The sequence below is a fragment of the Vicia villosa genome, linkage group LG3, assembly GCF_029867415.1.
Source record: "Vicia villosa cultivar HV-30 ecotype Madison, WI linkage group LG3, Vvil1.0, whole genome shotgun sequence".
Classification (NCBI taxonomy): domain Eukaryota; kingdom Viridiplantae; phylum Streptophyta; class Magnoliopsida; order Fabales; family Fabaceae; genus Vicia; species Vicia villosa.
This window is the reverse complement of record NC_081182.1, coordinates 95,236,890-95,308,978: the sequence shown is the minus strand read 5'-3', so window position 1 is coordinate 95,308,978 and position 72,089 is coordinate 95,236,890. Positions and strand designations below refer to the sequence as shown.

Sequence of the window (72,089 nt, the reverse complement as noted above, 5' to 3'; positions counted from 1 at the left end):
TGATTTTGTACTATGTTTCGAATGATTTGTAGATGAAACAGCCTGCTGTCGAAGCAATGACCACTGTTTGATCCGAACCTAATTTTGTCGTCGTAAGGACGTTTACTGTACTCAAATGTACTCCACTTTTAATGTACTGTTGAATATTAATTGTGTGATGTTTGTTCACCTATGTAACAGGATCTTGATGCGAGTTCAACGCACAACACATATCCACTTACTCCTACTGGAAAAAGACACTTTCCAGGCGCATCAAGCGAGTCAACAACCTCGGATGCCACGTGTGATGGAGAACTTTCATCAAACAAGTTAAAGAAAATTATAAAAATAGAGAAGATAGATTAGTAGTTCCTGCATAATTTTAAGTATGTTTGGGTGTGTTTTTGTTTTATGGTGTGGACATGTTTTATTTCCTTTCCACTTTATTTGTTTTTTGTTTGTATTGCCACATAAACAAATCAGACTTGTAAGTCTATTTCTGTTATCTTAATATAAGACTTTTCTGTTTTTCCTTAATCATCTATTCAACTGCTATGATATTCTTTGTTTTTTACTCATTTCCAATATCTAAACTAGCAATCTTGGTTACAACTACACGGGTAAAAGACACATAAACCTTATTCAAGAGTTACTCACGTAAAAATGAACTTGCCTTTTTACTGAGAAGTCCACACAACTAGCATGCACCGACAAAATGCTCCGTTGAATGTTATAAATAATCAAAATTAATATAGCTGCGCATATGACATTGTATGTATTCTCTTCAAATTGTTGACATTTATCTGAGCACCTGTTGCAATTGGATTGAATGGGATCACCTACTGAGTTAAATAAAGGTACACATGAGAGTTAGAAATATGTTAATGTCCATTCATGTTCTCATTAATAAGGACTGTTATAATAGGTAATATAAAGATTGTGAATAACGTTTTGAAATTATAATGACAAGACCTTCCATTTGCATTGTATAAAGTATATAGCAGATAATGCTTCACTTATTGCCTCATCCCAATCAACTTTCCAACATACCCCATTAATATTATATCTGTTTCATAACAGCTGTTATCACTTGAGTAATGTGAATCCATACAGTTTTATATTGTAGATTTCATACAGTTTAATATTGTAATTGGAATTGATATTGTTACTTCCAGGAGGTAACAATATATATATGTGTAATAATATTTCAGTTCAACGATGATGTTGCAGACATGTTATGACAGACAAAGCTTATAATATGGGATGAGCCACCAATGGCGCATAAGTATGCAATAGAATCGCTTGACAGAACTTTGAAAGATGTTATGAGTGCAAACAAAAATTCAACTGATGTATTTGGTGGAAAGGTTGTTGTTTTCGGTAGCGATTTCAGACAGATTTTACCTGTCGTCCCCAGAGGCAGATATTGTACACTGTGCCATAAATGCATCTTACATATGGCATTCAGTTGAGGTATTAACATTGACAAGAAACATGGCCATTCAAACTGAATAGGAGACAGTTCCCTATTATAGTTTCCTATTCTACGACAATCAACAAATCACAGGGACAGTCATTAGATAACGTTGGTTTGTACTTACCAAGAGATGTATTCACACATGGCCAGATTTATGACGCATTGTCAAGAGTAACAACAAAAAAGGGAATCAAAATACTGATACATGATGAAGAAAAGAAATTCAGGGGGAAAACTATAAATGTTGTGTATAAAGAGGTTTTTAACAATGTCTAAGTTTTAAAAATTAATCACGGTAAATCTGTAACAGCAGTAATATATATTACTAACAGCATATTAGTAATGCAAGTAACAGCAGTAATATATATTACTAACAGCATATTAGTAATGCAAGTAACAGAAGTAATATATTTATAGCATAACATCTAAATACCAAAATCATATATATTAATATAAAGGTGGAGCTAAGTCCACCAGGGAATTACAAAATGTTTAATAGATAGATACCTATAACAAACTTTTACATCATTTTTCAATTTTTCAACATTGTTACAAGTATCTCCTTGCTGACGGGATCCTTAATGCTGAAACCCATAGAGTCTCCATCAAGCAGGCACCTTTCCTTGGCAAATTTGTACCAACCACGCCCTAAGAACATCTGACCCTTTTCGGTATGATGAACTTCACATTCATACCTGACTTCTCTTTCCCAGTCAACCAAATCTACAAATCTTGCTCCATTGAGCCAGCGACTTGCCACAATATGCTCAGGAATTTCCTGCAATATTAATATAAAACAACATTACATTATCCCATTAACTGATAGGGAAAGACAATAAGCTTAAAACGAATAATAACTTACAAGAAGACATGACTGAGACATCTTCCCATTAGCCACATCTTGCTTCCAGATACAATATCGTAACTTAGCAAGCTGCTCTGCATGGCAACTAACATCCTCACCATCCGGTTCATGGCATCTGAAACATAATAGAAACAAACAACATGGTGAATAAATAAATGTGTTATCAAACATTATAAATTCAAGCATAAAAACGTATACTTAACATAAGCTAATTCAAACATACACAGAGTTATCACAAGTGACAGCTTTCTCCATAGCCATTTGGTTCACCGAGTTTTCTTCACCTGCATGCAACCATATATAACTTTTAAATTCAAAATGTAACAGAACAACCATTCAAATGATATGTTTACCTTTACCTCTCATTGCTTGATCAACACTTCCTTCCATCTTTTCAGAAGTTCGCGGCTTACACTATTGGTTGCAGAGTAATGATGACTGCTTCAGTTTTTAGTACTTTCAAACTTCCTACACATTACTTATATAACACTCTAAATGGACTCTTCACATACCTGCAACTTTTCCACAGTCCAATAGAATTCAATGCAATTGTTCAATTAGTCTTCTTTGCATTTACATCACTTCAAAACAGTTTTCATTTTATTTATATTCCTCACGAAAAACATTAACTGCCCATAACCCAATTGATCTTTCACATCCCAATATAATATAACACATTACAACTATTTTATAACCATCTAATATTACCATACTACTTTTTAACATATACTCCTATTAAATTGGATTTTCAACTATTCATAAGTCCATTGTTGTATGTTCACCATTTAGATTTAATAGCCTACCATTTACAGGACCCATACCCCTACTTATACCAACAATAATGAAATTAGGAACCCTATTCGGATCAATTTTAATAGAAATCCTGTTCAATACTTATAATAAGCAATACTTAATTTAAAAACAGATTGGTAATCAATTTTGCATATAAAACCATGGCAGATTAAAACCAAATTTGATAATATTTAATTTAAAACCATACATAGTACCATAATTGTTAATCTTTGTTCACATCCACCATTACAACAAAAAAACAAAACGATAATTCCCATACAAACCAAACTGCCAACAAACAGTACTATACATCCACCACAAACAATGCCTAACCAACAGCTCTATCAACGATCACCACTGCGCTCCACTGTAACCATAATATCTAACACTGGCGGGTAATAAATCACAAAGTGCACTTTATCTCCTTCTTTCAATTCAGCTGCCCTTACATAATCAAACCATTCTCCATACAAATATGTTTCATTTTTTTTTGGCCTCTTCTTCACATTGCACTCATATGGGTACCCGTTGTCCACATCATTGAGGGTAATCTCTGCCATTCCAGCAAGTCCACATTTGTCTACTATTTCTGCAGGAATATGCTGCACTCATTGACAGACAATATCAGTTACATTACTTCTGTGTATAACACCATTGTGCCAACAACTATAGACTTTGAACACTGCTTACTGACCGGTAAAATAGCAAGTGTACTATTTTTACCGATGTAGTAATAAATGGATTAATTTTCCCAAGTATCGAACTCGCGGACTGCGTAGGAATTATACGTTTAAGAATAGTGCAATGGAATAAAAAGTCATCGGGGTGTTTGAATTTGGTTATTTAATTGAAACAACAGCTTAAATAGAATAAAGTGCTTAAATGTTTTGACTAATGAAAGAGTATGAAACTAGTTAGGATGGATGTATGAATTGCTCTGTAATGAAATAACTACCGATTAACAGATTTACTTTAGAAATTCTCAACTATCGACACCGAACATTGATTTCCCTAATTCCTTAGTGAAAACCTCTTGAGACAAAAACCCTCTCTTAATTCCTTAACAAGATAATTATATCTCAAGATTCTAAAAGACATAATCCGGATAATTTGATCGCTACGCATCAAACCCTTATTCCTAAGTGATTCTTAATTATAGCGTTATGATTAAAAATGCCTTGAGGTAGTTTTCCGACAAAACCCCAACCGTAAATCAACACATATATTTTCCAATATATTGAAGCAATAAGAACTTTTAATCATAAAATGAATTTCATAAAGATAATCCGAAAATTAACGGTAAATAATATTCATTACATCACATGATCCAGGGACATCAATCCTAACAAGTAAAGAGCTTAGCTACTCATGGAAATTATCAAGATAACAATGATTAAAGATGAAGACATTACAATTGGTTGAATCGGAATTGATCTTCAATCGCGGATGCTCTTGAAGATTTCTTCGCTCCAAGCCCTAGTGCTCTCAATCTCTATTTTCACGTTCTCTGACCGTCAAAAAGTGATTTTCTTCTTTCCAAACAGTGACTAAATACCTCACAGCAAATATTCTCATACGAAAAGTCCATCATACCCTTACTTAAGTGACAGATTTCATAAGTTAAAAATCAGAATTTTTCTGCGCACATGTCTGACACGGCCGTGACTTCTTGGTTCCAAGATTTCTCAACTTTTTCTCTTCAGCATGTCTGACACGGCCGTGTCATGGGACACGGGTGGCAGTGTCACAACTCTGTCTTCTTGGTTTTCATATTTTCAAGTTCTTCTCTTCAGCAAGTCTGACACGGCCGTGTCCCATGACACGGGTGGCCGTGTCACAGCTCTGTCTCACCAAAATTCACTTTTTCTTGTCTCGAATCATGCCCTGTATCTGCATAACTTAAAACACTACCAACACAAGATCAAAAGCAATGGAAAAACAACAAAAACTAGAAAAAGTAACACACCAAATTCAAATACAAAGGTAAACAAAACTAATTAAGAACTAGACTAAAACGACTTAAAATACCACCGAATGAAGTGCTTTTCCATTGATTCGAACATAGGAACAAGGTGAAATTGGTGGCCGATCACAACCCCAAACTTAGCTCATTACTTGTCCTCAAGTGATGGACGAGAAAACAAGAGGACACCTATGAATTTTTCTTATTCTCCACAACACAACTGATGCTTCCACACTTGATAATTACTTCGTGTCAAAGTGTTCGATCCCCCTCCCCGAACTTTTCCGTTGTACTTCAATTTTGACTCATTCTTTTACCTGCAAGCTCAATCACACTCTCACAACTTCTCTCGGGGTTAAGTGTTTCACTCGCTCATCAAGGCATACATATCTACTCTTTGTTTTGTAAACATTCTAACATACTTCCTCAATATCAACAACACACACTTTTAGAGGACTTATGGGTTGTAACGGGGCTTGGGGTAGGTAGGATAAACAAAGAAAGTAGGTACTATGGTTTATGGTTCGGTATTAACTAATTAGTCCGATATCTTTTTGCACATTACATCATGTTTGGGGTGTTTAGCGCTTTTTCGCTTTCCGGACTCTTAACTTCTTTACATGATGGCAAGTGTGTATCGAAATCATTTTTTTCTCTTTTTTTTTTTCACAACACATCTCTTTTCATGTGTTCTTTTTTTTTTCTTTTCTTTTTCACACTTGCCTCATTCTTTTGTCACCGGACTTGGTTACCCCAAACTTAACTTTTTCTATCGGACTCGGACTTATAGTTAACACCAAAAATAAAGGAAACAAAAGGGATTGTGAATACGAAAAAGAAAACATGGATGATGGTTTAAGATGGTTACAAAGGATGATAAACAACAAGGTTGGGTGCGAAAGGCTCAGGGTTAAAGAGAAAAAAAATAAATGCCTCAGTGTGTGTGATCGATGTGTGTACTATATGAAGAACAAATGCAAAATTAGAGTGATGATGCCATACCCGATGCTCTCTCATGATGAATTGAAGTGTTTGGCTTTATATTTCCTCACAGGTTTGGCATTGCATACAGGTTCAAAAATGGTCTCCATTTTGTACAACTTCATGTCCGGTTCGGGTTGCTCTAAACTCATTCACTTGGCACCATCAAGTTGCGTCTAGCATTTTTCTCCAGTTGTGCCAACTTTCACAGGTGTCCCGGATGCCAATTTAAGATGCGTCTTTTCCCTTTTTCACCTTAATTCCCATGATACTTTCCTCTGGAATCACATTCATCCTGGTGCACAGAAAACTCAAAACACACATAAAATAAGGAAATAACAAAAACGGAAATAACATAAAATAACTTAAAACAAAAGAACCTCCCCCACACTTGGACTTAACATTGTCCTCAATGTATAAGCAAGCATAAAGAGACTTACAGTGCTCACTGAGGCGGAGGTGGAGGGTTGATAGGGGGCCCACCACAAAGAAAATGAAATTTCACCAAAAATCAGCGCCCCTGCCTGACACGACCGTGTCACGTGACACGGGTGGCCATGTCAGGACTCTGCCTTCCTTCCAAAAAAAAGTTTCAAAAATAAAATCCTCCAGGGTTTGTGACACGGCCGTGTCACAGGACACGGGTGCCCGTGTCAGACCCCTGAATTCCTCCAAATTGAATTGTTTTCTCAACTCGTTTCTCGTTTCGCAAGAGACACACTATTTGTACCTACATAATAAAATGCAAAAACACATAAAACTTATTAAAAAGAAATCCCGTGGGTTGCCTCCCACGAAGCGCTTCGTTTAACGTCGCATGGCTCGACGGTCCATTATCCTTTATTAGGGAGGGTACTTCCTCCTCCAAACCTGGTTGCTTGTCACCTCCGCAACCACGAACTCAGGAAGACGAAAAGCATGGACCACTTTTCTCTTCAAATCATTACCCACCTTCATCTCCTCACCTTGATTTTCCTCTTTCTTCTTCTTCTTAACTTTTTGAATGAACTTAGGAATTATGACAGATGCATGCGATAAAGTCACCTCACAGACTATGCTTGAGACTTTTTCTAGGAGAGGTTTTGGACCTTTGCTCTCTCCTTCAGTTTTAATTGTGCCAACCGAAAGTTTATTATTTCCATCTGCACTATGCTTATTGACTTCCAACACCTTCAATGTTACCTCTTCATCAAATGACTTTACCGTCATTGTCTCTTTCTCAATATCAAAATTGCAGCGACTAGTAAGCAAAAATGGTCGACCGAGAAGGATAGGAGTTTCTTCATCTTCGGGAATGTCCATGATGTGGAAATCAACTGGAAAGATAAACTTACCGATCTCTACTAATACATCTTCAGCTATACCATATGACTGCTTAATGGTGTGATCAGCAAATTTCAATTTTGTCTCACTCTTGCTTATCTTTCCAATGTCAAGCTTTTTGAAAATAGACAATGGCATTAAACTTACACTAGAACCAGAATCAATTAGCACCTTCTTGAACGTTCTATCATTGATAGTGCAAGGAATTGCCACTGCTCCAGGGTCTTTCTTCTTGGTTGGAATCCTCCTTTCTGGCGAGACTCTACCACACTTTCCGATTCTAACTTTCAGCTCATCTCCCACTTGTTTCTTCTTAGAAATTACCTCTTTCATAAATTTCTTGTACAAAGGCATATTCTCAAGTGCTTCAAAGAAAGGTAAGTTAATCTCTAACTTCTTGAACATTGCAGCAAACTTCTCAAAATCCTTCTCTTTCGAATACTTCTTGGCCACTCTAGAAGGGAATGGTAATTTGACCACCGGTTTAGTTTCTTTCTTATTTTTCTCTTCCAGCGGCTTAACTGGTGATATCACTACTTCAGGCTCTTTCGGATTTTCTCTCACTTCTAGATCTACCTCTATGACTAAGTTGTCATCTATTTCCTCTTCTTCTTCAGGTTTTGATCTCCTCAGACTTCTTGTTGAGATGACATTCACATTCTGATGCTCCCTTGGGTTTGTAACCGTTCCACTAGGTAAGGCACCTTGTGGTTGAGCATTGGCGAGTTTTTGTGCTATCTGACTCATCTGAACCTCAAGATTTTTGATGGATGCACCCGTGTTTCGAAAATTACTCCTTGTTTCTTCTTGAAACTGAGAGCTTTGAGCTGCCATTTTTTCGATGGCAATCTCCCAATCTGCTTTTCTGGGGGCCTGTTGCTGAGGTTGTTGATAATGTTGTTGAGGAGGTCTATACTGTTGCTGCGACTGCTGACCTTGATATGGAATAACCTCTTGTTTAGGAGCATTCCCCGTTTGATCCTTCCATGAAAAATTTGGATGATTTTTCCACCCCGGATTGTAGGTATTTGAGTAGGGGTTGTTTTGCTTCAAGAACTTTATTTCCTCCACTTGCTGAGCTGTAGCAACACACTGAACAGTAAAATGAGGTCCTCCACATATTTCACACCCCACCGGTTGACTTGCTTGAGCCGGTTGAACTTGTGCTACTGTTTGTTTTTCAAGACCCATCTGTTTCAATCTCCGCTCAACTTCCGCAGCTACCTGATCTTCTATTTTCACAACTTGCGTTGACAATTTCATATCCACTAATCCTTCAGGTTGGCTAACACTACGGTCATATAACTCCAAGTGTTCATTGGCCGCAATAGCTTCTATGATTTTTTTAACACCAGTGGCTGTTGAAAAGTTGGATGAGCCACCAGCTGCTGTGTCAATCAATTGCTTAGTCTTCATTTTAAGACCATTCAGAAAATTCTGCATTTGTTCAGTGACATCCATGTTGTGAGTTGGGCATGCCACCAACAACCTCTTGAATCTCTTATAAGCATCTCCAAGTGATTCTCCTTCCTTCTGTTTAAAATTAACAATATCATACCTCTTACGGATATAAACAGCAGCGGGAAAATACTCATTCAGAAAGGTTGACTCCATTTGTTGCCATGTGGTAATACTCCCAGCAGGTAATGAGTAGAACCACTCTTCAGCGTCATCCGCTAACGTGAATGGAAACATAACCAACTTCTTGGCTTCTTCAGAGTGTCCTTCTATCTTCAGAGATGTTGTCATAGTAAGGAACCTTTGTAAATGCTTATTAGCATCTTCATTTATTCTTCCTGAAAATGGTTTCTTCTCCAGCTGTCGAATCGTTGCTAGGTGTAGCTGAAAGTGAGCAACATCGACCGGTTGATTTACAATTGTCATCCGGCCAGCTGGTGCATTTGCTCCACCGTAATCACCTAACAACCTTTCTACGGGAGCTGCCATCGTTTCAGCCTCCGAATCTGAATACTCAAAATGAATAGAGAGAATTTCCTCGTTATCAGATTCCGAAGTTGTCAGAATTTCTTCTAATGCTTCCAGTCGTTCTTGCTTCGCTTTTCGAAGCCTAGCTCGCAATGATCGTTCTGGTTCTGCGTCAAAAATAAATTCTGCTGAGGCTTTACCTCGCATACAAAGGTTAGACGATTATAAGTAATAAGCAAATGAAATACCAGACAAATAAAAATAAAAATTTTAGTTGCAGAGCAACAAAAATTCAATTGAACTATTTTTTAACTTATAATTTGGCAGTCCCCGGCAACGGCGCCAAAAACTTGACCGGTAAAATAGCAAGTGTACTATTTTTACCGATGTAGTAATAAGTGGATTAATTTTCCCAAGTATCGAACTCGCGGACTGCGTAGGAATTATACGTTTAAGAATAGTGCAATGGAATAAAAAGTCATCGGGGTGTTTGAATTTGGTTATTTAATTGAAACAACAGCTTAAATAGAATAAAGTGCTTAAATGTTTTGACTAATGAAAGAGTATGAAACTAGTTAGGATGGATGTATGAATTGCTCTGTAATGAAATAACTACCGATTAACAGATTTACTTTAGAAATTCTCAACTATCGACACCGAACATTGATTTCCCTAATTCCTTAGTGAAAACCTCTTGAGACAAAAACCCTCTCTTAATTCCTTAACAAGATAATTATATCTCAAGATTCTAAAAGACATAATCCGGATAATTTGATCGCTACGCATCAAACCCTTATTCCTAAGTGATTCTTAATTATAGCGTTATGATTAAAAATGCCTTGAGGTAGTTTTCCGACAAAACCCCAACCGTAAATCAACACATATATTTTCCAATATATTGAAGCAATAAGAACTTTTAATCATAAAATGAATTTCATAAAGATAATCCGAAAATTAACGGTAAATAATATTCATTACATCACATGATCCAGGGACATCAATCCTAACAAGTAAAGAGCTTAGCTACTCATGGAAATTATCAAGATAACAATGATTAAAGATGAAGACATTACAATTGGTTGAATCGGAATTGATCTTCAATCGCGGATGCTCTTGAAGATTTCTTCGCTCCAAGCCCTAGTGCTCTCAATCTCTATTTTCACGTTCTCTGACCGTCAAAAAGTGATTTTCTTCTTTCCAAACAGTGACTAAATACCTCACAGCAAATATTCTCATACGAAAAGTCCATCATACCCTTACTTAAGTGACAGATTTCATAAGTTAAAAATCAGAATTTTTCTGCGCACATGTCTGACACGGCCGTGTCATGGGACACGGGTGGCCGTGTCAGACCCCTGACTTCTTGGTTCCAAGATTTCTCAACTTTTTCTCTTCAGCATGTCTGACACGGCCGTGTCATGGGACACGGGTGGCAGTGTCACAACTCTGTCTTCTTGGTTTTCATATTTTCAAGTTCTTATCTTCAGCAAGTCTGACACGGCCGTGTCCCATGACACGGGTGGCCGTGTCACAGCTCTGTCTCACCAAAATTCACTTTTTCTTGTCTCGAATCATGCCCTGTATCTGCATAACTTAAAACACTACCAACACAAGATCAAAAGCAATGGAAAAACAACAAAAACTAGAAAAAGTAACACACCAAATTTAAATACAAAGGTAAACAAAACTAATTAAGAACTAGACTAAAACGACTTAAAATACCACCGAATGAAGTGCTTTTCCATTGATTCGAACATAGGAACAAGGTGAAATTGGTGGCCGATCACTTACCATAACATTTGAGCAAAACTTCTTTACATCATGAACTTCACGAGTCCAGTATGCTTCTTCCAGCTCCTCCTGTATAGGACTCATTTCCCTGAAATTAACACCACATTTACAACAAAATGCCAACACAACAACATCAGTATACCTATAACTATAATATATTCCCTATCACTTATAAATAAACTTTACCTCTCACTATCAGAAGATATTATTATGTATTCATTCAAATCAGCAGTATCTGATAATCCCACAGAACTTCCTATCCCATCTCCATCATTCCTTCAACACAATAACATACAAACTATTCATTAAACTAAGTTGTAACACATTATTCGGGAAACACATTCAATTTTGTGGAGGTTAAATGGAATTCAATGCAAAAAATAAAATAAAACTATAAGATTACCGTTTATTTTCGACAACACTGGCAGCCTCTTCGACAAGATTCAATCTTTCATGTTGTTTCTTCCATTCCTCCATAACATCCTCATTCTCATGTGACCCACTCAGTATCCTCTCAACTGTGAGCCGCTCCCATGGTGTTTGCAACTCCAACCGATCGGGTGAACGAAAATCAAAACAACATTGCGACCTCTAAATGGATGAATATCTTCTAATAAACTCTGCAAACAACATAAACAATAACACATGCACATACCTCATTCGAAGAGAATACCTTCTTGGTTGTGACATTTTGTTCTTCAAACGTATCACCGGACCCTGCGTTTCTTACAGCAACAATGCCAAACACAGACTTAAGAAGACACAACCTTTGATTGCCAACACGTTGAAGAGTTATGAAATCCAACGTTTCTTTAATTTTAAATGCCAACGTTATGTAACAATAACAATAATAGGATTCTTTTGTGGGCCTATTAACATATTAGGTCTAACAATTAAATTAGGTATTCTGCACCAAGGATAACCATCTAAGGCCCAATAAACTTTAATGTCCTATTAACTTACATATATTAACTAACTATAAGGTCCAACATATATTTTTAACCTATTTAAATTATTTTACCTTATTAAATTAACTTACACATATATATTCATTTTCCCTATTTTATTTAAGTGCCCTAAAACCCAATGCGCAAGACCGACGGGTACCCGTGCGAACGCACGGGTAAGGCACTAGTTTTTAATAAAAAGAATATATCTCTTAACTTTTCTATACATATTTTTAGTAATAATTCAACATCTTACTTTTACTTTTACCAGTAAAATGAGACTGCTGTAAATCACAATAGTTCCAACTTTTGAAAGTTACACATTCATCACTTTGATAAAAATAGAAAATCCCATGCAATTAGTTTTCACAAAACACCGAATGAGTCTAGTCCACCTCGTGTGTGTGATGCAAATTCTAGAAAGTAGAAACCGGCATGAACAGCGGATACTACGTACACACGTGGTTAATTTACCTTAATCTATCCAAAAATAACAGCCACAAAATTATCTGGTATCATACAATGTTTTTACTAAACATTAACGTTTGACTTTCATCAAAAAAAAAAACATTAACGTTTGACTAATCAAACCTTCTCTTCTTTCATCAATTTTGTTGACCCACCGTCATAGCACACATTCTCTTCTTTAAATACCTCTTTGTCTCTCTCTCTCCTTTTCTCATTTCCCATTCAAACCAAAAACAGAAAACAAACACTTTCATATTCAAAACAACAAAAGAAGAAAAGAAAGAAACAACCATGTCTTGCTCCGTTGTGGTTTCAAACTCTAATGTCTTCTCTCTCCCCTCTCCTTGCCATTTCTCTCTCTCCTCTCCGGTTTTGAAGAGAAAGAGACCGGCTAAGCTTCATATACCCGTTGCTTCTCTGACTATCGAAGTCCCGCCGGCGGCAACAACTCCGGCACCAGAGAAGGACGTTGTTGAGGTGGAGGGAAATGGTTTTTCTGTGTATTGTAAGAGAGGAAGTAGGAAACATATGGAGGATCGTTATTCTGCTTCTTCTGATGATCTTTATGAAGAAACAAAACAGGCTTTTTTTGGCATATTTGATGGGCATGGAGGTGCAAAAGCTTCGGAGTTCGCAGCAGATAACATGGAGAAGAATGTGTTAGCGGAAATAATGAAAAGAGATGAAAGTGATATTGAGGATGCTGTGAAACATGGATACCTCAAAACAGATTCAGATTTCTTAAAAGAGGATGTTCATGGTGGTTCTTGCTGTGTAACAGCATTGATTAGAAACGGTAATCTTATCGTGTCCAATGTAGGAGATTGTCGCGCTGTTATCAGTAGAGATGGTGTTGCTGAGGCCTTAACATCTGATCACAAACCTTCAAGAAAAGATGAAAAAGACAGGATTGAAACTCAGGTAATTAGCCTTGTGATGAAAAAAAAAATTGTAGTTTAGAATCTCTTGAATGTTGTTAATTAATAAATTTTGATTTGTTTTGCAGGGTGGATATGTTGATATGTGCCGCGGTATGTGGAGAATCCAAGGCTCTCTTGCTGTTTCTAGGAGCATTGGAGATAGACACATGAAACAATGGGTGATAGCAGAACCTGAGACCAAAGTTCTTAGAATTGAACCTCATCATGACTTGTTAATCCTTGCTTCAGATGGATTATGGGACAAGGTATAAAACTTAATCAATTAATGACATCGTTGTTCAATTATAGTAGTACTATTAAATGATTAAGTTTCTCTTTTTAATCTTGTTCAGGTTAGTAATCAGGAAGCAGTAGATATAGCTCTTCCTTTCTGTGTAGGGAACAATAAAGAAGGACCCTTTCAAGCTTGTAAGAAACTTGTCGATTTATCAGCTTCGCGAGGCTCTATCGATGATACAAGTGTTATGATCATCAAATTACAGAAATATATTTGAAGCCTCAATACAAAAGAAGCCTTAGCCAGGTTATCTTGAAGTTATGAAACACGACACAAATACAAACATCAAACATGACATTGACGCGTTAGTAATTCACTGATAGAAGGAAGTGATTGAATTGAATATCATTACACGTGTCAATGTTGTGCTATTTCGACTGATATTGACACATATCGGACACCAGACATGCCTTCAAATTTTAGAATCGGTGTTATGCAAATTGAGAGTGTGAGATTCCTTCATTTCATTCTTAACCTTCTGCAGTACAGTTAGCAGAAGGTGCCCTGAATATTTTTTTTGAAAGGCCAATATTATTAACACGGCATAAGAGATGCCAACCCAAATTACACCAAAACCAGTAGCATAAGGTTCCCTGAAATTTCAATCCGTATATATTTGGTGAAATTTTGTTACCTAGCTCAGGAAATAATAAGATGTATAAAGTAAATTTTTTGTAGAATGATCTTCATGTAATAATAAGCATTTTTTTAGTACAAAAGTGTATTATAGATTTTTCAATCCAACATTTTATGTAAATTACGTGCAACAAAAGTATTATAGCATCAAAATTATTAATTTGGATAGTTGATGGAAAGCAATAAAAATAATGTTGGTGCAACACGTACTCTTCAAATATGGTATATCATGGCTTGAACATGTGCATAATACTTTTCTTTCTGTTTATGACCGTTGATGAAAGTGAAATGTTGAGAATATAAATTTATATATTGTGTATAAGTTTTTAGCTTGTTAGTGTGAGTGATTACTTTTTCCTCTATCACACACATGTTGACTCGGTAAAAGCCTTGAATGTTTTAATTTTCTTTTAGTCAACATAAAGCCTCCATGTGAAACAATGGGAATATTATATCTAGTTCCTGTTTTTGTTTAGGTAATAGAGAATAAAACAATTGATTAATTCTTTTATAATAAATAGTTTAAAATAGTGAGAATGCAATTATTAAATTTGAACAATATCACCGATTTGTAAAGGCATTGACCGAGTTTGGTGACAAACTTACATTTAGACATTTTGCCAACATTTTTTAATAGGTTGCTTCGTCCTTTAAATATATGATCATAGACTAAATCATCAAGATTAAAGAAGTTGAGAGTAATATTAAATATAGGGGGTCAACCTAATTACCCATTAATAAAAAGTGGGTAATTTTATCCATATGACTTGACTAAGTATATTGACCTAAAATTAGGTTACTTGGCATGTCATTAAGATGATTGTATTTTTAATTGTTGCAGTATAATTTTTATAATTATAATTTCATCCATTATGTTTCTAATGCACTAATTAACAGATTTTGTTCGCTTGGCTCAAAAAAAAATTTGAAGTTTAATGATCACTATTAGCATTTTGGTATACAAAATAGATACTTGTTTAGTATAACTTTTAATTTTAGTCTCTACAAGGTTTTTTTTTCAAACAATGGTCTTCGCAATATATTGTGTCTTTAAATTTGGTCTCTTCCGTTAGATTCCACTAAGAGATGCTTACGTGGCAGGCCAACTGTGTATTTTTGTGTGCCACATGGAAGACTGTCTTTCACTAAAAGTCATAAACCGTCACTAAAACTAACAAACCCAGAATCCGTCACTAATGCCCAAACATCGTCACTAAAACTATCATAGAAGATGAAGATTCGTATTAAACCCAAAATTCGTCATTAGAAGCTTAAAAATTGTCACTAAAATTTATTAGAAGATAAAGATTCATATCAAACCCAGAACCCGTCACTAAAAGCCTTAAAATTGTCACTAAAAGTATTTGAGAAGATGAAGATTCATTTCCAAAATCCAGAAACTGTCACTATAGCCTATAAATCGTCCGTACAAGTATTTAAGAAGATGAAGATTCATGTCCAAAACCCAGAATTCGTCACTATTGTCTAGATGCATCTTATCCTTCCCCAAATGCAAATTCAGACGGACAAATCAACGCAAAAAATTATATCATCATATTTTTATGAAGAATTTGCAAGGTTTTAATGATAAAATTATATATAGTATATAATTTTATCGTGATTGTATTAAACTCCTACATGGCATATAGAGTAAACGTAAGAATTTTTTTAGAGATTAAATGTTCTGCATATAAAGTGAATGTATATTTGCTGAGATTTTGAATCGAAGTATATGTCTCAAACCTATGAGGTATATGATAAGAAATGAAACATCTACAAGTTGAAGCGATGGTTTTTGAGTTGTTGGACGAAAGAGATGTTATGTGTTGGACAATGATGATTTGTGGATGTATGGTTATGTTTGGGTTTTGATCGTACCTGATCAGAAGAGTTGTCAAGGCCTGCTCGGATTCTGGTGTTCGTGAAGTAAAGGGGGGGTGTACCTGCAAGGTACTCCGATGCCAAAGTGAGTAGAGGAGCAAAGGAGAGCAAGTACAAGCTAAGGTTAGAGTGAATTGAATACCTGACCCTCTACTGAGAGAGGGTATTTATAGCCCCCAGCGCTGGGCCATGATCACGCTAGTGGACTGGATTTCCAGGCCCAACTAGGAGACTGCCAGGTTCCCTAGGCGGAAATATCGGAGGTGCGTGATGCCCTCTGTCCTGGTTAACCGCTCCGGAATTCAAGGGAGACGCGGTCTTATAGGGGCCACGTGGACTTCGTAGTATTCGGAGGATTGAGTATGGAGGAGTCCCACGAGGAGCAGGGTCCTCGGCGAGGAGGGCGCTCGCGGGGAGCATGGTCCTCGATAGGGATGTCAGCGAGGAGCACCTTTGCCGAGCAAGGAGGTGACGAGCACCATTTCACGTGATGGGGGGTGCAACCTGGTTTGGGCCTCGAAGGTCCAGTGGGTCGAAAGTGGATTGGGCCAAGTCTTGGCCCAGTCCAGAATAGGAGCCCCCCAAGTCGGAGTTCCGAGGGAGGAGCTTCGAGTTCTATTGTGAGTACCCGGCGTGGTGGTGGTCCTCGTCCGCCGTTGCCTGTTCGAGCATTATCATCCCGAGGAGGGGTCGATAAGTCGCGCGTGGGTGACACTCGCTGATGTGGCAGGGTAATGATTGCCTAGGGGTAGGAGGCGGCGCCTAGGGAATCTGTGTCAGCCGAGGTGACGTTTCGTATTCCGGGAAAAACCCCCTATAAAAGGGAGTAAAATTCCTCATTTGGGAATTTTTCTGCTCCCCGTTGTATGCTCGGCGTCCAGGTCAATCTGCAAACCCAGCTTCTGCCAGCGTTTCTTCAGCAATCGAGTTTCTCCGAGATCATGTCTCAATCAGGTGCGTTTGGGTTTTCCTTCTGGTTTAGAATGTCTTTTGTTTAACTTTATTGAGGATCTTCGTAGTGATTCTACTGTTTTTGCCGTCTAAGTCGGCAAACAGATGCAAGAACCTGACTTTTTCCTCGGGTTATTCATGCGATGCCCGGGGGAGGTCGTCGTAGAGGTTTTATTTTTACTGATTCTGTTCGACCTCCTTACGTCCTAGCCCGTCAAATTCATATACTGGCCGGCAACGTTGAGTTATCGGCCGGCTCATTCATAATTATGCCCGACGTATTCTAGGGTTCTTCCTGCCTTGCTGGGTCATATCCGAGCATTCGCGTTTTATTCGTTTAGTCTTTTCTCGGGTGAAGACCTTGGTCGAGGATCCACGAAATCTTCGAGGGGGTTTGGTTGGTGGCTTTATTGCTCGCTGTTTCACCCTTTCACTTGCATCGCGGTGGAAGGGTGGATTTGATGATCATCGAATTCACTATTACCTTCTGCGTGCAGGTGAATCAGGCTCGGGGTCCAGCTCGGGGTCCACTTCTAGTTCTAGCTCGTGGGACGATTCGCATAACACGACCACGAGCAGCTCTGAAGTTGAGGTAGTAGAGGTTGAGAGCTCGCGCCTATCCGGGATAGAAGAAGGTGACGAGGAAGGGGTGCTCTCGGAATCTAACGAGGAGAGTCATTTAACTCCGCTTTTTGAATATGACTTCGAGGTGGACCTAGATTGGGTGGCCGAGGAGCCTCAGCTCGAGGTATCCCGATATACCGAATCACTGGTCGGTGCTTTTCGTGAGGTCGAAGATCGAGGGCCCAGCGATGAGTTGAATTTCCAGGTGATCTGCCCGAGGGCCGAGGAGCGTATTTGTTCCCATTTCCCTGGGGATAGCTTTGCTATGTACGAGTATGTTTTCAGGGAGCTCGGGTTTCGCCTGCCCTTCACCAGTTTTCAAGTTTCGCTATTGGCCCGTCTTGCGTTGGCTCCGTCTCAATTGCATCCGAACGCCTTTGCTTTCATGCGGGCTTTCGAGATTGTCTGTGACTACCTTGGTATCGGAGCTACGACCGACTTGTTCCGGCGTTGTTTCCGGGTTCAACGGAAGATGGCGGACGGGCGCTTCAGCTGGGTTTCCTTTAGGAACGCCGATAGGAAGCTTTTCAAAATGTATGTCGACTCGGTCAAGGACTTCAAAGACCGTTATTACATTATCCGCTTGCACAGTCGGGCAGCGTACACTTTGCTGTCGAAGATGATGACAGTGTGCGGCGAGAATGGTATCCCGGAAAGGGACGAGGAAGGGAGAGTCAGGACTAGGCTTTGTAGTGTGTTCCCTTTTGTCTGGTGGAAAGGCCAATTCAACTTCCCCCCTAAGTACTATGCTCGGGAAGACGGGGATCTAGACGTGCAAGATTCGGCGTCGTATCTCCGTCTCTGTCAGTGGGTGGACAGCTTTAGTCTTAGCCAGTGGGTGACGAGGACGGGGGATCCCATTTATGACGAGGAGGGCGTGCCGAAGACTGAGGTTCGGGCCATAAACACTAAGGCTCTCCTGACGTGTAGGACGTCGGCAGAAATCAAGGCGTTGTTAGGTGGATTTTTCATCCTTTATTTTGATTTTTCAGTTAATGCTCGTCGCTAACTATTTGTTTTGTTTTTTCAGATGTTATGCCGACGAAGGAGGACAAGGTCCTGAAAGCGGCCCAGGATGGGAGGAGGCTCCGGGCACTGAAAAACAAGAATCGGGGGACGGCCCCAGGTGACCACTCCGAATCTGCCGGCTCTCCCCTCGTGATCCCGGAAGGGGGGCGCCTAAAAGACAGCGTTGGTCTGAAGCCCTCCGCGAAGATCCACCGACCGCGGGGTCCGAGCGTGGATTTATACTCCCTCCTTGCTTCAAAGAGGGCAGGTTTTTCGAGCAGTTTCCTCTATCTCTTTCTCCGGATGAGACTCTCCGAGTTGAGGAGATGTCTTCCCCGGCCCGGTTAAAGCAGATGGCCAGCGACAGTGCTGCTGTAATGAGGGTCGTTGTAATGGCTCAAATGTTTGCCCAAGGGGGTGCTGTGTCTGCTGAGGCCCTGCAGAAGGCGGAGGACGACAAGAAGGCCGCCGAGGAGGAGGTTGTCCGGCAAAAATCTCTTCGGGAGAAGATAAAGAAAAAGATGGAGGATCTTTTGAAACAGAAAAATGAGGAGGTAGAGGCAGAGAAGAAGAAGTTTGCTGAACTTGAGCAGTCTTGGGAGCCGACGGCTGAAGAATCTTCGGATGTGGCGGCGTTGAAGTCGAGGGCCGAGTTCGTCGAGAAGATTGACGACTTGAAGATCGAGCTTGCCGACATGGCCGAGGAGGGGTTTAAGTGCGCTGTCCAGCAGTTGAAACTTCTGAATCCGGGTCTGAAGACGGATGACATTGGAATCTCGACCAGGATCGTGGACGGCCATCTGGTGCCCGGGACGCCTGACGAGTGAGCTTGTTTAGGGCCTGCGTGCCTTTCTTTTCTTGGCCTGCGCGCCGTTTTTGGTCTTTTAGGATTTTTGGGGTTTATGCCCGGTACATTCGGGGCCTGCGTGCCCGACATTTTGTTGTAACTTTTGGATATCACCGGCCAATCTGGTCGGCTTTTATTATTATTCCTTTGCTTTTATTGATTGGTGTTTTAAATGCTTTCGCTATTGCATGTTCGATAACTGTGCTCGGGTTTCGCTTATCCCGAGGAGATACTCTGATACTTAGAAATATTTTTGTATGTTTGTTGGGTTGGACCGTGCTCGGCCTAGATTGTCTTCCGGGTGTGAGGGGTACAACCCGGTTGCGCAGAGCAGGTGTGCGCTATAAGCGAGTACGAGGCCGTCGTCGGGGCCAAGTGCTCGCGGCGTGAACGTTCCCATCGCGAGCTGGGGTTCTGCCTTGCAGGTACTGCCACGGTGGGTCTAGGTGTAGAGTCCCCCGTGCGGCCGGTCCTATTTCTCGGTGGATGGATCCGACGGTTGTTGTCATGGAGTGATCGCCCGTACCACGGCGCGAGTCCGTTCCCGGGGTGCTCCTCGCATTGGGAGGGAATGACCGGGGTACGTTGGTGCTTCTAGCTGTAATAACGTCTGAGTTTCTCAGCGTTCCATGGTCGAGCAAGTCTTTCGCCGAGGAGGTTTTCGAGGTAATAATCCCCGTTCTCAGTTTTATCGTAAACTCGGTATGGGCCTTCCCAATTCGGGGCGAGTTTACCCTCGCGTGAGTCCTTCATGTTTCTGCGGAGTACCAAGGCGCCGACCTCGAACTCGCGCTTGATAAATTTGGTGTTGTGTCGAAGAGCTATCTGTTGTTTTAACTTGGCTTCCCGGAGGGAAGATCCTGCTCGGATCTCTTCGACCAGGTCGAGTTCTTCCCTCATGGCTTCGTCGTTGAGCTCTTCCTCGAGGGGGAGTTCTGTCCACCGAGAGGGTTCGCGGATTTCTACGGGGATCACGGCCTCGGTACCGTAAGTTAGTCTGAACGGAGTTTCGCCGGTGCTCGAGTGAGGCGTCGTCCTATATGCCCAAAGTACACTGTGTAGTTCTTCGACCCAGGCTTTTTTAGCTTCGCCGAGTCTCCTCCTGAGTCCTCGGAAGATGACTCGGTTGGCTGCCTCGGCTTGCCCGTTCGTCTGTGGATGCTCGACTGAAGTGAAATGTTGTTTCGTGCCGAGCTTGGCCACAAACTCTTGGAATTTTTTGTCAGTGAATTGGGTGTCGTTGTCGGTGATTATGGCTTGTGGTACCCCGAACCGGGCGAGTATGTTTCGTTTGTAGAAACGGAGCACGTTTTGAGACGTGATCTTGGCGAGCGCTTCGGCTTCTATCCATTTCGTGAAGTAATCCGCGGCGACCACTAGGTATTTGTTCTGGTATGACCCGACCGGGAAAGGTCCGAGGAGGTCCATTCCCCAGGTAGAGAAGGGCCAGGGCGAGGAAAGGGATTTAAGCTCGTTCGGGGGAGCCAGGTGCATGTCGGCATGGCGTTGACACTTGTCACATTTCTGGACATGTTTCTTGGCGTCTAACTGCATGGTCGGCCAGTAGTAACCGGCCCTGAGGGCCTTTCGTGCTAGTGATCGGCCGCCGAGGTGCTGACCGTTGATCCCTTCGTGAAGCTCTTGGAGTATTTCGAGCGCTTGGGAGGTGTCGACACATTTAAGGAGAGGAATGGAAAAGCCTCGTCGGTATAGTTTATTTTCGACGATGGTGTACGAGCAGGCTCGTCTTTTAATAGCTGAAGCTTCCTTTGGGTCGGCGGGAAGTTCGTCTTTCGTGAGGAAGTTGTATACCGGGGTCATCCAGCAATGGTCGTCCCCGATAGCGAATACTTGTGGAGTAGGGGCGTTTTTGCCTATGCTCGGCTTGGGCAAGATTTCCTGGATTACCGACTTGTTTCCACCCTTTTTCCTCGTGCTCGCGAGTTTGGATAATATGTCAGCGCGTGAGTTATGTTCCCGTGGAATATGCTCGACATTCGCCTTTGCGAATCTTTTCATTTTTTCTTTGACGAGCATGAGATACTCGGCTAGCGTGTCGTTTTTGGCTTGGTAATTGCCGCTAACTTGGGATGCGACGAGTTGGGAGTCGGTATAAATCATGACCACGCGAGCACCCACGTCCTCGGCGAGGCGTAGTCCTGCTAGGAGGGCCTCGTATTCGGCCTGGTTGTTTGACGTGGTGAAAGATAAGACCAAGGATACTTCGATGATGAGCCCCTCGTCGTTTTCTAGGATAATTCCGGCTCCGCTTCCCGAGTTGCTCGAAGCGCCATCTACATAGATGGTCCACTTATTTTCGGTGGGAGTCTGGCTGTTGGAAATCGAGGTCATCTCGGCCACGAAATCGGCGAGTGCTTGAGCTTTCAGTGCCTTCCTACCCTCGTACTGTATGTCAAATTCGGATAGCTCGAGGGACCATCTTAACATCCTCTCGGCCATGTCTGGTCGGCTGAGGAGTTGCTTGATGGGTTGGTCTGTCCGGACGACGATGGTGTGAGCGAGGAAATAGTATCTCAGCCTCCTGGCGGCCGTTATTAGGGCCAACGCGACTTTCTCTATCTGCTGATATCGCACCTCGGGCCCTTGTAGGGCTTTGCTCGTGAAGTATACGGGCTTCTGTCCGTCTTCCGTTTCTCGGATTAGAGCCGCGCTGACCGCCTCGTTTGAGACAGCCAGATAGAGATATAGGATCTCGTTGCCATCTGGTCGGGATAAGACGGGCGGCTTGGAGAGTATCTGTTTGAGATGAGATAATGCCCGTTCGCACTCCTCGGACCATTCGAAGGTCGCTTCTTTCCGAAGCAGCTTAAAAAATGGGAAGGCATGCTGGGCGGATTTCGCGACGAAGCGGGATAGTGCCGTGAGCATTTCGTTTAGTACTTGGATAGATTTTTTATTGTTAGGGGTAGGAAGTTCCGAGAACGCTTGGCATTTATCCGGGTTGGCTTCTATTCCTCGCTCGGTTAGGTAGAACCCGAGGAACTTGCCCGCCCGTACTCCGAAGGTGCACTTTTCTGGGTTAAAACGCATTTTGCAGGATCTGGCCTGCTCGAATACCCGTTCAAGATGTGTCGTGTGGTCGGCGTCTTCTCGAGATTTGACGATCATGTCGTCCATATATACCTCGAGGGTGTCACCGATCTCTCCTCGGAAAATCTTGTTCATCATCCGCTGGTATGTGGCTCCGGCGTTCTTGAGTCCGAAGGGCATTACGTTGTAGTAATAATTGCCCGACTCGGTCATGAACGTCGTGCACTGCTTGTCGCATCTCGCCATGGGGATTTGATTATATCCTGAATAAGCATCCATAAACGACAATAATTTATAGCCGGCCGAGTTGTCGACCAGCCTATCAATATTAGGCAATGGGTATGCATCTTTGGGACATGCCCGGTTAACATCGGTATAATCAACACACATTCTCCATTTTCCATTAGATTTTTTGACTAGTACAACGTTTGAGAGCCAAGTTGAATACTTGGCCTCGGAAATACAATTTGCCTCTAGGAGGTCTTTTACAGCTTTCTCGGCAGCCTCCGCTTTCTCGGGAGACTGTCGACGCCTACGTTGAACTACTGCTTTTGCGGTCGGATTGATGGAGAGTGTGTGGAAGGCGACCTCAGGGTCGAGTCCGGGCATCTCTGCTGCGCTCCAGGCGAACAAGTCGGCGTTGTCCCTTAGGCAAGCTATGAGCTGTTTCCTCGGTGTATCCGGGATGTTCTTGCCGATCTTCACAGCCTTGTCGGGGTTGTCACCCAGAGGAATGAGCTCGAAATCCCCGTCTGGAATGGGCCGGATAGGGTGAGCTGCCTTTGGCTGTGGCTCCTCGCCGTTTTTCAGCTCCTCTTCTGTGAACCGAGCGTCGAGGTCGACTGAGCTGACGTCTGCTGTCATCTGCCGATCTTCAGGAGGGGATTTATCTTCGGCCCTTGGTTTTTTGTTGGAGCTGGTGGGTGGGGCGATCAGCTCCAGTCCCTTCACTGATGCGTCGAATATCCTCCTAGCAGCTTCGATGTCGGCATTGACAGTGACTACTCGTCCCCTCTTTGTATAGAACTTCATCTTCAGGTGAACGGTCGAGGGGACGGCAGTGAGTTCGGACAGAGTGGGGCGCCCGATGATGCAGTTGTAGAGGGTCTTGCAGTTTATCACGGCTTTGTGGTTGTTCCGTTGAACCCTTGGAGGTCGGAGCCCACGTAAGGAGTGAGATGTGAGTCGTCCAGCTGTAAGGTTTGGAAGAGGTGGGAGTACATGATGTCGACTGAGCTTCCCTCGTCGACCAGGACCCGACGGACGTCGAAGTTCGCCATCCTTGCTCGTACGAGCAGTGGGATTGTGGCGTTCGGGGTGCCGCCGGGCAGCTCTTCCAGGTAGAAGGTGATCGGTTCTGACCTCCCTTTGAACCTCCTCAGAGTGGGGGCCAGGTCCGTGGTGGCGCTGATCAACTCGTCGAACTTCCTTTTCACTGAGCCGATTGTGAGGGAGCCGGGGTCCCCGCCGTTGGATATTCGCATTGCTGTTGGGAACCCTTCCCAGATGCTGAGGGCAGATGTTACTCCGACCGAGGGTATGAAGTCCTCTGGTCGGGTGACGGATAGTGCCACCTGCAGCGGCCTGGCGTTCGGCGAATTGCCCTCGTCGGAGCTCCGACGGTCATTCCTTCTGGGAGGGTCTCCTTTCCTTGTGTACTTAGAAAGGTGACCCTCTTTAATCAGCGTCTCGATGGCGTCCTTCAGGTGTATGCACTCGTCTGTCAGATTCCCGTGGCTCTTATGATACTTGCAGTATTTGGATTTGTCGGTCCCCGGCCGGGTGGGATTCGGCTTCGGGGGCCTGATGTTGGAGTTTCTGAACTCGGCGTTTATGCACTCATCCAGGATCTTCTCCCGTGAAACTTTCAGAGGGGTATAGTCGTTGAAGCGTCCTGCTGGCCCTCTGCGTTCCTTTGTGTCGCGGGACCTGTCGTCCCTCTTTCTCTCGTTTTCTCGGGGAGCGGCCGATGGGTCTTGGATCGAGCTCCGAGCAACACCATTTCCCCTTGATGCTTTGACTGCGGCCGCTTCGCCCTCCTCGAAGGAGATGAAAGCCTGCGCCCTTTTCAAGATGGCGTTCATAGATCGCATTTCTTCGATCTTTATCGCCTTCCTGAATTCGCTGCCGGGGAGGAGCCCTCTCTCAAGGAGATACCTTTTCATGTAGTCAGTCGTCTCCACTTGGACGGCCTCCTTGTTGAACCTGTCGAGGTAGTCTCGGAGAGGTTCGTTGGTCCCTTGGACCACAGCTTCGAGGTTTGCCTCCGATTTCGGTTGACGGCGGGAAGCAGTGAAGTGGCTCAGGAAGAGTTCCTTGAGCTCGTCCCAAGACTTGATGGAGTTAGGAGGGAGATTCCTGTACCAGGTCATTGCTCCTTTCTGGAGTGTGGTCGGGAAGATCCGACATTTGATGGAGCCGTGGACGACGTGATACTCCATGACGGCCTCCAGGTTCCTAATGTGATCGTCGGGATCGGTGGTCCCGTCGTACGCGTCCAAAGTCGGGGGTTTCTCCATTCCCCGGGGAAGACGAGCCCTTCGGATGCTTTCGGACAAGGGACTGCGAAATTCTTCCTCGTCGCTGGCGCTCGGAGAGATCGAGCGCGTGCTACGCCGGGCGGGTTCCTCCCTGCGAGGTTCTCTCCCTTTCCTGACGAGCCTTCTCTCCTCTCTGTCGGGAGAAGGGCTTTCCTCCTCTGTGGGCTCAGGCCTCCGATTTTTCTTGCTTTTTCGCGGAGGGGAGCGTGAGTTGGACCTCTGGCGGCGGGATCTTTTCAGTGGAGATCGCGAGGAGGATGGTGAGCGTCGGCGTGTCCTCCTAGGCGGGGAGCGCGAGGAAGAGGAATGCGATCGACGGTGCCTCCGCGGGGGAGAACGATGACGATGCCTCTTCTCTAGTTTCTCAATCCGTTCGCCCTGGAGTCGGATGAGGCGGTTGGTCCGTTGTAGCTCTTTGAGGATGACGAGGGTCGCGGGGTCGGTTCCCCCACGGGCATCAGTAGCACCCCGAGTCTGCTCATGGTGAGTTCTTGGTCTCTCAAGGGAACGTGTGGAGGAAGAGGCAGTCTGCCCTTCCCTGGGGTCAGTCTCGTGTTGGACGCGAGCCAGCGGTTGTTCGGGCTGGGTTTGGATCTGCTCAGTATTCCGATCGTTCCGAGCCGTTTCCTCTCCATTGTTCTGAGGTTGGAGCTGCTCGGTCTCGTCATTCTGAGCTTGCTCGACGCGCTGAGGCGGTGGCCTTCTGGTGGATTGGGGGGTCTCATGACCTGACCTCCCATTCCCTTCAGCAGAGTGTCGTCGTCCCCCCCGTCGGTGCAGAGCCGGGGTGGATTCCTCGATCATTTCCGTGAGACGGAAAGGATCGGGGTTCGGGACGAGGACGATGTTGTTGTTGTTGCCGGCCATGACGATCGAAGGATGGATTAGCTTTGATCTTTGTTTCTTTAAAGAAGGGGGAGCTTTTTTCCCACAGACGGCGCCACTGGTCGTACCTGATCAGAAGAGTCGTCAAGGCCTGCTCGGATTCTGGTCTTCGTGAAGTGAAGGGGGGGTGTACCTGCAAGGTACTCCGATGCCAAAGTGAGTAGAGGAGCAAAGGAGAGCAAGTACAAGCTAAGGTTAGAGTGAATTGAATACCTGACCCTCTACTGAGAGAGGGTATTTATAGCCCCCAGCGATGGGCCATGATCACGCTAGTGGACTGGATTTCCAGGCCCAACTAGGAGACTGCCAGGTTTCCTAGGCGGAAATATCGGAGGTGCGTGATGCCCTCTGTCCTGGTTAACCGCTCCGGAATTCAAGGGAGACGCGGTCTTATAGGGGCCACGTGGACTTCGTAGTATTCGGAGGATTGAGTATGGAGGAGTCCCATGAGGAGCAGGGTCCTCGGCGAGGAGGGCGCTCGCAGGGAGCATGGTCCTCGATAGGGATGTCAGCGAGGAGCACCTTTGCCGAGCAAGGAGGTGACGAGCACCATTTCACGTGATGGGGGGTGCAACCTGGTTTGGGCCTCGAAGGTCCAGTGGGCCGAAAGTGGATTGGGCCAAGTCTTGGCCCAGTCCAGAACAGGTTTAATAAAGAATCATTGGTTGTATTTGAGAAGATGCAAAGGTATGATTGAACTTTTAGAGACCGTTATTTGTTGTTCGTAGGTAAAACCATTTTTAAGTCATCAAAACTCTTCCACTTGACATGCCACGTAAGCCTCTGTTATCGGAATATAACGGGAGACACTAATTGTGGGGACAAAAAATATTACGAGGACGATTGTTTAAAAAAAAAATTTTTTTGAAGCAAATAAAGATATATTACTTACAAAAAACAGTTAATACAAAAGGTGATCAAATGATCCAACCTTCAAGCCAAACAAAGCCTATAGCACCAAATGTGCTATGTAGTTCCTAGTTCTCCTATAATGCCACCCTCTATAAACAACATTGTAATACGGTGAACTGAATTTTTTAAAATGTTGCGGTTAAGCAAGAGTCGCCACCGACTTTTATTTTATCCAAAACATCAGAAAGGCTAAAAGAACAGGAAAAACCTTTTAAAGAAAAACAGGGTTCGGGGGGTAATTTATGCAAAGGGAAGGTGTAAGGCACCCTTTGCATCCATGATTTTCTATGGGCTCTTAATTGCTTTGCTCGTTTGAAAGAAATGTAGAAGAAGTGAATACGGACTTTAGCTCGTAAATGAGCGTAGCCATATCGAAGTTTTTTAAGAAAAGGGTAGAAAAAGGAATTTAAACCAGAGCATGCAATTAAGGGCAAACTACCTTGATATTTGTAAAAAGATTCTTTTAGCCTTTCAGGGTGAAAGGGTCTGTCCATGCCATAAGGGGCAGGAAGCCTTTCATTTGGAGGTTAAAGGGTCGTCGCATTATCGTTCGCCATAAGACTGTCCCATGCCATAGAGAGGCAGGTAGTCTAAGGGAAGGATCAGAACAGCTTTTCGTTTAGGCAACCAGAGGACACCTCAGCCTTTCGTAGGCAACTCCCGAGGGACGAGATCATATTAGTGTATCGAAGGCAGCATCATTAGGGACTTATGATCTTTGCTTTAATCGAGACAACATGGATGAGGTATCCTCGTATTCGAGGGACATGGCTATTCTGCAAAAAACACAAGGCAATAAGGTAACAGGCAACAGGCAATAAGAGGGGTTACCAAAAAAGTGTGTGTGGGTGCAACAATCACGTGATTCAATTCAGAAATTACATTATAATTAGTTATTCTAAGTTGATTAAAAGCCTTGCACTCCCTAGGATTACTAACCAAACGATAATATGGGGAAGGGAAAAAAGAAAACAGCGGATTCATAATGCAATAAGGTTTGGCATAAGTAATAATTAGGCAGAAAAATAAAAGAGATTAAAGTTTAGAGTTACCGACTATTTGAGCTTTGGCGGTTGGCATACCCTGAAAAGGTGGGAAAAATAGAAACCAAAAAGGGGGTGAGTGCATTATCAATTCATTGACAATTAAGGCTAACCCTAATTAAATAAAAGAGGTAAAAAGAAAATAAAGATATGAAAAAGACTTAGCTTTTGATTTGGTTGGCAGTCTCGGGGTAGTTACATGACAGAGGATGACAGAGGAAGAAATGAGCGCGAAAATGAAAACCTGATTCAGCGTGGTGGAGGTCTATGAGATCCAATGGAGGAGATTGAGGATGAATTCGGGAATATCCCGAGAATAGATAAACAGCTCGAATGTACCTCGCAAAAACACAAATTATTAGTAGTACGAATATATAACAACGATGATGAGAAGGGACAAATATTAGTATTAAAAAAAACAATATTTTAACAAAAACAATATTTTTGTATTTTTTATTGTTTTTGTCAATTTTTGTTGCAGTTATATCGGAAAAAAATTAATCTAATAAAACTAATTAAATAACAAAGAAAAAAAACTAATCCAATTAAGCTAATTTCATAGTCGACTAAACTAAACTAAAACTAATTAATGGTTAACGAAAATAAAGAAACTAACCTAAATTAATTTTAATTAGATGATATGTGTATTTTTTAAAATAATAATTAAGACTAAGTATTAAAACATGTAGAATAGGGTATCTAGAAATAAAAACACACCCAAGAGCACTTGGGTGAGATGGCAAGGATCTCTTCTAACTTAACTAGAGGTCCTGGGTTCGATCCCGGCCCTGGACATGCAGCAGTGTTAAATCTCTTGAGGGAGAGTTTTACCGCCTAAATAAAAAAAAACTAATTTTATTTAAAGCTAGTAAAGTAAAAAACTAACAGCAAAAACTCTTAATAGGATGCCAACGGAAGGCCATTTATTGCCAGACACGTGGCTAGTCAAATGGAAAAAAAAAGAAAAAAAAAAACAAATTAAAAAGATATAACCATCAGCGTGTACCTTTTGTTCTTTCTCTTTCAACACACACTTTTTCCTCTTTCTCTTTTAAGAAAATAAATAAACTCAAAGAACAACTATGGCTATTTTCTTAGATCTATACAGCAGTATATTCACTCAAACATTGATATGATTTAAGCAAGGCATACCCATCAATTGTTGTGAGAACTCAAGTTCAATGAAGATTAACCATGGCTGCACTTCAGTGATGCATGGTTGTTACTTGAGAACTAAGTAATAACAGAAAACTTGCAAGAGATGAAGAGAAGTTTGTTATTCATCAATCTCAATCTGTTACAATGCATGAGACTTGGTTTATATACATTGTGAAAGAATGTAACTGACTAGTAACTAACTAACAATCATTAAGCAACTAACACTTAGTTAGTTATTTCAGTTATAGCTTTATTATCACTATTAACAGCCCCCCTCAAGCTGGAATATATGTCAATCATTCCAAGCTTGAGCTGAAGAGAATTGAAGAGACCGGGGTGCAACGATTTAGTAAGAATATCAGCAACTTGCTCCTTGGTGGAAACCGGCATGAGGTGTATAATCCCAGCAAGAACTTTGTCACGAACAACATGACAATCTATCTCAATGTGTTTGGTTCGTTCGTGAAAAACCGGATTGGCGGCGATATGCATGGCAGATTTATTATCGCAGTAAATGATGATTGGCAAAGGATGAGGAACTTGAAACGCTGCAAGTAAGGAGAGTAACCACACACCTTCACAAGTAGCCTGAGCTAAAGCCCGATATTCAGCTTCATACGAGGACCTAGAGATCACCACTTGCTTTTTGCTTTTCCAACTAATGAGAGAGTCTCCTAGGAAGAAACATATGCCAGTTGTGGATTTGCGAATGTCGGGGCAAGCACCCCAATCTGAGTCAGAAAATCTTTTGATACGAATGGAAGAAGAGGCACTGAAAAACAAGCCATAACCTGGTTGGTTTTTGAGGTATTTTAGAACATGGATACCTGCGAGCATATGAGAGTCAGTAGGATTGGCAAGGAATTGGCTGAGTTTGCTTACGGCATAGGCAATTTCAGGTCTAGTGTGAGTGAGGTATAGCAAGCGACCAATGAGTCTTCGATAAGCAGTGGGTTCAGAAAGAGGTGAACCAAGATGTTTATGAAGCTGGAGATGTGGTTGCATAGGAGTAGAACATGGTTTTGCAGCAGTAAGACCTGCATCCTGAATTAGATCTAAAGCATATTTCCTCTGACAAAGGGAGATGCCTGTAGTATTCCTGGAAACTTCGAAACCAAGAAAATATTTGAGCATGCCCAAGTCTTTAATGCTAAATTTAATGTGGAGCAGATCTTTGATATGTTGAATGCCCTGAAGATCAGTGCCTCCTAGGACAAGATCATCCACATAGACCAAAATAACAATAAATCCTGAATGAGAAGACTTGGTAAAAAGAGAATAATCTGCTTTAGATTGAACAAAACCTGAAGCATGAAGGGTATCAGTGAGTTTCTTGTTCCATTGCCTACTTGCCTGTTTCAATCCATATAGTGATCTCTGCAATTTGCAAACCAGATTTGGTTGAGGAAGATTAAGACCAGGAGGGGGTTTCATGTAAACCTCCTCATTAAGATCACCATGGAGAAAAGCTGTATTGACATCCAGCTGAAACAAAGGCCAATTGTGAATTGCAGCAATAGCTAAGAACATTCTGATGGTAGTCATTTTGACCACAGGACTGAAAGTCTCCATGTAGTCTAGGCCCTCAGTTTGTGTAAATCCCTTTGCCACCAATCGTGCCTTATATCTCTCAACTGTACCATTGTCATGTAGCTTGACTTTGAACACCCATTTACATCCAATGGCCTTCTTACTAGATGGTAAAGGCACAAGATCCCATGTCTTAGTCTTAACCAGAGCATCCAACTCAGATTTGATAGCAGTCCTCCAATGCTCATCACAAATGGCAGTCTCATAAGAAGTAGGTTCAGGGATGATGGACAGGTTCAAAGAAAAATGTTTGTGTGCATATGATAAAGAGTCATAAGAAATATGAGATGAAAGAGGATACTTACAAGAGGATGTTGTGACATCAGCTGATAGCATTGCATTGGACAAGAGATTACAGTGATAATCTTGGAGGTATTGAGGAGGGTTGGATTGTCTCTGGGATTTTCTAACAGGAATAGGAACAGGTGATTGGGGAATAGGAGAAGAATGACTAGGAGGAGAGGAATCTAGGTCATAATTGTTAGGAGGAGTAGGGGCAGAATTTGGAGAGATAACAGGCTGAGAGGTAACAGGCTGAGAAGTAGTAGTATGTAGTGAACTTGGGATGGAACTGAAATGATGATCAAAGAAATCATCCAATTGAGAATTGTAAGAAGATTGTGGAGTAATAGAAGTAGGAACAGGTGATTGGGGCATAGGAGAAGAATGACTAGGAGGAGAGGAATCTAGGTCATAATTGTTAGGAGGAGTAGGGGCAGAATTTGGAGAGATAACAGGCTGAGAGGTAACAGGCTGAGAAGTAGTAGTATGTAGTGAACTTGGGATGGAACTGAAATGATGATCAAAGAAATCATCCAATTGAGAATTGTAAGAAGATTGTGGAGTAATAGAAGTAGAGGAAGATTCAGAGGGTAAATTGTAAGGAAATAAATGTTCAAAAAACTGTACATCTCTAGAGAGGAACAATTCCTTACAATGCAAGTCAAACAAGATATGTCCTTTAACTCCAGGTTTGTATCCCAAGTAAATGCATTTTCTGGATCTGGAGTATAATTTCTTTCTATGAGTTTTAAGTGTGGCTGCAAAACAAAGAGAGCCAAATACTTTGAGGTTTGAAATATCAGGTAGCTTTTGATACAAAACCTGATAAGGAGATTTGTGCTGCAAGAAAACTGTAGGTAGTCTATTTATAATATGAGCTGCATGGCTAACAGCATGAGCCCAAAAAATGGTGGGGAGATGTGACTCAAAAATTAGAGCTCTAGTGATGCCTAAAAGGTGCTGATGCTTCCTCTCAACAATGCCATTTTGTTGAGGGGTAGCAACACAAGAAGTTTGATGTAAAATGCCCCATTGTTTGTAAAAATCAGGAATATTGAATTCAAAACCATTATCAGATCTGAAACATGTGATATGGCAATTAAATTGAGTTTTGACCATATTTACAAAGGTTTTAATGTGAGATGCAGCTTCAGATTTTAACCTCATTAGGTAAAGCCAAGTAAACCTACTCTTGTCATCTACTATAGTTAGAAAATATCTGAATCCTAACAAAGAAGGGGAGGCTAATGGACCCCATATGTCTATATGAAGCAAATCAAAAACTGACTGAGACATGTGATGACTATGTGGAAATGGGAGTCTCTTTTGTTTGGCATAAAAACAAACATCACAAGGTGAATTATGTTTGACAGCTTTGATAAAAGGAAAATTTTTATTCAGTTCCAACATCTTGGCATGAGAGGCATGACCAAGTCTAGAATGCCAAAGGCTACATTCAGAAGTGTTATTTACAGAATTAGAAAGGACAAAATTAATGTGGTGAGGAGATGGATTGTTGGGCAAGGAAACCATGGGGAAAGTGAGCAAGTATAGTCCATTATGCAATTCAGCTGTGCCAATCATCCTCTTGGAGAGTGAATCCTGTATATTGCAGCCAACATTATTGAAAATAAGGCAAGAATGAAGAATGTTGGTTAGTTTGTGAACTGAGATAAGATTGAAAGAAAAATGAGGTAAATACAAAACATCAGTTAAGTAAAATGACTCATTGAAATGTATAGTGCCTGAATAGTGTGCTGAAACAAGACTACCATTTGGCAATTTGACAGTAATGGGTTCAATTTGCTTAAGGCATTGAAAAAATTCTTTGGTGAAGCACACATGATCAGTGGCACCAGTATTTAAAATGAAAGTTTCAGAAGGAAAAGAATTGGGAAAGGTACATATGATACCTGAGTTGAGGTCAGGATGGGAAGTGAGATGATTGATGCTATGAGACTGCACTTGTGATGAACCTTGAAGCATAGCTAGCAAAGCTTTGTGTTGCTCTGGAGTAAACACTAAGGCATGAGAATCAGATGCATTAGCCTCAGAAGAATCACCTGATTGGTCCTCAGATCTGCCTGTACATTGGTTAATCATGGCCTCTTGCTTCCAATTAGGAGGGTAACCATGCTTCTTGAAACAGGTGTCAATGGTGTGGTTGGTCATTCCACAGTGAGTGCAGACCCGATTCCCTCTTCCTCTACCACCAGAAAATCGACCACCCCTAGTGCTACCTCTACCACGAGTACCAGGGTTAGATTTAGGCTGAGACTGTTGATAGGGGTTTTGATTGGAAATAGCTAACACCTTGATTTCCTCTAAAGGTGTAATGGCTTGTCTTTCTTGTTGAACAAGCAAAGAATAGACTTTGCAAAGATTTGGCAAAGGATCCATCAACATAATTTGGGATCTAATGGCTGAGTATTGATCATTCAAACCTTTCAAAAATCTGATAACATGATCACTCTCTCTATACGAGCGAATCTTGGTAATGGCAAGGCAAGTAGAAATGCAAGAACATTCAGGAATAGGTCTAAAATTATCTAATTCCTGCCATAGAATCTTCAGTTTAGTGTAATAAGAAGAAATAGAAGCATCACCTTGCTTTAGCATACATATTTCTTCTTGAAGATCTGAAATGCGAAAAATGTCGCCATGATAAAACCGATCCTTCAACTCATTCCACATGTCAGTGGCATTATCCATCCACAAAATGCTTTGAGCGATTTCAGCTTCAACCGAGTGATTTATCCAAGACATGATCATGGTGTTGCATCTATCCCAAGCCACTGCGTTCTGATCCAGATCTGATGGACAAGGTAACGAACCATTGATAAAATGAAGTTTATTCTTGGATCTAAGTGCCATAGTCATGGATCTTGACCAAGAGTGGTAGTTATTGTTGGAAAGAAGAGGGGTAACAAGAATCAAAGCAGGGTTTTCATTTGGGTGCATGAAATATGGATTAAGAGTATCAGTTTGATAACTCTTATGACCGGATCCACCATTGATGTTGCCAAGCGGAGAAGCCATGGATGGAACAAATAAAGAAAGAAACCAGAAATGAAACTGAGATGAAAGATGAAATGAAACGAAGGAGATTGATGGTTAGCAAGCACAGCGGAAAAAGAATCACCAGATACTCGATGATACCATGTGAGAACTCAAGTTCAATGAAGATTAACCATGGCTGCACTTCAGTGATGCATGGTTGTTACTTGAGAACTAAGTAATAACAGAAAACTTGCAAGAGATGAAGAGAAGTTTGTTATTCATCAATCTCAATCTGTTACAATGCATGAGACTTGGTTTATATACATGGTGAAAGAATGTAACTGACTAGTAACTAACTAACAATCATTAAGCAACTAACACTTAGTTAGTTATTTCAGTTATAGCTTTATTATCACTATTAACAATTGTAGATCGGATGAACCAAATACGTACCGCGATCGGAGTGAGAAGGCAGAGGGACGGATCAACCGCCATCGGTGATAAGGCGGTGGTGGTGCAATTCCAGCTTCGGGTCGTCGGCGGTGAAGATGACCGGCGGTTGTGGCGGATAGGAGCAATTCGCCGGAGGACTATTGGATAAAGGACTTCGCGCACGGATCTTGTGGTGCGGTTCGGCGGTATCTCGTCGAAGACATTTCCGTTGATGCTCGGCTGTCCAACGCGATATGCAATGGTGTGGTTTTGGCGGATTCCGGTCACCTCTTTTGTATGCAGCTTTCTTCGACAACCTGTAGATCGACTAAAAAAAATACAAATAGTAATGAAAGACAAAGCCACAACCACGGCGATTAATTTTGATTTCAGTTTCGATTAATTTTGTTAGTTGTGTGAGGATTTTGTTAATGGATGAAGATTGATTTAGTGAATTCATGGATTCATGATCAGGTTGTGTTTGAAGAATAAAGGTATGGGTGGCCGCCTATTGGAGAAAATTAGATTGAAGGGAGAGTTATGTGAATTTTTCTCCATGAGAGTATGCACTGTATCGTTAAGAGGTGATAAAGAAAGGGGTGGGTTTGTACATGAAAGTTTTTTTTTCTTCAATAGGGTTGACTGTTGACCTATTTATAACTTAAGAAAACTAGGTTAAATATATATATTTAGTATAAATGACCAAATTAAAAATTTAAATATTTGTTTTGATTTTATCTAAAATTAGAGAGAATCAAATCCAATATATTTAAATGCTAATTGACTTGGACCAAAAGCTAAGAAAAAAACATTATTCTAATTTTTGATGTTTTTATGAATAAAGATGGAAAATAAAATGTAAAAAAAAAAAGCTTAAGTAATAAATATGAAAATTAAGAATTAAAATGAGAAGAAAACTATTTTTTGTGATTTTTTCAATGAAAATATATTAAGACTAAAGTTAGAAAATAAAAGGGTAAAAACGTCAGAAGTGGGATCGAACCCGTGACCTTATACCCGCAAGCATCACACTCTTACCAAATGTGTCAATACCTTATTCGTGGCAAAGCGGCATTCGCAAATATATGAGGGCAAATTTTGGGGTATGACAAACATTATCCATGATACTTTGAACTATACCTCTATTGCTATTATGTGTAAAAACCACACTATTTCTCCTATGCCATATGCTATAAACAGTTTCAACAAAAGCAATTTTAACCAGACTTGCTTTCCATCCTTTCTTCGAAATCTCCCGCATGAGCCACTACAACTCATCAGCCCAAGGGAGAGGCTGGTGATTTCTGTCCAGCCATGTGAGGACCTGTTTCCAAGTGTCAGCATTTTCCCTGCAATCAAAAAACAGATGGGATACACTCTCCTCAGCATTGTGACACCGACTGCAAGTACTATCAGTTATCATTTTGAATCTTTGCAATCTATCTTTGGTGGCAAGCTTTCCATGGAAAAGTAACCAGGCTATGAATTTTGCACGCGGTCTGGCAGCATTCCTATGGAATAATCTTCTCCACAAAACAGGATTGGTATCATCATTCATGGCAGCATAGAATACATTCATTTTGAACTTACTTTGTGTCAACATTTTGTCCCAAATAATTTGATATTGCTGCACCTCATCCCTAAGATCCATTATTCTTTTTATCACCCAAGAACTATTCTGGACAATTCTTACCTCCATCACATTATGCCCTTTCAGATAATACATATGGACCCATTTAACCCACAAATTATCTGTTTTCCTGCATAAGTTCCAAAGACATTTCAGCATAGTGATTTTGTTCCACATGGTTAGATTAATTAACCCTTGTCCTTCTTGTGTCTTAGGGCTGCAAACAATTCTCCATTCTACAGAATTCTTCTTGCTTGCTTCATGATTTCCTGTACACACAAAAATTCTACACATAGCATAACTCTTGTTGATAACAAACTGGGGCAGGGGTAGGCATTGCATCCAATATTGGGTGATTGCCATCATAATACTCTTCACAAGCATAACCCTCCTTGAGTAGCTAAGTAATCTTGTAGACCAATGCTTCATCCTTTGCATAATCCTGTCAATTAAAGGCATATAATGGTTACAGTTCAGTCTCTTACTAGCTATGGGGACCCCCAAATACTACATAGGAAGTTGCCCCTCATCAAACCTAGTAGCTTTTGTCATAAAATTGAAGGCTGTCATATTTATAGGGACTAGAAACTTATTTAACCTTTTTTTAATAATAAAACTTTATATTACTTTAACATATTAGATACCATATATTATATACTATACTAGCCAAATATTCGTGCGGTTGTACAAGTAAATTTATTTGATATGATATAAATTATAATATCTCCGTTTTTTATTATAAGTTATTTTGGATTTTTCACACATATTAAGAAAAATAATTATTGTTGTATGAAAATGAGAAATTATGAATGTTTTTATAAAATTGTCCTTGACATATGAAAGATAAATTTACATAATTGAAAGGAGAGAGAATAATAAATATTTAAAGATATGATAGGAAAAATATCATTAATTATTCATTGGAATTGTAAAGCGACTTATATTGTGGTACAAATTTTTTTCCAAAGCGATTTATAATAAAACGGGTGAAGTATTTAGATACATAAATTAGCTACTCCCACCATCTCACAATAGGTGTCATCTTTGAGATTTTCACATTTTAAGATATTGATTAATTGTGTTGGTTTCAATAATAAAATAAATATCATTTACTAAAATAACCTTATTAATAATATGTACCAAAGAGGACACCTATTGTGAAACGGATGGAGTATTAATTTTAAAATGAACAATAATTATATAAACTCAATTGTATTAAAATACCAAGAGAAAAAAAAGACTCGTTAAATGAAAGAAAAAGAAATAATGAATATTTAAAAATAAGGATTTTATCTTTTAAATTATGGTAATTGTTGTTGAAAAACATCGGGCGGAGTTTTTCAAGCGACGATTTTCGGTAAGCATCAGGCGATTTTCGGCGTGCTTCTAGGTATCTATTTTCTTAAGGCTTCTGCTGGTTTTATGGCTCCGATTTGGTTTAAATTCCTAATTTTAGGGTTAAGGACCTTCGGAGACACGTAAATTAGTCTGAAGTCTCTTGGGTTTGGGAACGGCGAGGGGGAGAGGAAGGCCAAAGAAAAGGGTGTCTTTTTCTCCAACGCAACCCATGAGCTCAAAGAAAGATACGAATACTGGATACTCTGCTAAGGGTGATTTAAGTATTGTTGAGGAAGCTCCATCGGAAGATAGCATTGAGAAGGAGTTGATCTCTAAGGTTTTGGATGAAAAACCAACGCTCGATAACAAGCCCAGAAGCCCTAATGGAGAGGGAAATAAAATATGGCTTGATGTAATAAGTGGAAACTGTTTACCTGCTAATGGAATGGCCATTGATTTTACTGCACCAAAAGTAATTGAGGGCGAGTATAAAGTGGAGATTGAACAAACTGATGTTGAATTGAAGGTTCTCTTCTAGGAGTCTTCACTAATCATGTATACCCTAGGAAAGGATCTAAGCATGAATGCCGTTAAGCGATTCATGACAAAATTTTGGAACTTTGCCAAGCTCCCTTTATATTCTACCAAGATGAAGGATACTTTCTAATGAAATTTCAATCTCATGAAGATAAATATCACGTTCTAATGAACGGGCCTTACACAATCCATGAGGTACCCATGATTCTTAGGGAATGGAGTCTTTAGTTTGATTTTAAGCGTTATATGTTGGGAACTTTGCTTATTTGGGTGAATTTGCCTAACCTACCATTGCATCTTTGGGGAGCCAATAGTCTAGGCAAAAATGACTCTTAGAAGCAAGATTCGAGGGATGCTTTCTTCATCTTAGAGTGATTGTTACAACAATTGTGACTTGAATTAGATGGATATGATTGTGAAAATTAGCAAGAATTAGGTGTCGATTCCCACAGACGACACTGCTTTTCCATTAAGGAACCAACGTTGTTCGATAAACGGTGAAATAGAACATTGGCATGATGGAGTAAGCTTCTGGTACGTCGGATAGGGGGCTGACCACTTGCGAGGTAAGCACTCCAACGCCCATGTCTGTGAAAAAAATGAAAAGTGATGTGAGAGTGAGAGTGAATTTGAATCATACATTTTCCTTACGTTTGATCCTTTATGTTTGAGAGTTACTTGAAGTGATTCCGATCTCGATCAAATGTAGAATTTCTCTTATCGAACATTTGGCCGACTTAGAACACAAATAATTCTTTATACTTTTATTAGAAATATTATTTTTAATTTTAAAATTATTTTTAAAAAATATTATTCACCGTATAATACAATGAGTAGAGTGTATGTGTATAGGACTAGACAATCGGTTGGATTGGGTCGATATCTGACCAAAAATTTAAATTTGACGCAAACTGCAATTTTATTTTAAGGGCCCGATTTCGACCGATAAAATTTCAATTTGCGAAAAATTTGGTTAAATTGGTTTGGCTTGTAAATTTGGTGAATTTATTTAGTTTAATATTTATTGTGCTAAATCCATAAAATGACTATTTTTTATAAAATTCACAAAAATTCATTTTTTTTTATTTTTTTAAAAACTATCAAAAATCAGTTCTCTATCTTAAAAATAAGTTTTATTTATTAAAACCACACTTATTTTAAAACGGTGAGAGTAAACCATTTAATTTCAGAAATCTGACCCAAAAAAAGTTGCCGGCAAAGCAATTAAGAAAAATACTTAGATGGACACAACTATAACACTTGGATTTACATACAACCAATCATATTTTTTTATTAATTAAATAAAAGAACTAAAATTATCTCTCTCCTCCATTATCACAACCACCCTCCATGTTGACAATTAAAAACGAAATTAAATTTTAAATAAATTTAAATTCTTTCTTCTTATTGGTTGTTCCTAGAATATAAATTTAGGTTGTGTCCATCCAAGAATGGCTCAGCAATTAAACGCACGCGGAAAATGCAGGGAACAACAAGGCCACACATTGAGAATCCAAGTACGACAAATACAACAATCCTCTGTACAATTTGCCTCCACCACTCGTAGTAATACACACAATCACACATCGCCATATCATAGAAAGAATCACATGCATAGAAATAATTGTAGTATTTACAACAACTGTAGCAGCAAATGTGACTCACCATAACCAATCAATAAACAGTTCATAGATTAAAATCACACACGAAAATAAATAAAATAGGTGAATTCTTATCGACCCAACTTAAAATGTTGGGTAAAGTTATCTCATTTGTAAAAAGTTTTGGAAACAACAAACATCTGTAGTATTTTAATAAATAATTAAATGTGTTAAATTAGATGGAATTATGTGATTGGTTGGAGGTACAATATCCAACTTTTTATGATGGCAGAGAAGTTGTTACTATAAAATAAATTATTGTAGTATTTACAAAGATTATTTAATAGTTTCTTCTCCCACATCCCTTTTCCACACCCTTTTCCACAATCTTTCAAAGATATATATCAAATCTTCATTAGTTACTAGTCATATTTCTCATCCTTTTCCATGGCATATCAAGATATTCTCCTAAAGCTTGAACCGAAAGACATTGTTCTAGTAAAACCATCAAAGCCCACTCCCTCTCCAACTCTTTCTCTGTCTACACTTGACAATAAAGACTTCAATAATAACCTTTGTCAAACTGTTCATGTATACCAATCATCAACAACTAATGATTCTCCTCGTCTATTCAAACAAGCACTCTCACATGCTTTGGTTTATTATTATCCTTACGCAGGTATTCCTTTAAATATATTAATATATAAATATAAATAAATATTATCGTCGGATACTGAATCCTAGAGTAACAACAGATCTATCTCACTCACCTCATTTGTATTAGTATTTCGAGTATAAATTTGTTTTTTGGTTGTTAAAACAATTCTTTTATAATATATATTCAACCTCTCTATATTGTAGGTAGAATAATGAAACATGTGAATGATGAAAAATTTAGAGTTGTATTCAGTGCAAACAGTGAAGAATTTGGAGTTCCATTCTTAGAAGCAAATGCTAGCTGCACACTTTCTTCTCTTAATTACTTAGACAACACTGACACAGAGTTTGCAAAAGACTTGGTATTTGATCCTCAAGATAAGAGTTTCCCTTTAGTGTTCATGGTGACAAAATTTCGTTGTGGAGGCTTCACAATTGGAATGGGAGTTTCACATGTTATCTGTGATGGATTTGGCGCATCTCAATTATTCAAAGCCATTATCGAACTCGCAAATGGAAAATCTGAGCCATCACTGAAACCTGTTTGGGAAAGAGAGATACTTGTAGGACCAATAGTAACTAAACAAAAAGCTTCACAATGTTTCATGAATAAGGAACCCACTTCATTTTCGCCGTTGCTTCTTAAACCAAACACAGTTGTTAAGCAATATTGTTTTAAGATTGAGAAGAAGGTGATAGAAAAGCTGAAAATGCGTTTGATTAATGAAAGTCAAGAAAGGTTTGAATCAGTTACAACTTTTGAATCACTTGGTGCTTATGTATGGAGGGCAAGAGCAAGAGCTTTGAAGCTTGACAACAAAGGGAAAACAGTGCTTACTATGTTAGTTAGTATGAGACGTAACATGGAGGATATTTGTCTACCGGAAGGGTATTATGGAAATTCTACAGTTGATGCAAAAGTTGTGTTAAAAGCTAGTGAACTCAAGGAGAAACCATTGCATGAAATTGTGAAGTTGATGAAAAAGATGAAAAATGATGCTTTCACAACGGATTTTGTCAAAAACGCTATCAAAACTAGTTTGGAGAGAAATGAAGAGGAGGAGGATTATAGCATTGGATTAGCTAGTGGTGAGGTAATGGTTCTGACTATGTGGAAGCATTTGGGGTTTCAAGAGAGTATAAATTTTGGAGGGAATGAAGGAGTGGATATGGTAATAGCGCCGCGCAACTTGTTTGCATCTGCGGATACATGTATCTTCACCTCTCCTAATAAACTTGATGATCATGATCAAGCAATGAAAGGAGGGGTGAGGATTTTCATATCACTTCCTGTTGATGCTTTTGAGGAATTCAAAAAAGAGATTGAGGCTTTAAGGTTTCTTAATTGAAATATGAGTATAAGGCCATTTGGTGTTTAGAGGATTTTTTTACGTCGGTCTTGAGTGTAATCGTTGTCTTTAATCCCTTTTTTCAAGCAATTTTGGTGGTGGTGGTAATTGATTGTATTGGCAGGCTTTTTTGGCCAAAACTTCTCTTGATGTTTGCTTTTGTGGTTGTTGTTGTGTTTCACTTTTTGTTTTGGTCAAAAGATGGTTGGTTGTCTTCATGGTGCTATATTTCATTCGTTGAGTAACTTATATAAAGATTTTTTCTTTACCCACCTCCCTATAGGGTCATCCCCAGCGAAACCCCACTTTACCCTTGTTTCGGAAATACATTTTCGAAATATTATTTTTCTAAATTTTTTCAGACTTCGGAAGTGCATTTTCGAAAAAATTCCAAAAATTGGGATTTTGATTAATTCAGAGATGCATCTCCCAAAAAACAAAAAAAAAATTTAAAAATCCCAAAAATTAATTTTAGGATATTAATTAATTCATATATCATAAATTTGATATAATTTATGAGTAATGAATAATAATAATTATATATTTTGATATAATTTATGAGTTATGAATAATAATTATTATATATTTTTATTCTGATTCATATTTTAAAATTTAAAATAATTTTAATTAAAAAAACTAAAATAATTTCACTTACAAAATGAGTTATAATTTTTATTTATATATTTGTATATTTATAATAATTATTATGTATTTACAAAAAAAATTAAAAAAATGAGTGTTTTAATTTATATATTTATATAATAATTATAATAATTATTATATATTTATAAAACTTATTATATATTTATATATTTATATATTTATATAATAATTATTATATATTAATTATAAATATATTTATATAATTATGTAATAATTATAAAAATTAAAAAAATGAATGTTTTAATTTATAATAATTATTATATATTTATATATTTATATATTAATTATTATATATTTATATATTATATATTTATATATTATATATTTATATATTTCACTTACAAAATTAATAATTATTATTATATATTTATATATTTCTATTCTAATTCATAATTAAAAATAAGTTATAATTTTGTATTTAGTTTAAAAAAATTAAAAAAAGATTTTATCTTAATTTTATTTAATGAATAAATTTTATATTTAATTCTATATAATTCAAAATTTACTTATGGAATTAAAATGTTTTGATTTATATAAGTTAAAAATAATTTTGAACTTTAAAATTGTTTAGGAAATTTTGATTCACATTGATTTTATTGATTCACCTTCATTTTATTGATTCACCTTGATTTTATACCTATTAATTGAATTGATTCACCTTGATTTTAATTTTTTAGTAATTATTGAATTCTTTCGGAAGTGTATATCTGAAACATTCCAAGACCAATTTGGTCTTGGAATATTTAGGATATGCATCTCCAAAGACCCCCTCCAAAAAAAAAGTGTTTTCGGAAATGCATCTCCGAAAATCCAAAAAAGGGGTGTTTTCGGAAATGCATATCCGAAAACACATTTTTTTTCGTGTTTTCGGAAGTGCATTTCCGAAATAAGACAAATTTTGAAAAAAAAAAGCGTTTCGGAAATGCATTTCCGAAGTGAGGGTATTTTGGGTTTTTCACCAGAGGTGGCCAAGAAAAGTGGGAGGTAGAGAAAGAAATTTCCTATATAAATTTCAAAGTAAATGCTGTGAAATCATTTTTTGTTGTTGCGATAATTGATATAATATCCAAAGAATTAGCCAAAGTGACTTCTATTAATACCTTAAAAAAAGGCAAAGGGTTAGTAAGATGTAGGAAATGATGAATGACAACAATGTGCATGAAATTTCAACAAGAACTGATCAAGACACATGCTAAAAACCTAAACAAACCAATTGAAAATCTAAGAGAATTAAGCATCATTTTATCAACATTTTTATGAACTAAACATAAAGAAGAACTCTACAAATATAAATCACATCATCATATAATCTTCTATGTCACAATTTCAAGGATCAAGAAAAAACCTAAAACTCACATGAAAATTAAAGAGAAAATCAAGTACATTTTTATCAATTTTCAAAAACAAAATTAAGAGAAATCACTCTAAAAAGACAATTACAATATCACATATTTTTTGTCACATTTTGTAAACCTAAAATCATGCTAAAACTTATCAAGAAACAATACCAATACACTAAATACTCAAGCGTTTCTTATGGATCTTTTTATGAGCAAAAATTAAAGAAACTAATCTACAAATCATGATCAACATACTTTTTTTATATCAAATTTTTTATGGCAAAGTAAAGTCCATTCTGTAGCGGGGAAAATTTGAGATCGAAGTCATTATATTGACTCGACTCAATATTTCAGTGAAAGTCATCACCGCGCTTTATTATTTCCGAAGGAAAAGGGAAAAGAACGAAGAAAACCCAAAGTTTAAAACAAGAAAGAGATTTTAGGTACGGGTGTTGATTATACAAAATAAAGGTTTTAAGCACCCCTCATATCTGTGGTACTCCACAGGAACCTTTTTGAAAATCTGTGTCGTGTGTGCTAAATTTTTTTAAAAAATAAGCTCGGCAAGACGTTGAGCCTTGTGCCTACATACCCCCTCGGTGCAATGGAGAATTCAGAGCTAATGTAGTTCCGCTTAAAAGGGGAAAACGTTTAAAAAACCGAATAAACACTTTAGCGTCGTCGGAGAGAAATACTCAGCCATTGATCTTGAGCATGAGAACAAACGGACTCTTTGCATCACAAGTGAAAGAAGGGCTCCAACTCAGATAAAAATCAACGAGTATGCCTGTTTGAAAGTATTTTGGGTAAATATTTTCTAATATATCGTATCCACAGAGACTGAGTTAATATTGTTGTCGTTCTATAGTCGAATTATAATGAGTTAGTGAAAAGTATTGGTTTTGATTGTTTAATCTCAAATAGCAAATAACAGAATAATAATTGAATGATAAAAGGCTTAAAGACGAATAACAATGGTGAATGAATATGTTGAGTTTGAGGGTTCATCAACCTATTCATATGCAATTGATCATTTAATCCACAAGTGAACATTATCTAAGTTATTATCTTCATTCATCCTCAAAAGAGATATTATGTCTAATGATCACTCTAGAGACACCTCTACCGGTATGATATTCGATCTCTCAGAATACTATAAAGATAAAGGGAATTAACCGCGATGATTTATGAAAACTTCTTCAAAATCTCATCTCTGAGTATTAATGACCAAGTCAATGTAAAAACCTAGGGCAAAAGTATAAACCCTATCTCTCGATTGATAGTTCAACAATGATATAAAATAAAAGCAAGGTTTTTCATTGATAATAAAGCTTAAACAATTGTTCACAGGAATTAATCAAGTAATTGCATCTTCATAGGTTAACTACTACCTTAAACTCAAAACAATGGGGTTTAGCTCTCCATAGCCATGAAGAACACACAAAGTTTCATAGAGGGATTCATCTTCATCAAGGAAATGTCTTCAATTGATGTTGAATTCTCCTTCGGAAGTTGTTTTATGCTCTGGAATACGATTGCTCTCTGAATTTCTTTCACCAAAGATCTACCTCTTATGAGGATTAGGGCTTCTATTTATAACAATTTATCCTTGTAACGCAGCCACCGCGCCTCAGCACGTATTGGCGCGGCGCGAACCAAAGTCAGAGGGGATGGCGCGTCTCGCCCCTTAATGTCGCGGCTCGGCCTTTGCTTCATCCCACTTCTTTGTGATTTCTCTTCTCCAGAGTCTCTACGCCTGCGTGTTTCTTCGTCTTTACTTCTCAACTTCAATATCTGCACAAATAACACCCAAAGTGACGCAATTTATTCTACAATTAGTATCGAGCCTCTGATGTTCAATTCTAACCATAAAATCCTCAAAACTCATAATATCTACTCAACTTTAGCTCAAAAGGTAGTTAATTTTACTCATGAAAACACTACTAATTCACTCCTAACAAACTCTCCCCAACTTAGAGTTTTGTTTGTCCCTAAACAAAATTACTTACCTCAATAAATACAACAAAACGTACCAACAATCATGCAACAAGTTTTCCAAAAAGATTTTTCAAATGGTTCAATTCAGTGATCAAATCAGATACTCTTCTTTTTCCTGCAAACTCAGAACATACACATGAAACAGATTCTGAAAGGAAATTACCTCCAGAAGTTTAAAACGCTACACAATCGTAGTTGAATCAGCACTAATCACTCTCATCAAAAAGTATGATAAATAACAGAGGGGTTAAACACTCATCCAAACAATTAAATCAACAAAGATCAATATCATACGTTCACCATATTGTTAGCATCAAGTCCTGTGGAATCTGAGAATCAGAAGGTCTTTATAGGGTTGTAATGTGGTTTAGATTCAAAGAAAAGAAGATATTCAAGGTTTGTTCCTATTCTAGGGAAGCATTTGAATCATAACTCATTCCTTTTTCTTTATACCATTAGCTTTTTCACCCGTTCATATTTTTCATTTGTAGCTCGATGCTTCTTTTATTTTTATTTTTCAACATCTGTCTAAGTTCAAACATTGTTCTTCTTTTGTTTCTTCTCTCTTTTTTTTTCAAGCTACGAAGTTCTTTTGTTCTTTACACATCACCACCTGTACTTACTCTTATTTTGATTGTAATTCTCCCCAACTTGGAGATCAACCTGTATCTAGAGTCTATGAATGCTCCCCTACTTTCTATAAAGGTAAAAGAGAAAACACATCACCAAATTTTATGGTTGATGGTCCAAAACAAAGCTTTTTATTGAGATCAAAACTCACCAGGTGTTTTTCTTGGTGCATATTATGAAATTTATCTTGACCTCAGTCTCAAATAATGGTTAGCAAAGGATCACACTCTCACAGAAGAAAATAAGTTACGATGGGATCGGCTCAAAACAACTCTCAGATTCAAACAAGTGCCTAAATCACTTTCACAGATTTCCACAAAACGATGCGACAACTGGTTAAGCAAAATACAAACATGTCAAAGTAATCGATGGTCTCCTGCATATAGTAAATAATGGAAAGCTTTCCTCACAATGGTTAAGGCTAAGCCGATCCAACAAAAATTGTGTACAATAAAGAACTTCTATTAGTATTTACTAACAACCTACGTTTCACGCACACACTAAGAGTCCAAGTTCGAAAATTCATACCTTCCTTGTCACTTTTATTGAAAAAGAAAGGGAAAAATTAATTTTTCAAAAATTTCCACTCATTACCACTTTCATGCATGCTGCTCCATTGTTGGCATTCTCATTGTTTCACTCGAACTTTTCATTATGCTGTAGAAACTACTCATTCTAAACTGGGGATAAAACAAACAAATAATTAAAAAAAAATTGAAAAATGCAAAAGAGTAAATCCACCCCCAAACTTGAACTAAACATTGACCTCAATGTTTCAGAACAAGTCCGAGAGGGTTGGCTCACAAAGGGTATTGCCATATCAATTGCTTCTTCCTAGCTTTCACCAGAAAGGTCCCCTTATTATTTCCTGAAATAAAAATAAATAAAACAAAACAAAACATTAGAAGTGTGGGTTACCTCCCACGAAGCGCCTCGTTTAACGTCGCATGGCTCGACGATTCATGGTTGAATCATCAACCATTGTCTCGTTTTCTTGGTACTTTTCTTACCAATGTGAAGCCCCAAAAGTATTTAATGTTTGCTTGTTTGGTTTCTTCATCCTTAATTCTTACCACTTCAACTCGCGATCTCTCTTCCTTCATTTGGTTTGTCCTCTCCTCAAGAGAGATAACCTCCTTATCCGTTAATTTCTTCTTCTGTGCGAACCTATCCTTGATGAATTTGACACATTTTGGCTTTAACTCTAAACCTTCTAAAAATGGGATGGTGATTTGCAAACGGCTAAACATTTCCATTGGCCGAAAGTAATGACTCTCATTCCCTTCTTTATTAGGAGCTTGTAGAGGAAGTAATTCCAATGAGAGTTTATGCTCCTTTGCATTACTACTCTTCTTCAACTCTAAGTCCACCACATTCTCTTTTGAAAAAGTTTCAACTTTTGAAGTTTCTAACTCATTCACGACTTCTTTGATTATATCCTCTTTTTTTGTTCCTTCGACTAACACATCATTTACTTTTTTAGGAGGTCTCGGATAAGGTAGCTTCATTGAGAGCTCATACTCAACTTCTATATTTTTCTTGATGTTTACATACTCTATATTATCCTTTTCAACAACATCTTCCTTGTCATCAACTTCCTCATCCACTATCTTCTTTCCAACATCCTCACCAATCACTTTTACACTCCTTATAGAAGTAGTATTGCAAGTTTCTACACAAGTCGTAGGGTTTTGAAAAGTTGAGACTTGACTTACGTTTTGCTCGGTTAAGAATTTGGTAAGTTGAACATCTTGAGTTTCCCAGTTTTGTTGAATGGCTAAAGAGAATTGCATGAATTAATTCATGGTTTCCTCTAACTCAGAGGGTCCTCTTTGATAACCTTGATTATAGTGTGAAAGCCTTTGTTGTTGATATTCATGGTTAGCCATATGATACTCCATTGCATCTTCCGGTGTGCACCATCCCATATCATGAAACTCATTAACTTGAGGTGTGAACTGTGACACACTTTGAAGGAGATACTCCATTTGTTGAGTTAGGATCTCGTTTTGAGCATGAATCGCAACATTTATATTTGGGTCCAACATTCCGACAAACAAAAATCTACAAAACTCGCAACCAAGTGAAATAACAAGATAAAAAAAATAAAAAAAATAAAAAAATCAAAATTAAAAGACTATTGCAATAACAAAATCTAAAATAAAGTAACTAACTAAAAATCTAAAATAAAAGAGCAAAACTAACAATCTAAAATAAAGGAACTAAACAAAAAAATCTAAAATTAAGTAACTCAACAAAAAATCTAAAATTAAGTAAATAAATAAAAATAATACGACTATTGCAATGCGTGCAATATTGACACAATCCCCGACAACGGCGCCAATTTGTTGAAAGTATTTTGGGTAAATATTTTCTAATATATCGTATCCACAGAGACTGAGTTAATATTGTTGCCGTTCTATAGTCGAATTATAATGATTTAGTGAAAAGTATTGGTTTTGATTGTTTAATCTCAAATTGTAAATAACAGAATAATAATTGAATGATAAAAAGCTTAAAGACGAATAACAATGGTGAATGAATATGTTGAGTTTTAGGGTTCATCAACCTAATCATATGCAATTGATCATTTAATCCACAAGTGAACATTATCTAAGTTATTATCTTCATTCATCCTCAAAAGAGATATTATGTCTAATGATCACTCTAGAGACACCTCTACCGGTATGATATTCGATCTCTCAGAATAACTATAAAGATAAAGGGAATTAACCGCGATGATTTATGAAAACTTCTTCAAAATCTCATCTCTGAGTATTAATCAACAAGTCAATGTAAAAACCTAGGGCAAAAGTATAAACCCTATCTCTCGATTGATAGTTCAACAATGATATAAAATAAAAGCAAGGTTTTTCATTGATAATAAAGCTTAAACAATTGTTCACAGGAATTAATCAAGTAATTGCATCTTCATAGGTTAACTACTACCTTAAACTCAACACAATGGGGTTTAGCTCTCCATAGCCATGAAGAACACACAAAGTTTCATAGAGGGATTCATCTTCATCAATGAAATGTCTTCAATTGATGTTGAATTCTCCTTCGGAAGTTGTTTTATGCTCTGGAATACGATTGCTCTCTGAATTTCGTTCACCAAAGATCTCCCTCTTATGAGGATTAGGGCTTCTATTTATAACAATTTATCCTTGTAACGCAGCCACCGCGCCTCGGCACGTATTGGCGCGGCGCGAACCAAAGTCAGAGGGGATGGCGCGTCTCGCCCCTTAATGTCGCGGCTCGGCCTTTGCTTCATCCCACTTCTTTGTGATTTCTCTTCTCCAGAGTCTCTACGCCTGCGTGTTTCTTCGTCTTTACTTCTCAACTTCAATATCTGCACAAATAACACCCAAAGTGACGTAAGTTGTTCTACAATTAGTATCGAACCTCTGAAGTTCAATTCTAACCATAAAATCCTCAAAACTCATAAGATCTACTCAACTTTAGCTCAAAAGGTAGTTAATTTGACTCATGAAAACACTACTAATTCACTCCTAACAATGCCACTAGCTCTTTCACGTGGAAAAGATTTTATCATATCAATCAATTTCAAAATCGTGGGGTATCACAACTCGTTACAACAATTGATCATGCTTAAACTTTTGAAGAAAAAGCCACTAAGGACAAAAGATATTTTTAAAGAAAGGTTTTGAAAAAAAGGATTGCAAACATAAGAAGATTTTGGAGAAAGGGAAAAGATTTTGAAAATCTAAGAAGGGGAGAAGATGAAGAGGTTATCCTAGTGCGTAAAATAAAAGCTAAGGAAAGAAACGGTCTAACCGAAATAAGAAGCCAACACTTGACATTATGAGTCAAGGTAGATTTCCCATCCTTTGGACTACCGACACTAAACCAACACATTACCACTTGGGGATCCAGATGAACTTATTGTCTTTAGCACAACTTTGCATTAAACACATTAAAATTCGGACGAAAATAAGGCAGAGTAACGGCTGTTTTCGGGTAAAATCCTTATCACGGCGCCTTGGAATTAACCATCAAGGGCTTTCGAGGAAATACCTGCACACACAAACAGACAACAATCCATTGCCAGACAGATTGATTAACGACAGAGTAACAACAGAATAACAGGGTCCAGAGGTACTAAGTCCAACGAGTCCAAGTCTCCAAAATGCTCGGGATAGTAACCAATAGTCCATAGGGCCTTAAACGTTTTTTAGATTTTAGTTGTTTATTAGTGTTTTAGCACAAAAATAGAGTATGGTCCATATGGACAAAAAGAAATAGCGGAAACATAAACAAAGCGTCCAAATGGACAAAGAGAAAATAGCGGAATATAAACGTCCAAATGGACGAAAGGAAAATGGCGGAAACATAAACATGATGAAATGATAAAATAAAGCATAAAGCAAAATATAAAGAGCAATATAATAAAGTGCGGAAATTAAAGTCAATTGTTAGATGTTAAAGATGACCATCTTGAAACTTGTCAAGTATATCATCAAAATGTTAGTAATGAAGATCGATGGTGAGTGAAGGATGTTCTCGGATTTAAATTCAATGAAAGTTTATCAGAAGCTTGATAAAATCATAGTGACTACACGATAAACTTCAATAAGTCTTAAATCAACCGCATATAATTCTCTTCCATACTTGATCTTTTTTATTCGGGACACGAAATATTGCGCTATGTTAAGCAAATCGCCAAGTGATTTATGTAGAAATCACCCTACAACGAGGTCGGTCAAAACTTTATGTGCTAATGCATGCGAGAGAAGTGATATATAGATCACTCTCCGGAAGCAATACAGCACGAAAAGAAAAATAGGTAGTGATCTCGTCTTTACCAAGAATCCATAAGAATTCTCAAGGTATTAAGACTTTCATCGATCAAAAGGGAAAAAGAGGAGAAGAAGAATAAAAAAGCATAAAGTAAAATCAACTCACATTATCATTAATATTATGGATTTGGTCACTTCAAACCTATCAACATCCTAGATCCACTGATATTAATGAAGTAGAGGAAGAAGGAAGGCAAATAGAGCATAAAAAAGCAAAAAAAAAAACATTCTGCCTCATTGGAAATTGATTTACCTTTGCAGGAAATCGATTTCCTGAGTGCAGACTTCAGATTTGGTGCAAAAAACAGAGTGGAAATCGATTTCCTGCAGAGGGAAATCGATTTCCTGTGCACAGTTTTCAAAAAAATAGCATTAGGAAGCATAAAACCTTGTTTAAGCAAAAACACAAACACCTTATGATCTCATATATCAATGTGCACGAATTTTCCATCAAATCTTCACCAAATGTCATCAATATAGCATCAAAAATGCATCACACACAAGCTCAAAAGAACTACATTGTGGAATATAAGAAAGGATATAGAAATTTTTCAAATCATGAACAAAACTTGGATGTACTTCAAGAACACACCAACACAAGTCTTGATCTCTCAACAATTGAAGAAAAAATAGAGATGGATGATGGTTTAGCTCAAAGTTAGTGAGGTTCAAGATGTAACTTACTAACTTTATGGAAGAAAAAAGAGCTTTGAGTGAATTTGGTAGGGATGAGGAGAGAAATTGCAAGAGTTTATTTGGCTATTCAAGCTTGTAAAATGAAGAGGTGAAGGCCTCTATTTATAGAATTGGAGATAGAGGTGTGGGCAATTTGGTCATTGTTCTTTTGGTAATTAACTTGTGTTTAATTTGGTAAAGTGGGGTTAAAGTGAGGTTAATGAAAGAAATTAATTTGTGGTGAGTTGGAATATTAGTGAATGACAAAGAATAATCAAGAAAAATGTGTTTGGTGCCAAAATGATGTCATGCTTCCCTCTTTTTTTCAAATTTCGTCTCAGGAAATCGATTTCCCATATGGGTAAATCGATTTCCACAACCAAATTTTCAAAAATTCCTTTTCTTGCACTGTTTCGATTTTTGCCCGATCTTTTACCTGTAAAATATAAACAAAAGAAACAAAATACATATTTTTGGATTTTGGTTAGTATAAAACAAATTAAAAGCTAGAGGTGTTTGATGGTTCCCCTCAGAGATGATCACTGTGTCAAAAATAGAGCTTCGAACTGGTGTTCTTGATTGATGATTAAGATGCAGCTGATGTATGATCTTAGGGTCCAAAATTGGGGTATGACACATTCATGCAAGAATTTAATGAAAATTTTCAAGAAAAAAGGGATACATAAAAACACCTTTCAGCCAGGGGTGTGAACTGAAAATAGTGGTGTTAAGGATGAGCCTGGGCACTAGGCCTAGCTGAATTGGGCCCAATTATTTTTGTTCTAGCTATTCAATTCTGAAATAAAAAAAGGAGGGTGCATGGGCTTAGGAAGGGTATATGGAAGGTGATAGTTTGATGGGCCAAAAGATTAGGGCTTAAGCCCAAATGTGGAACGATGAATGGACAAGGGTTAGTCTCAATGCATTTCACTTACTCCTCAGATGCTTTCTCTATCGTTCTCTCAATGCTACATAACAATAAACAGTCATCCGTTGCGTCGGAAATCACCCTAGGGCGTCGGCAGTGGCGGTTGGAGACCAAAGTCTCTGATTGGAATCGTAAACTAGATCGCCTTGGCGTCCTAAGCATAAATACATGAAAATAACCTAAATATTCATTAGAAAGAAAAAAACCCTAAAATTTCAAACCAAAATTAAATACTTTTGGCTCATCACAACACTAATTAATCTTAGGGCTTATGTAACGCCTAAGCTACTTTCAGGATTACCAACTAACGCTACAAACTGACACGGATCTTTTCGGCATGATTTATCCTTACTCACACTCTTTTCGAGAAACTTCCTAAAAGTTCACCTACCCAAAATTACTCCAAGTCATGCACACATAACTGTATAGTTCTTATGGAATGGGCTACCGAAAAGAAGATTCATCTTGTTGGTATAGGTAGTACCTATCAATCCTTATAAGACATCTTTCAACCATGCAATTTCTTCCTTGCACAACCTCAGGATCCCTCTCATTTCGATGTGAATTCGGTTTTCCCCTAGAAGCTGCTAGGAGTAGTGGTGTTTGCGATGCGATTTGGACGATTTTGACGCTAAAAATCATTCGAACCGCAAGAGAAAAAATGTCCGGTTTTCTTTCAAAAATAAAACCAAACCAAACTACTACGGTTTAAGTTGGTTCTGTTGGTTCTGTTTTTTACAAAACAATTTTTGAGTCATACATACAAATATAAAGGATAATATAATTGTGTTTAATCGTTCATGCATTACCATAAAAAAGTTTATAATAGTCAAAATAATTTTATAATTTGATACATAAAAATGCATCTTACAATTTTATCTTAGATCTAAAGAATGATATACATGAAATTGCATTCATAAATAAATAGTATACAAACAATACTATAAAATATATTTTGTCAAAATAGTTTTCATACCCCAATTTTTGACCCTAAGATTATCCATTCATTTGCATTCTAATTATTAATCAAGATCACAATCTTGAGGGTTGTCTGTAACACGGTGGAAGAACTGACTTTATTTTTATTCGCAAGCAAAATGCTGCGGTGAGCAAGAGTCGCCACCGACTTTTATTTTATCCAATTAGGAAAGGAATAAAAGAACAGGAAAGACCTTTTTAAAAGAGATTAAGTTCGGGGGTAGGTTATACAAAGGGAAGGTGTAAGAACCATTTGTATCCATGGTTATCCGTGGGCTCTTAATTGCTTAGCTCGCTTGTTTGTTTGAAATGTTTGAAAGTGCAGTGTGTGTTTAGAAAAACAACTTGTTTTGAAAATGTCTAAAAAGACAATGTTAGAAAACATGGTGTGAAAAGCATTTGATTTGTTGTGAGCAAGCACTTAAGAGTTACCTACCCTAAATTCGTAAGGTCTTTCCTATTCTAAAGACTTTCCTTGAGTGATAGTACTATTTGTAGCAACCTGCCCTAAATATTTAGACTTTTAGAGTCGCCACCTATTCTGCCAGGGCGAATAGGAAACCCTACAAAGTTTAAAGATCTGGATAAGTTATTATAATCAGGTCAAGGGAATGTGTTAGGCACCCTTAACCCTTTCCTAAGGTTTTGTCTAAGGTAATGGTTTATGGCTAATAAAGAAAGGTGACAGACAGTTAAATAGGGCAAATATTAATCTTATTGAAATTTTGGGGAAAGTGACTCGCCTTGTTACCAAGTGCCTACGTACCTCCTTATGGAGGATCAGAGTCTACGTAGTTCGTAGTTTGTTGGTGTTTTTTAGAGGTTGTACGCCTTTGTAATTTGTATGTTGAAGTGTGTTTTAAATTGCAGTTCACAGTTATGCAATTATCGCAGTTTCGTAGTTTGTAGATTGTGAAATGTTAATGAATTATTACGCGGCATACAACCCTGTTTAGTATTTTAAACCTTAATATTGTTAATTGCGTTGATGAGTAGCTTTGATCAATATAATTAACAAATTAACAGGTATCGATTTTATTACTAATTATCATAATCGATTGATTCGATTACAACCGGTAGCAAATTAATTTGTTTTTTGGATAAATTATTTTAATTTAAATAAATGGAATAATTATTGGTATTTTTAGTATTTGATATGTTTTTTTTATTAGAATGGGCTACCGAAAAGAAGATTCATCTTGTTGGTATAGGTAGTACCTATCAATCCTTATAAGACATCTTTCAACCATGCAATTTCTTCCTTGCACAACCTCAGGATCCCTCTCATTTCGATGTGAATTCGGTTTTCCCCTAGAAGCTGCTAGGAGTAGTGGTGTTTGCGATGCGATTTGGACGATTTTGACGCTAAAAATCATTCGAACCGCAAGAGAAAAAATGTCCGGTTTTCTTTCAAAAATAAAACCAAACCAAACTACTACGGTTTAAGTTGGTTCTGTTGGTTCTGTTTTTTACAAAACAATTTTTGAGTCATACATACAAATATAAAGGATAATATAATTGTGTTTAATCGTTCATGCATTACCATAAAAAAGTTTATAATAGTCAAAATAATTTTATAATTTGATACATAAAAATGCATCTTACAATTTTATCTTAGATCTAAAGAATGATATACATGAAATTGCATTCATAAATAAATAGTATACAAACAATACTATAAAATATATTTTGTCAAAATAGTTTTCATACCCCAATTTTTGACCCTAAGATTATCCATTCATTTGCATTCTAATTATTAATCAAGATCACAATCTTGAGGGTTGTCTGTAACACGGTGGAAGAACTGACTTTATTTTTATTCGCAAGCAAAATGCTGCGGTGAGCAAGAGTCGCCACCGACTTTTATTTTATCCAATTAGGAAAGGAATAAAAGAACAGGAAAGACCTTTTTAAAAGAGATTAAGTTCGGGGGTAGGTTATACAAAGGGAAGGTGTAAGAACCATTTGTATCCATGGTTATCCGTGGGCTCTTAATTGCTTAGCTCGCTTGTTTGTTTGAAATGTTTGAAAGTGCAGTGTGTGTTTAGAAAAACAACTTGTTTTGAAAATGTCTAAAAAGACAATGTTAGAAAACATGGTGTGAAAAGCATTTGATTTGTTGTGAGCAAGCACTTAAGAGTTACCTACCCTAAATTCGTAAGGTCTTTCCTATTCTAAAGACTTTCCTTGAGTGATAGTACTATTTGTAGCAACCTGCCCTAAATATTTAGACTTTTAGAGTCGCCACCTATTCTGCCAGGGCGAATAGGAAACCCTACAAAGTTTAAAGATCTGGATAAGTTATTATAATCAGGTCAAGGGAATGTGTTAGGCACCCTTAACCCTTTCCTAAGGTTTTGTCTAAGGTAATGGTTTATGGCTAATAAAGAAAGGTGACAGACAGTTAAATAGGGCAAATATTAATCTTATTGAAATTTTGGGGAAAGTGACTCGCCTTGTTACCAAGTGCCTACGTACCTCCTTATGGAGGATCAGAGTCTACGTAGTTCGTAGTTTGTTGGTGTTTTTTAGAGGTTGTACGCCTTTGTAATTTGTATGTTGAAGTGTGTTTTAAATTGCAGTTCACAGTTATGCAATTATCGCAGTTTCGTAGTTTGTAGATTGTGAAATGTTAATGAATTATTACGCGGCATACAACCCTGTTTAGTATTTTAAACCTTAATATTGTTAATTGCGTTGATGAGTAGCTTTGATCAATATAATTAACAAATTAACAGGTATCGATTTTATTACTAATTATCATAATCGATTGATTCGATTACAACCGGTAGCAAATTAATTTGTTTTTTGGATAAATTATTTTAATTTAAATAAATGGAATAATTATTGGTATTTTTAGTATTTGATATGTTTTTTTTATTTTAGACTAGTGAAATATCTTTTTGTGTTTTGGTAGCTTTATTAATGTTTTAGTAGAACTAAATATAATAACATAAACTAGTAATCAAAAGGAATATGGAGATCTATTTTCCTCATTATTAATTTTTTTTACAATTCTTTGATAATTAATTATGAGAAAAAAAACATGGAGATATTGAAAACCAATGGTGCATATGTCACGTTTTTACTACCTGACTCAAAAGAATAAGAACAATTAAATATTAACCAATATTTTCCTTGACTTTTTCAACTCATACACATTAGCCAGTACTACTTGGACACATGGCATCTGGAAATTAAGATTAAAAGAATCAAACAACACATAGTACACACTTATCAGAAGAACAACCTTATCCCTTCTTCTTTCTCTTAGTTCTCTCCATTCATACTTCATATATTTATAAACAAATCATGGCCAAGATTTAGAACAAAATAAAATTAGAAAACTCACAGTGACGTATCGGGGAGGAAAGAGGTGACCGGTCGGAACAAGGAGGTCGGCGGATTCCAACGTGCTGTCGTCAGTGAGTAATGAGACCGCCGGCGGACTTGTGTGGTTGTCACGGATTCGCGGTTATGGAGGGAGCGTCGGTTGCTGAGGACGCGTTGTCGACGCAGAGGGCTGGTCCCAGTGTATTTGTGGCGTGTTCGTCGGAGAGCGGCGTGGGCTGTGCGTAAGGCTGGCTTGCGACGTCACGGTTGAAGAGGTCCACTGGAAGCAATGGCTCTGTGTGATGCTTTAACGGCGAAGCGCGATTTGTTGTGGTTGTGCTTCCCGTTCCGGATTTGTTCGCGTGTAGTGTATCTGGCTTTGTATTCTTCCTTTTGCTTATTTTAATCTTCCAACCTGTAAATTACAAAAAAGAAATTGTTGTTATTGTTCATAATTTCATGAAGATGAATTTGGGATTGATGTTTATGAAATTTTTTTGTTTGGATTTTGTATGAGGTTCGTATATAGAGATGGTTTGATGGTGATGTGGTTCATATAAGATTTTGTGATTGTTTTGATTTTTGAGTTTATGTTTGGTTGGTTTTGTTAAATTTGTGAAGGATGTTTTGACAGGTTAATAATGGTTTGGTTTGTGTAGTTTGATGGATTGAATATTACAAGGCTTATGAAGGTTAGTTTGGATGTTAATGGTGATATGTTGATATTATTGAGAAATTGGAAAAGTGTTTGTTTATGATGGAGTGGTGTGAACAAGGGTGGTTTAACGTTGCAACAAAGATATTTGTGGTAGCAAAAATAGGCTTTCGGGAGCTGAAAAGTTAGTGAATGGAAAGGATGAAAATGTGTCTAAAAGGCTGCGTGAAAAGGTTAATTGTTCGAAAAAAGAAAGGTTAGGGTGGGGAATAGAATTGGGCTACAGTATTGAGTGGTTGCTGTAAGTGGATGGAGGTTGAATAAGGGTTAGAAATTTTGTGGAAATTAGGGGTTAGGATAAAAATAGGTTAGAAATATACAGTTAATAGAAAAATTGGCCTCCCCTCATTCAGTGATAACATTCTCTTTTTATAGCGCTCAAATTAGGGTTTTCTACACCCAATGGGCCTATTGCCTAATTAATCATTTTGGCCCAAAGTATTCTATTAACTTAATAAATATTTTGATTAAATTAATTGATGATAATAATCCTAATAATAATATTAAAATTAATAATAATACTAAAATCCTAATAATAGTTAGTAATAATAGTAATAATTAACAAAATATTAATTAATAAAATTGCAATAGATAAAAATAAAAAACACCAATAATTAGTGCAAGATAAATTAAATCGCAAAATACATAGAATTGGAAGCCTTAAAAATAAAGTAGATGGGCCAAATAATTGGGGCCCAAATACCTACTAATCAGACACCCATTATTTAAATAAAAGGTTTTCTAAGAGATTTGGTTTAACAATAGATATGTTAAACCCCACAACTCTTAATTTTAATACCCTTATTAAATTAATAGGCATGAATCGTATCGGGTAAATTTTGGGGTATGACAGCTGCCCCTATTTAATTACCTTGGATCGAATGAGAAACGTGGCATTAGATTAGCGTAGGACCGTTAAGGTCGAAACTAGTATAAATAAGGGTCTTAATATTAGGATTCCGTGTGTTCATTTTGTACAAATCACTCACATATTACTCAAGTATCAAGTGTTAAAGAGAAAGAGTTCGCTGAGAAATGTACGTATGACACCACCATTTTAATACATGTGTATTTTCCCTTTATTTTTCAAGTATCTTTCAATATTATTGCATTTTGTTTACTTCTTGCCATTTACGTTTTTGTACTCATTATTATCATGTCATTTATCTTTGAAGTATTTAACATTTCTGCACTTTAAGATTTTTGCACTTTTACAGTTTCGTCTCATATTTTATCTTGACTTACCTTTCGCTGAAGTTATACTCACGTGTATAACGAAGTGATTGCTAATTTTATTTGTTTCGTTCGAAGTAATTCTTATTGACAAGATGAATCATAGATATGGTTCGAATGACCATCAATAACAATCTTCTTGACTATGTCCTAGGATCAATCAAGTCGATCCTACGAGTAACCAAATCATATTTATTATAGTTTGGAAGACTAGCGGTTGTTTACCGAAAATCACCGTAAACAAATTGGCACGCCCAGTGGGACCGTGTCAAGCAGATTGTTTTTAATCAATTGTTTTATTTTTGTCTAGACAATATCAAGACCTTGTATGAACCTTAGGAACAGTAAGTTAACGAACAGTGCACAACCGATTCCCAAACGAAGGTACAACAAGAAAATGGCCGTTACGACCAGTGTAGGGGGAGATCAAGATCCCCCACAAGGCTCAGGATCAGGAGCGGAAAATTCGATTTCTACTCAAGGAGCACGGGATATACCGGGTCCAAATGGATCGAGACCTGCAGATAATTCCCAGGCTATGCCTGAGAATAATACAGGACCATCAGGGACTATTCCAGTTTCTGTGTCGACCACCGCACCTTCATCCACAAGCGCGGAGGAGATGCCACTTTCCTCGACAAATGCTGCAAATAACTTATTTAACCAGGGGTCGAACTCTGCTTTCGAATGGAGGCCAAATTACCCATACGGAATGCCATACCCATTTGGAACAGGCGTACGAGGGGCAGGACCTACATATGCTACAACTAACAATGCGACGTTTTCGCCAAATGTTGGTTCAGTGGGTCGAAGTGCACACAATACTGGCTTTTCTGCCCAAATACCCAATTTTACCACAAATAATCAAGCAGCATTCCGGCAAGAAATGGATGCAAGCAACCATGATATGTTAGGGGTCTTGGCCAAAGAATTGGCCTCAATTTTGAATCCACTAGCAACAAATATCACTAGTACGAATCGGGAAAACGTGGAGATTTTCCAAAAGATATCATCTCAAATGAATCGAATGGCAGATTTCATGGGAGTTCCACCACCTAGACGAAAAGACAAGCAGCCTTTGAATCAAGAAGAGAGGCCCATTTTGGAACGTATACAAGATGTGGTTCCCCCATCTAGGACAGCCACTAAGAATGTAGGTGCCCCACAGAGAACAGAAACGACCGAAGGGACTCAAGTAATAAACTTAAAGGCTTCGAATCAAAGAACTGTCCCCGTTCGACAGGAAACGGAAGAAGATCGACCCAGATTAAGGATTGTGTGTAGGATTGAACATCCAGATGAAATCGTCCAGAGAGTCAGAAGAGAAAATCTGGCTACAGAAAATAACCTAACTGCCATGATAGAAAGGGTTATGGCCAATAACGGCTTTAGTACTGGACTTCGACGTCCAAATTATACATCCCCCGTATCAGATTATATCATGCAAACAGAGTTGCCTAGAGGCACTAAAGTACCCAAGTTCACAAAGTTTTCAGGCGAAACTAGCGAGTCAACTGTGGAACATATCGCCAGATACTTGACAGAGGCAGGAGACTTAGCAGGGAATGAGGATTTAAGGATCAAATATTTCCCTAGTTCGCTAACAAAGAATGCTTTCATTTGGTTCACTACTTTGCCACCAAATTCGATAGATGCTTGGGCACACTTAGAAAGGTTGTTCCATGAACAATTCTACATGGGTCAAACCAAGATAAGTCTGAAAGAATTGGCCAGTATTAAGAGGAAGTTTACAGAACCAATTGATGATTACTTAAATAGGTTCCGACTGTTGAAATCAAGGTGTTTCACAACAGTCCCAGAGCATGAACTAGTCGAAATGGCTGCGGGTGGTCTAGATTATTCAATTAGGAAGAAACTAGATACTCAATACCTTAGGGATATGGCCCAGTTGGCAGATAGGGTTCGACAAGTCGAACGCTTGAAGGCAGAAAAGGCTAAGGCAAATAAAAACTATAAAAAGGAAAGGGTAGCGTACGTCGAAGCGGAGGACGCTGATGATGAGTCTTTTAACGACTCATACAACCCTGAAGAAGTCAAAATAGATTTGGATGAACTGAAGGAAGCGCCACCTTATGCCTGCAAACTACTCAACCCTGCAAATGGAAAAAACCCAGTAGAAAGCGATAAGAACGATAGATTCTCTAAGAAACCTTACACATTCGACGTCACCAAGTGTGATGAAATATTTGATTTACTAGTAAAAGATGGCCAAATGATACTGCCTCCAAATTCCAAAATTCCTCCGTTAGAACAACGGAAGAAGAGAGGTTTTTGTAAATATCATGGTTTTTTGGGCCATAAAACCTCACAATGTTTTCTTTTCAGGGATTTAATTCAAAATGCTATCAAAGATGGGAGGTTGAAATTTGCTGACAAGACCAAGAGCCACATGAGGGTCGACACAAATCCTCTGAACATTACTGACGCTAGCCTCTGTGAGCCATTGGATATCAACATGGTAGAGGCATCTGAAGTCGAAGTTACGGAAACTAAAACGGTGTTCAATGGAGAGCAGGCTACTGAAAGCCTAAATGATGATGCAATCTTCAACACTGATGTTGAAGAATCTTCCAAGACAGAGATAACTGAGGGTTCGAGGGGAGAGAACAGCAAGGCCACTGAAGACCTCAGGGTGAAGCTCCAGAAAATCCAGATCTCTGAAGTTCCTCCAGCAGTTGTTAACATGGTCAGCGCCAGACGTCCAGTGTCTGAATTTGGCGAATTGGAGACATGGTTGACAAGGCAAAAGGGGGGCATTGAAATTCCTCCAAAAGGAGAAAGCCTCAAGGACTACTCTGGAATTGCCATGAAAGGAATGGCGGAAAATAATGGATGTGTCCAAGATGTTCGATCATGCTGAATCGAAGGGTCGAAGCTAACTTCGAAAGGGCTCGACGCGAAAGATGGGAACACCCTGGGAGAGAACCAAACCCTCTGCTACAAGTGTACCCAAAGATGGAGGAAAGCTTAGTGGGATTTTTGGTCAGATGTCACAGGGAAAACACTGAAGTTGCACTTTGTCCAGATGTGGGGCAGTCTATGATGAAATGCTGGCACGATCATTCGAACGTGTGTACTGCTACATGGGTCGAGAAACTCAGGGATTGCGTCCTAACCTATACGGTTTCGACATATGGACCCCAACGAAAAGACCTGATACCCCACATCCTAGAGCTCGAAGGGTAACATTCAAAGTTCATGCGGATGTACCCAGGGACAGATGGGTGCAAGCTGGTGCAAGAACCAACAAATGGCGAAGTTGGGACCAAGGAGGAAGGACTGCAATGGCGTATAGGAAGCAATTCCAAAAACCAAATCGAGAGATGTATCGATTGGAGAATTACAAAGGAAAAAATCCTATGTCCCGATCCCAGTGGAGAAGGCACCAGAGAATGAAAAAAGCTCAAAGGGAATATAGGCCAAGAGAAGCTGGAGAGTCTAGTAGCAACCAAGTCCCACATCAGGGGGCAAAGTCAAGCAAACCTCCGGTGGAACGCAGACTATTCGAAGCTGAAAAGATCTTGGATGAAGAAGAAAAGATGCATTCCAGTTCTTGGAAAGAAGAAGATAGAATGACAAATGATTTCGATTCTGATGGGGTGTCATCTATAAACCTCAACTGCAACGTTGTGTCTGTGCTCCCTCATGAGTTTAATCAGGAAACTGAAGTTAAAGACTGCGAAGAGGCTGATATCGAAGAAATGGCGAAACACAGACCTGTGTGTTACTATGTGCTGAATAATGGTGCAGTTGAAGAACAGAACGCTTTCTTCGAGAGGCCCGATGAAGGTATGCGAAATCACTTGAAACCACTCTATATAAGGGCTAAAATTGAAAATGTTGGCATTAATAAAGTCCTAGTCGATGGGGGGGCAGCAGTGAACCTAATGCCCCAATACATGCTGAAAAGAATTGGTATGTTCGATACTGATATAAGGCCACACAACATGGTTTTATCTAACTACGAAGGCAAGATAGGACAAACACTAGGAGTTGTTCAGGTGAATTTAACCGTGGGATCAGTCACGAGGCCAACTATGTTTATGGTTATACCAGCAAAAGCAAACTACAACCTTTTGCTTGGGAGAGAGTGGATCCATGGAGTTGCAGCTTTGTCTTCAACAATGCATCAGAGGGTAACCATTTGGAGAGAAGATGGTATAGTAGAGAATATCGAAGGGGATCAGAGTTACTATATGGCTAAAGTTAACCAAGTTAATAAAACTAACTTCGATAGAAACTTGGCAAACATGGGTCCTTGTCATGCTGCAGAGGAGATGTATACCCCAAATAAGAATGCGTTGTACTATTTAACTCTACACCCAAATGGATTCCAGTGGGACAGAGAGATCATGGATGGCCCAACAGATACAGCACCATTGGAGAATTATCCACCAATACGGCCAACAGGCTGGGACGATGACATTAATAATGCCTGAGTCCTCCTTCTTCGAAAAGATTTCGGCTTACGTAGCCGAGAACAAAAGAAAGGCGGCTCTCGAAGCCGAATTATCAAATGTAATGATTAACACAGTTCTAACCAAAAAAGAAGTGACAGATCCAGAGATACATACGAATTCTAAATCCCTTGGAGATCCGGTTCAAGTCGAAGAGATCATAGGAGAGGAATCGAGTCAGAGGTTAGACGCAATTTACGATGAAGAGCCTCTGGGATTCGAAAAGGACCCAATGGCATCAAATATAAAGATGTTAGCCCAAGATCCACTCGAAGAAGTAAATCTTGGAGACGAAGGTCAAAAGAGGATAACGTACATCAACGCGAAACTAAAACCAGCACTAAAAGCGACGGTCATCAAAATGTTAAAAGAAAACAAAGATTGTTTTGCTTGGGATTACGATGAGATGCCTGGGCTAGGAAGAGATTTGGTCGAACTAAAATTACCAATAAAAGAAGGGAAGAAACCTATAAAGCAGACTCCCAGGAGGTTCGCGCCGGATATTCAGTCAAAGATTAAAGTAGAGATCGAAAGGCTTCTACGTTGCAAGTTCATCCAAACTACAAGGTATGTTGAATGGATTGCTAATATAGTACCTGTAATTAAAAAGAATGGTTCATTAAGAGTATGCATAGATTTTCGTGATCTCAATGCAGCCACTCCTAAAGATGAATATCCCATGCCTGTGGCAGAAATGCTAGTAGACTCAGCCGCAGGCTTCGAGTATTTGAGCATGTTGGATGGATATTCTGGATACAATCAGATCTTTATTGCAGAAGATGATGTATCCAAAACGGCATTTCGTTGCCCAGCGGCAATAGGTACTTACGAATGGGTCGTAATGCCTTTTGGTTTAAAAAATATCGGGGCAACCTATCAAAGAGCAATGAATTCTATATTCCATGACTTTATAGAAACATTCATGCAAATATATATAGATGACATTGTAGTAAAGTCTACCTCAGATATCAGTCATCTCGATCATCCGGGCCAATCATTCGAAAGAATGAGGAAACATGGCCTGAAGATGAATCCCCTCAAATGTGCTTTCTTTGTGCAGGCAGGTGATTTCTTGGGTTTCGTAGTCCACAAGAAAGGGATAGAAATCAACCAAAATAAGACGAAAGCTATAATGGAAACCAAGTCTCCATCCACGACGAAAGAACTGCAATCTTTATTGGGAAAGATAAACTTCTTAAGAAGATTTATCTCTAATTTGAGTGGACGCACGCAAGCTTTCTCACCTCTACTACGGCTTAAGCAGGGAAAATTTGAATGGCGTGCTGAACATCAAGAAGCTTTTGATAAAATCAAGCAATACTTGATTCATCCACCAATTCTATCTCCCCAAATGGGAAGAAACACATGCGCCTATACATTTCAGCTTCAGATAAAACAATAGGCAGCATGTTGGCACAAGAAGATGAAAATGGCATCGAAAGAGCCATTTATTACTTAAGTAGAGTACTCAATGATGCAGAGACTAGATATACCGCGATAGAAAAACTCTGCCTTTGCTTGTATTTCTCTTGTATCAAACTTAAGTATTATATAAAGCCAGTTGATGTTTATGTTTCGTCTCATTGTGATGTTATTAAACATATGTTATCTAAGCCAATATTGCATAGTCGAATTGGTAAATGGGCTTTAGCCCTTACTGAATATTCACTGATATTTCAGCCTCTCAAGGCGATGAAAGGTCAAATTGTGTCAGATTTCATTGTCGACCATGCAGTAGTTGAGAGTCATCAACAGTATGTGGATCTAAAGCCTTGGAAGTTATATTTCGATGGTTCGACTCATAGAGAGGGAATCGGAGTTGGAATACTAATAATTTCTCCTGATGGAATTCCAACAAAGCTTAAGTATAAAATCGAAGGCCCTTTATGCTCCAACAACGAAGCTGAATACGAAGCATTAATCGCTGGACTTGAAGCTTTGTTAGAATTGGGGGCAACCAGAGTCGAAATTAAAGGAGACTCTAAATTGGTCATTAAACAACTGATAAAGGAATACAAATGCATCAAAGAAAATTTGATCATGTACTTTGTCATAGAAAATAGGTTGCTCAAGAAATTCGAATATGTGGAATTAAAACACGTCTCAAGGACCAACAACCAAGAAGCAAATGACTTGGCACAGCTAGCTTCAGAATACAAGGTATCAAAAGAGAAGTTAGAAGAATTGATTGAAGTAAGAGGGAGAGCAATGTCTACTAAACTTTCCCCAAGTGATCTGGAGAATTCACAATTAGGTTACGCCAACAAAGAAGAGTTCGAAATACTAAACATAGACTCATTGGCAGATACAGATTGGAGGAGTCCAATAATAAACTATCTAAAACATCCTTCGACAGATACAGACAGGAAGGTAAAGTATAGAGCCCTGTCATATTTCCTGATGGGAAACGAATTGTTTAAGAAAACTCCTGAAGGTGTATTGTTGAAATGCTTGGGTGAAGCATAAGCATATTTAGCTCTTTCGAATGTACACAGTGGAGCATGTGGTGCACATCAAGCAGGACACAAAATGAAATGGCTTCTGTTTCGTTATGGAATGTATTGGCCTTCCATGTTAAAAGACTGCATAGAGTTTGCGAAAGGGTGTCAAGAATGTCAAGAACATGCAGGTATCCAACACGCCCCAGCAAACGAATTAAGTACAATAGTGAAACCTTGGCCTTTTAGGGGATGGGCACTAGATTTGATTGGAGAAATTCACCCCCAAGTCGTCTAAAGGTCAAAGATACATATTAGTAGGAATAGACTACTTCACAAAATGGGTCGAAGCAATACCACTGGCGAATGTGGATCAAGAGGCCGTGATTGAGTTTATTCAGAAACATATTATATACAGATTTGGAATCCCAGAAAGTATAACTACTGATCAAGGATCGGTCTTTACTGGGCGGAAAATGCAAGACTTTGCCAAAGAAATAGGTTTCAAATTATTTACTTCTACACCTTACTATGCTCAAGCAAATGGACAAGTTGAAGCAGCAAACAAGATAATAATTGGCCTTATCAAAAAACATGTGGGGAAGAAACCCAAGAATTGGCATAAAACTTTGGACCAAGCACTTTGGGCTTGTCGAACGTCTCCAAAAGAAGCTACAAATACAACGCCTTTCCAACTGACATTTGGTCATGACGCAGTACTCCCAATCGAGATATATCTGCAGTCAGTAAGGATACAAAGACAGGCAGATATTCCTCCCAACGTATACTGGGAGTTAATGATGAATGAGTTAGTAGATCTGGACGAAGACATACTTCGAGCGTTGGAGATGATAAAAAGACAAAAGGAAAGAGTATCCAGAGCATACAACAAAAAGGTGAAAGGTAAAACGTTTATTAATAATGACCTAGTTTGGAAAGTTATTTTACCTATAGATCGAAAGAATCAGGCACTTGGTAAATGGTCCCCACACTGGGAAGGACCCTTTCGAATCCTAAAGGTATTTTCGAATAATGCTTACGAAATTGAAGAGTTAGCAGAAGATCGTAGGATCTTAAGAGTAAACGGGAAATATCTGAAGAGATATAAACCAATCATGTACGAAGTAAAGATTTCAAAAACGTAGATATTCAAGGTACTACGAAAGCCAAAATGGTCAAACCATTACCAAAATGGCTTTATAATCAAAATATATGATAGGTAAAGTAAAGAGACAGAGAAACACCAAAATATTTGTCATTTAAAAGGCAAAAGTGCATGCATTACAAAAGAGATCTAAGAACGTGACCCAAGAACATTTGAGATTACAAAAAAAAACATGAAAACCTAGGGCAAACACTTGCTAATTGATCCTTTGATCTAGTCCTTCTAAGGACAGCACAGGCAAGCTTTCTGCCTCGAACATATCTATAGATCCAGAGGTGCGCATCCTCCTCACTATACCCTTTTTGAGGAATATGTAAGAGAGGAGTCTCCCATATGGAAGACACGTCACATTCCCTTAACGGGCAGCAGCCATAGAAACGGCTTCAACGAGCCCTTTGAAAATCATCAAGGGAAAGTTGATTTTCTTCCCTCGAAGGCCACAGAGAATGAACTCTAAGTCCTCGACCATGATGCTATTTTCGTCATGCTTCCGAGGATGGAAGTTACCCACAAGCATTTGATGCCAAATCCTTATAACCTTGGCACTGAAAGGATCATTGTCCATGAGAGTCCTCAACAAAAGATGAGTGGTCATGTTGAAGCAGTTATCATCAAAAGTCTCCCTAGAATTGTTACATCTCATCAAGTTAGCAATGGTGGTAGGAGTGATGCTAAGATGAGCATGTCGAACCTCAGAGACTATCGTGGTTCTACCTTCGGGATCTATGCGTAGAGACGCAAACATCCAGAAATCTGCTAGCATGTTAGGGTAAACAGAACCCTCCAGGATTTCGCTATAGTAGAAATCCAGCTCTTGGTTAGCAAAGAGAGTACTGAGGCTGATGAAGTTGTCCTCAAGTTCTTCCTCAGAAATTTTGAACTCCTTTTTGATACAAGCTCTGATGTTGTTATAAGAAAGAGGTACAGCCATTTCAGAAAAGAGAGCTTAGAGGAAAAAAGGATACTTTTTCTGTTGTTTGTGTTTAAGGAAATGCAAGAAAAATGAAATTGTAGACGGAAGTTGATAAAACAAGAATGAAGAGATAAATGTGATGTTAAGCCCTTATATAGACCTGGGGCAGTAAGGGGTGTGTGGACCTCCGATTTTTTTAATACCGGGCCATACCTCTGATCTGTAGAGATACGTGAACTGACTCTTTTTTGTCGCTTAATGCTTTCGCATTTTTTTGAAAATATCACAGAGTCGCCACCGACCTTTTATTTTATCCAATTAAGGAAAGGTTTATAAAAGAAACAGAAAAAAGACCTTTAAGAAATTCTGGGTAAGGGGGTAGGTTATACAAAGGGAAGGTGTTAGCACCCTTTGTATCCATGGTTATCCATGGGCTCTTAAGTTTGCTTAGCTCACTTGTTTTTCGATCACTTTTCAATTGCTCTGAAATTGCTCATATGTGGTTTCAAATACCTTTGTAAATTGAATTTTGTAATGATCCGTGTGTGGATGTATACAAAATGCTTGTTTATCTTTCGAAAGATGTTTTGAAAAGAACGTTAACTTTGTAATAACCCGTGTTTGGATGTATACAAAGTATTGTCTTTTTTTGAAAGTTTTGAAAAATCAACAGTGTATGAGAATTTTGTTTGTTTTGATTTGAGCAAGCAAACTAGGAGGTCTACCCTGAGTTGTAAGGTCTTTATCCTATTTCCTTTAAAAATCTATCCTTTCACCGGATATAAAAGCAAGGTTCGATTTTGTACTCGAAACAGTAGAATTTTGACTTTGATTTTGAAAGGAATGAGAAGGGATTACCTCAAGAGGTGCAAGTGTGATTGTGATTGGATTCAGATATTTATCTTTGAAGTTAGTGATCTAACGGTTCAATTTTATCTTTGACATACACGCAGTTTATATTTGCTGGAAATTAAAGTGCGGAAATGTAAAGTGCGGAAAGTAAATCTACGCTATTACATCGATTGTGCGGGAAATGTAAACTAGCCTATTTACATGAATTTGACATCCTATACATTTATCTAGGAATTTTAAATTGCAAGAAACATAAAAGGCATGTTTTTGGAATTTTTATGATTGGTTTTAATTATAATTAATGCATGATTAATTAAATTAAAATGAAGAAAAAAGATGAAAATAGATTTAAACCTAGAAATTAAGTTTAAAATATGTACAAAATATTTGTTAATTAATTTTAAAACAAAACTAATTTTTTTGGAATTTTTGGAAATTGATTTGAAATTGATTTAAGTTAATTAAAACATAATTATGCAAATAATTATACAAATAATTAAAACTTAAAAAGAAAATTATTCAAAATATGTACAAAATTAGTTTATAATATATAAACAATATTTAACACAAAGAACAATTTTTTTTTATGATTTTTTGATTGGTTAGAATAATTAAAAAGCAAATATATAAATATATACTAATTAATTATGCAAAAATATTAAAATTTTGAAGAAAATAAAATATTTTTATTTCAGAAAATAATATATTATTTTAGAAGTCTAAAAATATTTTTTGTGTATTTTTTGGATTTTTAAAACTATTTTTAATTAATTTAACAAAGAAATTAAAATAAAATAGAAAATAAAATAGAAAATAAAAGGATACTGATCCTGTGTGGTTGGATTGAGGGAGTATGGTGTGCATGCATGATCAGAAGCGTTGGATGACTCATTAAATGAGATCAGATGGTCCAGAAATTGAGGCACGTGGTAAAAGCTACACCTGCAAAGCACTTGATTAGTGTAAAGTTTAAAAAAGTACGCGCGCTGCTGAACCAATGGGAGGAAGACACGTCTTCGTCTTCAACCTTCAGACAAGGCTTTTAACAGCGCTTTTGTAAAAAAGCGCTATTGTAAGTGAACCCTAAATCTGCAAAATAACGAATAGGGGTAAACAAGCATAAAAATCAGGCGCGATGGCACCATTGAATTCGTCTTGTTCCACTGAATGTAACCATGTCCTTAATTTTGCTTAATTTTGGCCCTAATGAAAAACCCTAATTTTGATTTAAGCAAACCCTAAAATGGTATATGACACAAACAACCATTAAAGTCCAATTGAAGCTCCAGAAACGACCAGAGCTTCAAACCAAACACAATTATGCATCTACATCTTGTTAAATGTGCGTGAATGATGAGATATAAGTTGATTTTAGTTTGAACAAACCGTGGCCTAGGTAGCTCGATTTATGAGGTTTCAAGACTTGGAAATGATTGAGATATGTTCAGTAACGCTTGAGGAAAGTGTTTAAGTGTTTAGTTTGTATTGAAAATGGATTAAACTCAGAATTCGAATTTTGAATTTCCTTGAAATTTTTAAAGTGTTACAAGCATGGTACAAGCATAAGCATAGCTCTGAATTCGTGTCTCCCTTGTTACTGAACTAAGATAGCTTATTTATAAGCTATGTGTGCTTAGAATTGAAGCTAACTTGCAGCTAGTTGCCTTTGTTGAAACTTTGGTTTTTTAATATTAAAAACCTTTGAAAACTTGACCAAGTCTTGCCCTCCTTCAATGCACCTGCCTTGCCCTTCAATTCTCTGCAGAAGATGAAGATTCCTTAGGGGTGAGTCATGCTTGGAAGTTAAGCTACCATTATCCATGCATTTTCCTTTTAATTTTAATCTTAAAGTAAGATAAAATCATGCAAAAAATGGATAAAAAAGGTATGGGCTTAGTCTTGGTCGTGGGAGGCCCATAGTAACATGGAAATGATGTTTGAATGCTGAAAACTTGGCCCCTTTTGGAAAAAATGCAATTTTGAACAATGTTGGTTTCATGCATTTTCCCAAAATTTAGCCAACTTCAACAAGGTGTAAATCCTTCAATTTTTGTCATATGAAGGAGATCTTGCACTTTTTAGAAACCTCAAAGAGTCCTCTAACCAATGTCTTTGGTCTCATGTCAAAATGATTTTTGAAGCTCCTTGTGTGTCCTTTTGAAAAAAGTGTCTTTTTGTTGACTTTGAAAATGACCTGTAATGTCTTTGATCATATTTTTCAAATGGTGAATCCAATGACCATGGGATCAATGGAATTTGAAAGATAATTGAATTTCCTTCAAAACAAGCTTTGGTTTGAATTTTTTGGATGAAGGATGAGAGAGTTATGATCAGTCAAAGTTGAGTTGACTTTTCAGGCAAAAACCCTAATTTTGAATCTTAGGGTTTTGTTGGTTTTTGATCTTTCCTTGATGAATTTTGATCATCCAATGATCAAATGATGAATCCTTTGACAAAATATGGACTTTGACAAAAAATTTCATTTTTGACTGTCTGTTGACTTTTTTGGTCAAACGGGTCGTCTGTTGACTGTTTGAGCTGCTGACGGTGCGTCTGAGTGAATTGAAGTTTGAAAATTTGTATGATGGTACTTTGAGATATATGGATGTGTATGAAATCCATTTGAGCTCTCAAAAACTTGTTGCTCCTGTAAAAACAAGAAAAACCCTGATTAGGGACTGTTTGTGTAGGAGATAGTTAAGCGTACCTGATTTTTGTGCAGTGTTGAGTCTCTGCTAATCGCTTGATATTCAGAAGACTTCTAGAACAAAAATCTTGGAATTTTGAATTGTGAAAGATTGATTTGATTGATGGTACAAAACACTGAGAATTGTACTGCCAGCAGTTTGGCTGTCAACTGACTGTTCAGGTATTGATGTAGCAGTTAGAGTGAAAAATCAACAGTCAAAGTTAATTTTCTTTTTTTGTTGTTTTTTTGTTTTTGTTTTATGTGAAAAATGAAAGTTTATTTACATGACTTGTTAGAAAAACACAGACATAATAAATAACTAATATTTACGGTATGCGGGCAAAATTACCGATAATAACCCTGAAAATCATTTAATGCACAGAAATAGGAATATTTGACTGGCAGAAAACACACAAAATATTATCTTAGTAATTAAGCAATATTATGACAAATAGTACAACATTTAATACTGACAGTACAAATATCACATACTATATTGAACAGTACGACGAATAAACGGTACATTTAAGAAAATAAGAAATACGGCAAATTTTAAGAA

The 72,089-nt window shown here is 38.3% G+C and overlaps 3 protein-coding genes across 3 annotated transcripts in view; all 3 read left to right on the top strand.

Annotated features, from left to right (window-relative positions):
• LOC131658601 (uncharacterized) overlaps nt 1-345 on the top strand; it is a 2,577-nt gene extending 2,232 nt beyond the window's left edge. The window contains exons 10-11 of the mRNA XM_058927877.1: nt 33-65; nt 181-345. Coding sequence (XP_058783860.1) covers nt 33-65; nt 181-345 — 198 coding nt within the window. The remainder of the gene's footprint in view (nt 1-32; nt 66-180) is intronic.
• Nucleotides 346-12,745: 12,400 nt separating this feature from the next.
• Nucleotides 12,746-14,369, top strand: LOC131656375 (probable protein phosphatase 2C 25). The gene is made up of 3 exons (XM_058926108.1): nt 12,746-13,433; nt 13,519-13,698; nt 13,786-14,369. The coding sequence occupies exons 1-3, from the start codon at nt 12,804-12,806 to the stop codon at nt 13,945-13,947; spliced, it is 972 nt and encodes a 323-aa protein (XP_058782091.1). The 5' UTR covers nt 12,746-12,803; the 3' UTR covers nt 13,948-14,369.
• Nucleotides 14,370-40,043: 25,674 nt separating this feature from the next.
• On the top strand, nt 40,044-41,900 carry LOC131656374 (spermidine coumaroyl-CoA acyltransferase-like). Its single transcript, XM_058926107.1, has 2 exons — nt 40,044-40,355; nt 40,538-41,900. Exons 1-2 carry the CDS (start codon nt 40,124-40,126, stop codon nt 41,680-41,682), a joined length of 1,377 nt encoding a protein of 458 aa, XP_058782090.1. The 5' UTR covers nt 40,044-40,123; the 3' UTR covers nt 41,683-41,900.
• The last annotated feature ends 30,189 nt before the right edge of the window (nt 41,901-72,089 follow it).

Excerpts from the sequence above, each read along its gene's own strand:
- LOC131656375 (XM_058926108.1), top strand. The coding sequence starts at position 12,804 with ATGTCTTGCTCCGTTGTGGTTTCAAACTCTAATGTCTTCTCTCTCCCC. Across the intron at positions 13,434-13,518 it reads AAGACAGGATTGAAACTCAG|GGTGGATATGTTGATATGTG; the intron begins GTAATTAGCCTT and ends TTTGTTTTGCAG. Across the intron at positions 13,699-13,785 it reads CAGATGGATTATGGGACAAG|GTTAGTAATCAGGAAGCAGT; the intron begins GTATAAAACTTA and ends AATCTTGTTCAG.
- LOC131656374 (XM_058926107.1), top strand. The coding sequence starts at position 40,124 with ATGGCATATCAAGATATTCTCCTAAAGCTTGAACCGAAAGACATTGTT. Across the intron at positions 40,356-40,537 it reads TTATTATTATCCTTACGCAG|GTAGAATAATGAAACATGTG; the intron begins GTATTCCTTTAA and ends TCTATATTGTAG.